The sequence below is a fragment of the Acanthaster planci genome, linkage group LG09 (assembly GCF_054643075.1).
Source record: "Acanthaster planci isolate LZ-2023a linkage group LG09, COTS_SCS, whole genome shotgun sequence".
NCBI lineage: Eukaryota > Metazoa > Echinodermata > Asteroidea > Valvatida > Acanthasteridae > Acanthaster > Acanthaster planci.
The window spans coordinates 2,393,467-2,444,737 of NC_141785.1; the positions used below are offsets into that span (position 1 = coordinate 2,393,467).

At 38.0% G+C, this 51,271-nt stretch overlaps 1 protein-coding gene across 1 annotated transcript; it reads left to right on the plus strand.

Annotated features, from left to right (window-relative positions):
* The first annotated feature begins 1,881 nt into the window (after positions 1–1,881).
* On the plus strand, positions 1,882–50,645 carry LOC110987558 (G protein-coupled receptor kinase 3-like). Its single transcript, XM_087141140.1, has 10 exons — positions 1,882–2,593; positions 21,295–21,371; positions 22,943–23,016; positions 36,666–36,767; positions 37,854–37,928; positions 39,484–39,545; positions 47,550–47,601; positions 48,635–48,726; positions 50,059–50,155; positions 50,526–50,645. The coding sequence occupies exons 1-10, from the start codon at positions 2,481–2,483 to the stop codon at positions 50,643–50,645; spliced, it is 864 nt and encodes a 287-aa protein (XP_086997266.1). The 5' UTR covers positions 1,882–2,480.
* The last annotated feature ends 626 nt before the right edge of the window (positions 50,646–51,271 follow it).

The following is a 51,271-nucleotide window of genomic DNA, read 5'->3' on the forward strand; positions in this document are numbered from 1 at the left end:
AAAGACCATGGAGTGGGACTTACAGTAACTGCTGGGTCGCATTGATTTAATGTAAGATTCTGACTAAGCACACAATGCCTTCCCACACTAGTTCCACCCCTTGCCCCGCCCCTTATACGCGACGGGACCAGCACTCCACCAACAAAACTAATTATGATTCACTAAACCATGTGAGCCATGTGTTGAACATTTGCTAGATTTTCCTCTTCTTTCCAGGAGAGACTTACCTTGGGACGCTAACTCATGTCTTTTACTGTATTGTCGACTATGCTTACTTCTATTTCTTTGTATTATTTTCTTTTAAATAAGTATCCTGCCAACCTCAATTTATTTTTTAATATAAATGTAATTAGGCTATAGCCTCTATTCCACCTTTAAACAAGTTTCAGATCTTAAAGAGAACATTTAACCTCTATTAATTTTACTTTCCCAAAGTGCAACCAAAAGCTGCATGACGTTGGCGTAAAAACTAGCCCCTCGTCAAAATTGGTTCTGCCTTGCAGTTACATGTATTCTGATATGTCCGTATGTTTGGATGGGATATGCTTCCTTTCAGCTGAAAATATGCCGCTTAAAATTAATTTGCATGGTTCAAAGACGATGACAAAGGTCTGTGCTGCACCACCCATGACAATGCACATCGTAATTTAATGAACATATTAAATGCTAAACAGTGAATGACGTCAGTGACCGTGGTCTTAGCGACACAAGCACACCATGGATGCACACCAATCACTGAAGGCCGCATAAAAATAGTTGTTGTTGATCATCTCCGCCCGACCCACCAAATCACACGACCTATTTTAGATTTTTTTAAAATTGCAAATACGAGGATCCAACAGTCGCACGAATTCAGTCCTAGGTACAAAATCATCTCTCGTGTTCCTTTTCAACGGACAGTAAATTCAAAACCTGGACCTTGCTACATCTTCGGAAATCTCTGTTGGTGATTCACTCTGCACACAAATGTAAAAGCTGGAACTGGACACATGTTGAAACACAGACAGGGTCTAGGTTTCAATGGTTAAGCCTCTCGATCGGCGTTCATTTGTCGTCGTTTATTTTTTGGGTCATCAAAAACCAAAATGAAAAATGTGTTGCCTGCTTTGAAGCTCTTGGGTGTGATTGGAAATCGGGGATCACTTTAAATAGGTAAATGTTGAAGTGAGAAATACATGTATATTCACAAAGCACTTGAAATAGATGAAAGTTTCAATTTTGCTGTCAATTGTTTAATTATAGACATGTTTAAATTCTTTGATGCATTAAAAAGTGTCCATGATACTTTGAGCAAATTATGTCAATATTTATGGTTTCGCGTTAGGTTATTTGTGTCATAAAGAAAAAGAAACCTGCCGAGGACGATCAACAATATTTTATTTTGGCACGTCGCCTATGTTTTCCGGTCGTGTCCGTCCTGTCTGAGTCAACCTCATTCCCAGGCTAGATAAACTATGGCTGGGCCCGATAGAATTAATTGCTGGCCGCGGCTGATCAGCTACCATAGTAAACTTAATTCGTGTAGGGTACTGGGTAATTTTAATATTCAGTGTGTAATTAAGATTTTAATAGTAAGTCGCTCAATTATCTTCAACCCCCCCCCCATGGTCGCTTTTCTATGTTGTTTAAAATTGTTAGTGTGCATGTATAATATAACCGGTAGAATGTGTATAATATTGGTACGCCACAACTTATAAAAAAAATGTTTTGTACCCCAAAGTCAAAAGGAATCTCGTAAAAACCAGAACCCTAGTTAATCAAATACCAAGGGTTAGATGATTCCTTATTTGCATATAATTATAATATCTAAATGACTGTTTAAAATGAACGATTCATAGACGATACAATGAAAGCGCACGACATAACAGTGTGAAAACGAGGTTGGGTGTATGTGTGCGTGCGGGTACGTATTATTACAGGCGCTACAAGCTGGACACAGCAGGATTGCAATGCACGGTACATGGTACATGTAGTGCTATGCTATGAGCAATTTGCAATACCAGCCGTACGAGTTACACACATACATGTACATGTACATGTACGTCGCGCACGTTATGGGTATGGTAGAGATGGTGCGGTTCGTACGCCTACATGATTAGGATTTTCTACCTCAGCTCGCCGTACATCTATTTACAAGTCTTTGCTCCATGGTCTGTGCGTTTGGAATTAGGCCTTTCTTCATATAATTTTCAATTCATCGGATCGCGAGCGTTTGGTCTTTTTATCCTGGAAACGTACTTGAATGTTCCAGCTTGTTTTTAGACCTACTTTACGTCTTCGGTGGATCGCGGGCTTAACCAAATGCTGTCGACACAGTTCGCATAAATTCACCAGTTCATCTCCAGCGAACATGACGATAGTGCGGCTATGTGCACATAAGGAGTAGTCGTATGCTGTTAGCTGCCATTATCTGGCTTCGGCCCTTTGCAAATTTATTAATTGTCAACATCTGAAAAGTCAGAGGATACCAAGAAATAAAGATGGCGGACCTTGAAGCTGTGCTTGCTGATGTGAGCTATTTAATGGCAATGGAGAAGAGTAAATCGACTCCAGCTGCCAGAGCTAGCAAAAAGATCGTTCTCCCTGACCCCAGGTGAGTAGAAATGGAAAATTACTCCAGATCAATGGGTTTACTAAATGCTGTGAATGAACATGTGTACAAAAATGTAATGCCCCAGTCTGTTGGGTCTTTCTACTTTCTAGTGGACAGAATTCTAGAGCTGTGATTGACCCTTGGCCCATCCTGCATCCATTGGCCAACAACTAACGTTACACATTAGGCCATCATGGAAAAACCCTATCGTTTGCTCATTGTCTGCCCCCAGAACTGTGGTGTCTGACGTCCGCCCTGCTCTCACATGGGAGCAGGGCCGACGTCAGACCCCTCAGTTCTGGAGGTACTCATTGTCAACATGTACTGTGCATGAGCCTTTATAAATTTACCCAAGCCTTCATCTGTACACTCATTACATGTGCACCGAAAATTGCAATGTTCAATTTCATGTTGTTTTTTTGGGGGGGTGTGTTACCATTTTGGTATTTGAATTGTCAACCGGGTCCTGGAAAGTCAGTGATGGGACGTCTGTTGAATTCACAAGGCAAAGAGTCTTAGGCCGTGTCTGAAAAACGGTCTTCCAGAGCTTCGGATAGCTACGGCTAGGTCTATTGTCTGCATGTCACCATGTCACCACGCATTTCTAATGGAGTGAAGACCTAGAACTAGCTCTAGAGTCTAGACAGCATGTTTGGATGCAGCCTGAGACGGCCTCAGAGGTGGGGAGATAAAATCAGCCATTTCAGTGGGACGAGATCAAAACAGCTAGCCATGGTGGATTGAATGAGGTTACTAATGATAATTGCCTAATAGATTACCATGAACCCAAACAGAAATAAGACTCACCGTATTGTCATCTATAGGATTAAGCATTTCGAATAAAAATGGACTTGGCTAAAAATAAACAAAATTAAAAATGCAACAGCAGTAATGAGTAAAGGTTGAAGTAAGTATCAAGTCAAATCTTATCTGGGAGACTTACAGCATAGGTGTCACGTCAAAACTTACTTTTGTTGCCAAAACATCCATCATCTTGGATGCCTTCATCATACACTCCAGTATAGGGCCTAAAAAGCCTTCCCTCTGCCACCCCGACCTACCATACCAGTGAGTGATTTCCCCTATATCGCATTGTATTTTGCAATGCATTTGGGCAATTCTGCAATCGTACGAGTATACGTAATATACATAATATAACTGGGATTGAAATGTTCTAATCCCTCCAGCACATATGAAACTGTGGCAATGTGATGTACGTAACATACAGGGCCAAGTGACAATTCATAACAGGTACAGTACCAGCACATGTAACATGCTCCTCTATAAGAAATCACATTTTATTACAAAGGAGACGGAATGAATCCTGCTCCTCTTCATGGAACTGTATTCTCATTAATGAGGAATTCTTACAGTATAGCAGTAACATTATACTCGTCTTTAATGTATGAAAATTATTTGACATCCCTTTTCGGTTAAATGCACAGTAAAGTTTTAATGAGCAGTTTATAAAACATTAGACATTGTTGATGCTTTCCTGGACAACTGAGGGCGCTGTTGCTGTGATGTCATCAACATGTGGGAAAGACATGTTTCAGTGCCTAGGTACATGTATTTCTATTCAAACTGTGAACCCAAAATTAATTAAATGAAAACGTTTCTGTGAAATATGTTGCATGCTTGCTTAAATACAGAAACAACTCACCCAGGAAAAAAAAATTGAGGCCAGCAAAATTTATAAATTCAACATTTTTTTGTGTACAAATGCAATATTGAGATTGTCCTGGTATGACATCACTGTTTTATCTGTGAATATAGAAGTACTCATTTGCATCTATAAAACTAGAAAGGCAGTGAAGTAACTTTCATACAGTGAAAACAAGTGGAAAAATAAGGTTAACAACCTTAGATGTAAATGTGCATTTTAGAGGTTTGTATGTGTATTAAAAAATGAGATGGCAGAGCTACACTGTACATACATGTACCCTTTAAGGTGGTAGTCAGTGAGTTTGGACATAATAGCTCTTCATAAAGGAATAGTTTTGAGTCCAAAAGTTGACTAACATACATGTACATTGTACCATTAAAACAGAAGTCTAGTACTAAAAAAGTCATTAACAGTATCAAAAACATATCCAGACTAACGCTTAGGAATGTGGGCCTCAGTGATGGGGCCACTGCAGTAACGGTGCTGGTGAATCACTCTATACAGTGTATACATGTACATATGTACGTGGTTGTAATTACTAGTGTGCAAATTTGCTGTGCAAGTGAAGCCTGCTCAGCGTATCCATGTTTGTGCAAAAATGTATAAAAATCTCGAAATTTTATGGGTATTTCATATCTGTGTGTATTCTAAAATGATGTGTCAACAAAGGTGATACACCAAAAACCTGAATGCCATGTCAGTAAATGAGTGTTTAGTTTTGCTTGATGTACATGTACCGGTAAACAATGCAAAACCAAACACTAATTTATTGATGCTGCAGATACTAATTAAATGACAGAAAAACAGGATGTATGTATGTTATTGGCAAATGTTGCCCTTGTGCGTTACATTTAGAGTATATACTTTGGAATGTGTTCTATCTTATTTTATTACATGCATGTTCCACAAATATACTGGTACACATGAATTCATGTGTAGGGAATAACGAGTTAGTGCTCTAGTAATTTAGTGTGGTTCATACCGGTACCTGTACTTGTCTTGCTAGCCAGTGGAAAAAAATAATGAAGTGAACCCAATCTGGTGCATGCATTATGAATTGAAGTGTGAGTGTTAGGGTTTATAAAAATTATAAGATTTAGACTGGGGGTTCTGACAAAGAAATAAAGAGGGCATGTTACTGACTTACACTGTAGAATGCAGATGAGTGAAAGATACATACTTGTACATGTACGTCTATGCTACTAACAAATAGCATCATATGGACTGAGTTTATCCATGTACATATATGTATACATTTAAAGGCCCCCCCAAAAAAGGACTCCGGTTTCTGTTCATGGGCTTAGTCCAAAAGTGGTACGGTGAGGTTTTTTTCCTCTTTTTTTCCCCAAGAAGTAATGTACATGCACATATACTTTGGAGTGCATGGCCTTGTTACTATGAGAAGTGTGAGTTAACAACTTTGAATTAATAACAAGACCATAAAATATGACAAGAGTCAATGGTTTTATTTATCGCACTCAAAAAGAGGCTTCCATTCTTGGCAAGATTGAGCTTGTGAAAATACATTAGCACAACCATGGAAAAATCATTATGTGAAAAACAAATGTTCAGCTCAAGTTTCCGGTTTTAAATGAAATTCTCATGAGGTGACTTTCTTTGTACATGTACTTTGTTTTCTGCTTTAGCTTAGAGGAAACAAGTTGCTCGTCAAATAGCCTATGAAAAAAAATAAACAAAAATAGTTCAGGTCCTCGGTCAAAATAAAAAGAAAATTCTCATGAGGTAAATGATATACTGTGCCCTTTTTTTGGTTTTAGCTTATAAGAAACAAGCTGCATTTAACATATTGGGGAAAAAATTCAGCTCAGACAATAACATCTCCTCTCACTCAAATCTGCCTTTGTTCTTGGCAAGTGGTGATCAGTGATGCATGAGTAGTTACATGCATATGTATGGTTGTCATAATGTGATGCATGTGTATGTACCGCCACTGCCTCACCAACACTGAAATAGACTGGCCCCTCACGGTTTGTTGCTCAAAAGCGTTTTCAATTTGTGCACTTATGCTGGACGCAAGACCACTTCATTTGTCTGGTTCACAGACGTACGTGAGCCTGGGTCCGAATCAGTTGGCTACTGCCGGAAATTACACCGAGTATTTGGCAGCATCCATGGCTAGTTCCGAGAGAATCATGCATGATATCAAGCCGCAGCCAACTGATTGGTATAAGGCCTTTGTGTAAAGATACACAAATGACATCATTTGATCAGAGTGCCCGACTGAAATGTATGGAGGCCTAGAGGGATTCCTTCACTGTACATATTACTCCACCCCACCCATCAAAAACACGTTAAAATTACATGTACGTGGTACCGGTAGCAGAATTCCTGCCGATCAAGGAAGTTTGATGGCTTTTGGAAATCGTTTATGCAAAATAAAAAAAATTCTTTATTTTGCCGACGCGCAGGTCTACGGCGACGCGTGCAGTGACCGGAGACTTTTTTTTTGCCTTAACGTATGAATCACTTTCATCACAAGCTTTAAAGGTCAGAGTCTCGTAAGGTACACATGTACACGTACAGTACATGAATGCTTGAGGGTTTGCACATATAGTGTGCACGTTGTACATGTACAATGTACATGTGTGCCATGTACATGTACATGTAACTCCACCTTAACATTTATCAGTCCATTTACTTATGTATGTAAAACAAAATGTGTACAGTGCTGTCCATTTTTGCAACGTACAGGTGTCATGTAAAGCACATGAGAGACAGTAGGGTGATTTGGAACTCTTCCCTGACTAGTTGATGTCCTCTTGATACTCCAGCTGTCTGCACAGGAGCAAATTGTAGACTTCATCACTTCCATTGTACCACTACCTCTATAAACCTCCCAATGATTTCATTAATGCAACTGGACCTACATGAACATGTAGCTTACAACTTGCCCCGTGTCTTAATATACAGTACCGATGATGGTGCGTTGTACACTGTGCACAGATAATTATACCTACAGAACAAATGACCAACGTTTAAACAACACAGCATGGCTACATTTCTTCCTATTGATTTGGCTTCGAATTTTTCCTGGAAATATTGGTATGTTTCCCAGCCTTTGCACTAGCTCTGACCCCATATGTAAGAGTATTGAAGTGTTGATTTCCTCTATTGGAAAGTGACTTTACAGAAAGCACTTTGTGTGCTGTGCTAGTGATTCAGTGTTTGGATTAAAATCCAAATTTATGAATAACTGAAGAAGAATCCACTGAATGAATTCAAATTTCAAGCCGAATATCTGAAATCACAAAGAAAAACAAATTTGGACCAGTCATTTTTAGCAACAGAATTCTTAAATAACCGTAAAAAACAAATTCCAAGGAAGTTACTTTGCTTCAACAAAAGGTGGGATATGATTGGATCATACAGTCATGCTTAAACAAAATGATAATGGATGTGTTTGAATAACTGGATACAGAAAATTCTGCCAGCATGTTTGCAGAAAACTTGATCAAATTGAATTGGAACAAAATTGTTTTGTTGTTTTTTTACGAAAAAGATTCAACCAGATGCACCAATCTGTGTTTGCATCCACTCAAAGATGAATAAACTTGGTATCTAGTCATTCTTTCCCACACAGATGGCACCCATTGGTTCATTTATTACATGTACCATGTACATGGTGTGAATTTTCCATTAGTCTGCATTGTAATGGATCATCTGCAATTTTATTGGATATACATGTACATTATATTTATATTATAACATTATATTATAGCAACTAAGAGATCTGGGGGAATTCCACTAGGTGAAGAAATAATGTGACTCTGATCCAAGGAAGGGCAACCACACCAAAGTTGCACGTGTTTTGGTTGTTGATTGGACTGGGCTAACAGCCACACAAGCTTTTCAATTCAAACATGAGTCAAATGACATCAAATAAGCATTCAATTAAAGGTGTTTTTCATTGCCACTTAATGTACTTACAGCAGGAGAGGGGGGCCAGGTTTGCCACTGGCTCCCTCCCTCCCCTTTTTGACTTGGGGGTAATTAGCCTTGTCTGTCCAAGGTAGTCTCTGCATTATTGTCGAAGGGCAAACCATGGTGAACGAGGCACTGTGTACTGTCCTACAAGTACTACAGCAAACCAAAGTTGTACAAACAGAACCAATGTACCGGTACATACATGTACTGTTATGCGTGCATGTATACTTACATACATACGTGTGCATGTCACACGTGGCTGTCCAGTTAAAAGACCGCCTTGGTGGGTCTGTAACTTCCGGGTTTAATGGCTGTCTTTATTTTTCCGTCCATTTTTTGACAATTTTGGGGTCCTCAGGATATTCGGGTATGTGAGTATGAAACTTAACAACTTGTGTGTACATGTATTAGGGAAGGGTGTAATCATGTTCGTGTACATGTATGTCACCTCTACATGTTAAGCGGAGTGGAGTTAGGCCGCCACCATGAATTTTTGTCATTATTATTATTTTTTTTTACTGTTTTCTGAAAAGAAGTATTTCTGTGGCAAAGAAAATAAGGGAAACTGGTCTATGCGAGCAATGTTGAAGGAATAATCAGTGGATGTTATCTTTTTTTCTAAAATGGGGGTTTCTTGGTTATTCCAAAAAGATTGCTGCTGTGAATTACATGTACACATAGAGTTTTATAAAAAGGAGGGGATGAGATTTGTCATCAGCATCAACAGAGCCACTCCCCATTTTTGTCACTGTAAGATTTTATACAGCTTTATGGATGAGGGTCTGTTCGCTGATGTATTTAAATAGGGTTCAAAATGGTTTTTGTGACCAGCATGATATTGTGTTTTAACTGTGCATGTATGTCATTCAAATTTTGGGGGCAATTTGAACTGAATCATGACAACATTTGGCAAAGAATCTGTATACAGCCCTCAATAAAGCAGGACAACCATGATTGTACATGTAGTGATCCCTCACAGATGGAGCAATAACAGTCTATTTATTAAATATGACCAATGTGTTCCTCTGACCAATGGAATGTGGTTTTCTCTCTTGGTTGTACCAGTATGATCATGACTGAAATGAGTTTGGCATAAAACCATCAGTTATGGACATGGCGGACCAGTCTTGTACTCGGGTGCTTGCATGCACATTTACTGCACTGTGTGTAAAATACTCAGGCACACAACACAAGGCATGCAAATACATGTAGACACGCATATTATGATAGTAACACGGGCGCTGTTGTAGGATTTTTCTATGGCGGGTCAACTGTAGGACAGCCCAATGCCTGGAACAATGCTTGGGGTAATGGCCCACACTTTGGCTGGTTTTTTAATGACTGATGCCTGATGGTGTCACAAATGGCCCTCTCCCACTTTGAAAATCATTCTGCCACTGCTGTTGCCACTTGATGACATCATTGGCGTCGTACGGAATGTACACACACATGTAAAGGTGTGGCTGCTGGATGATTAGCAGCTTGATGTTTATAAAATCAGAATACATTTAGCAGAATTGAATGTAATGAATACAGTACATTGCATGTTCGCAGATGATCACAAGTGAATTTTTACCTCACGCTTTATTATACATTGCAAAATATTTGTGTCTGTACATGTATGCACGTGATACTTGTACATGTACATGTTATTGCACTGTTACATGAAATGGTACATGTAGTAATCTGTAACAAGTAAATGAACCCTGCAACCATAGAGCTATATGTACTTGTAGGTCTTCACTCGTATACATTCTGTGCTGAACATCCAAAGCTTGTTTCTGAGTAGTTGGGAATTACGGTAATTGTTGGTTGAGTTTAATTGATGGGTTTGCTGCAGCACTATTGTTGATGGCACAGATTTATGTACATGTACAGGTAAGTGTCGTATCATTAGCTTAGTCAGTCCTTTCCATAAAGGCTTGATTTTGTGTAAGGAAAAGAGGAAAGAAATTTTTAAAGGTTTGGGAATCGTATAAAAATTGGGCAAATGTTGTAATGAAAAGGCCCGTGTAGTATGCACCATGGCATCGCGTGCCCGTGTGACGCACGGGTTTGTCGCTACATGTATGTGAACTGTGGGCGAGCTTCATTTAGTGACTTTGAGTAACTGAATATTCACGTTTAAAAATTCATCTATTCAGATTTTGAAATATTTGGTTTCTCTCAACACTAGGGACTTGTTTATTAGTGCAAAGTCATGGAAGTATAATCTTTGAATTGAAAGAAATAGAAAATTTGTGAACATTTTAGGGGTGTGCATTTACAGGTATTTTTGGAACTGGGTACCCATTTTTTGTCAACATCAGGTACCTGGGTACCCATTTTTTGTCAACATCAGGAACCTGGGTACCCATAGAAGAGAAGACTTAATAACAAATTGCATTGAGCGCAACCCTAGTGGACCATGTGCCCAAAACGGGGCTCTTTTTTGTACGTACTTGTAGGAAGCAAGCAGCGCATTGTTCTAAATGTCAGGATAAATCTCTCCTACTTTTTTATCAAACGGAATTGTTACCTTCAACTTGGAAAATCTTCTTTTTATTAGTACCGGTATAAGAAACAGAATAACAAAAATTTTGACGACGAACATCAGAACAGACGACAGAGCTGCAAGCCACCTACATGTACGGTACACACCAGCTGCCGCACAAAGAAATGTCAGACTGGATGCTGCACGACCATGTACACGCAGAATGCATGTGCACAAATGGTGAACTCTGGTCGTGTCATTTGTGGACCAGATCAGTGCTACGTACATCACGCGTAAAAAGGCTTTTATAAACAAAAATACCTCCATAACTTGGACAATGCCAACACCACTATATCCACTTACTTGTATTTTGAAGTTTCTGCTACAAAAACTGCCACCAAAATGCTTCAAACAGCATTGAAATTATTGTAAGTCTGGGGTTAAGAGTCATCACTGCCACGTGCATTTCTTTTCTCACTGGTAGTGTATGCATGCTGCATAAACCAACATTACCTGAAATTGCAACAAATCCTGGCTCTCAAGCTACTGAAGCTAATCTGATTGCTACCACTGGCCCAGTTGTAGTCCCCTTTAAGGCAGTCCAATCGCTGACACTGCAGCAGCCATGTGACTGCACAAGGAAAGGTCATGTAACCACACATAGGGAAACTCAAGTGAAAAAAAAACAGGACTTTGTGCAATGCTTCACGTTATAAACAAGACTAAGTGATACGAAGGTTTTGCCAAAGGTACTACGAGAAAGTGGTTTATTTTAAAAAAGAAATTTTTAGGATAATTCCATTCCCCTGAGGTTTGAGTTGTCGAGATGTTACTGTGTAAAGTACTTCAACAAGTGACGTTTAACTGGCCGACTATATTATGACCTGTCAACATTTCCCTTTTTTGGAAAGAAACACTTAGAATTGAAATGTTTTACGTGTACACAAAACACCCTTCCCACTTTTTTGTTCAATTCGTCATCCCTAGTTCTGCTGAATCACTGAGGAATTTTATAATGCTTTAATTTAAATGTAATTTTGAAACTAAAAGTAAGAATGTCTACGGCATACTCCTTGTTATCAAAAACTAAACTGGTTCTCTGACTCTTTGGGTTTATAGAACACATTCCGTGCTTTGGTTACCATTGAATAATAAGAGGCTGATCAATTGCACAATTTGTGCATGATCGCTACTTACCGCATGTGTGGAGTCTCAGTACCGCTGTTATAATGCAGTCTGCTCTCGCTTCGTCGTCAATCCCGACATGAAGTAATTTTCATTCATATTGTTATATTTAACAAAAACATTCTTACATGTAGCTCAAATAATAAGCATTACCACTGAAGCACACTATTTGCTAAGGCCAACAGGGTTTGTAAGCTGCAACCATGCAATACAGTCATGCAAGTGTCAGTCATTGAGTACTGTATGTCCAATTTACATTGTGGTGTTTGTCCGTCCGTACATGTACCGGTATATTGCTGCTGGGCTTGATACAAGCACCAGGCTTTATGTACATGTACATGTGCGGTAGTCTAGTTCCTACAATGTTCCGCACGTACATGTAGTTCACTTGCAAATCATATATGCATTTATTAGAAGTATAGTGTATACGAGCATTTTTTTCCTTGTTACGTTTTCTATTTTCTGTAAACTTTTAACACATGAGCAAAGATGACTGAGAAGAAAGGTCACATCACAGGTATTCTATGGAACAGAATGCGATACGTAGAAAAAGAAATTAGATTTACATTGTACATGTACATACATGTGTTAATGTTTCGTGTCTGAGAAAAATCGAAGGACAAATTTAACTTTCTAAGACATGGTAATTGTAAAATATTTTTTGTTGTAGATACATTGTTTGTCCCAGAGAGGCTTTGAAATGCATTTCAGAGGATATAGACTTCAAATTTTTCTCAGATCCCTTTAAGCGGCCCTACACGGCATGCTGAACAGGCTTCACACTTTTCAGGTTTCCCCCTGAGCTCTAATCACATCTGGGATACATGTACACGACATACTGTATGTACAGTACACTATGTGATCTGTGGTTCATATGTTTATACATGTACTGGTACATGTAACATGCAGGGCTTGCCCTTTATTTTTTCTGACAGTTGCCCACCAGGCTAGTAAATTGTGATTTTTACTAGCCCGCAGAGATTTTTACTAGCCCATGAAACTTGTGAAAAAAATAACAATTAAAGCAGGTTTTTGACTTAAGAAGGTTGGTCCACCAAGACGTTTCTATCAACCGCTATCACGTGGGGTGATAGCGGTTCGTGGGTAGACTGGTTCCCGTTCCTTACTCACTCACCCGGCATGATTGTCCAATGAGGGGCTTGCGATCAGTGGTACAACGAAGTCACTTATGAACCGGATTGCACCAGTCTATGGACGCAGTATCGGTTTTTGGTATCTGGTTCCCAGTACGAATTGTATGTTAATTATATTGGTCATTTATAGAGGTCACTGACTACTGGAGAAACTATCGTTGATGCGTTGATGATATTATTATTATTATTATTACTAGGTACAATGTACACGTAGTCCTAGCACACAATATGGGATTCCAGGTGTGAGTCAGAAGTGATGTTGGGGTTTATTTGATTCCAATGAAATAAAGTTACATTCATGACAGACAAAAGGTAAAGCTTTGAAATCAAGACTTTGTTTTGTTTTCTTTAATCACATCAGAAAAACAAGGAACGTGTACATATTTAACTCGCCCGCCGGACGACTGAAGGAAGTGTTTTGACTTGCCCGTGACTGTTTTCACTCGCATTTGGCGAGCGGGCGAACGCTAAGGGGAACCCTGATGTACATGTACATGTATGTGCATGTACAGTGTACATAACCTGGACATAAACATGTACCGGTACATTGTACATGTTCCCTCTTGTTCTCTTGCACGCATGTGTTTACTGTATATGTGTAGGTGTACATGCATAATATACCGGTACATACTTGAGTTGCTGTACAAAACACATATTAAACTTGACTGAAGTCGGGATCTCTGTGATGTCTTCATTTACCGGTATGTTTTGGATACATATCGAGACCATGCGCCTTTACTTGCTTCCTGCCCTCTTGTGTGCACTTAGTACTGAATTTTGCAGAAGACTTCCGGAAAATTGGTTGATCTTACGACTCGTGGCACATCTGAAAAATCTCCTGAATTGTCATTTTTTGTTTGCATTTTACATTTTTGTTAACTTGTATTTTTGTTAAATGTCTTAGTCATAATAAGAGTTTTAATAAAATTTAGCATAGAAATAATTTGTCGTTGATGTCTTCACTTTCCTTATACTAAAAATTATGTGCATAAAATATACTTGTACAATGTACATGCATGTATGTAAATGTACATGTACAGTCACGGATGTTGTGTTTACCACACACACACACACATGGGTACCACGCTTGAATGTTTACCAGTGATCAGTCTGTCACCAATGAATTGTTGCCACCCTTACTGCAGACATCATACTTCTCAGATGGATACCACACGGTTGTCACACATGCCGCAGAACGACATTGTCAATATTGCGGACGTACTGGTATGTATGTTATGAAAAAATCACGACAACAGACCCAATGAAAGTGAAAAAGTATCTTCAGGATTACAGGAAGGAGTATAACATACGGCATATGTAGAATGGTCATGTGCATGGAAATCAAGTACTATAAATGTTATGTATTATGTCTTGTATGAAGTAGTAATATACAGTATCAGTGACTAGTGGTGGTGTTTGCAAGAGGTTTTGCAACACATTGGGTCCAAGAAACATCTGCCATCCATCTGAGAAACCAATGCCATTTGTGACGATCTGCCACAAATGGCATTGGTGAATACTTCAGATCAATGGATGATGATGAAAGTGTCAGAGCAGAGACATACATGTACTTCACTGACTTTTAAGTGGAGCATAACTTACGAATAGCATCTGCATCATATTATGTTAACTATAAAAACAGTAAAAATTTTATAAAAAATGTACTAGGAAGTTTCAGTAGTCAATTTTTAAAGTGGCTTAACGTGTGGTTTGACCATGAAAAGAAACTGCCCCACAAGTGAAAAAGAATCCTTGGAGGAACTAGTTAGTTTTAACTTACAATCTTGACAGCTATTGGTGCATTAACATTGCATACATGTACATATAGTAAGAGGAATGTGGCCAAGGAATGCCTCAGATGGCACCATAGAACATCTTGACAGCAAAATTCTCTAAAACTCCACGCCATATTGCTTTGTGCTTTTCATGCACAATCATCCCCTTCGTCCCAAAAATATCTCCCTGATTGGTCACTTCCAAAGCTGGCAGCTTTGTGTACATGCCTATGAATTCTTGTGACAGGAACAATCAGTACATTCACTCTGGCATTCTCATGTTTTCTTTCTACACAAATTGTGATCTGTTGTGGTGAAGATGATTGAGTGCACTGTAACTACCAGGAACCTTCTCTCCTTTGTTTGATTTCCTCAAAATATTTGCATAGCAAAAACTGCAGTGCTATGCAGCATTTTGTTTGCATAACAATTGCCTGATGGTGTGTAGCATTTTTTTTCACCGTGTAACTGCATGAAATCACTGAATATCCTTATAAAAGAAAACAAAACAAAGAAAGTTTTCAACAATGGTCTTTCAAATAATTGTTTGCGCAATTGGGTTCTCATCTTAGGGATGAAAAATTTTTAAAGTAGGTTTGAAGTACCTGAAAATACCTGCACACAGGATCTGCCTAAAACGCCTGTTCATGATGAACATCAACGGCTAAAAACACCCGAGTATCTTTCCCCTTTTTTCTAATGAACTACATGTACATGTAAATTGCACTGTTGAAAGAATCTGGCCTTTACTTTGCTTTCAAAAGTGTGAACACTTGTGTTGGCTTTCTTGTGTGGCTGGGTATGGTTCACAAGCAGAAGGATATGTTCATGTACCCTAATGTAGTGCGCTCTGATTTTTTGCCTCTAGTGCCTTGCCAGAGCAATATGTTTGACTTGAATTTCATTATAAGTGAAATTAGAAACCTCCAACATTCCGATTCAAAAATCTCAATTTTTCCAAAATCTTGACCTGCGACAAACTCCCAATGAAATTTTTATTTTAGCTTGATTTTTCGATGTTTTCTGAAGTCCAAATGAACTGTATTACCCCAACTGCCCAAGCACTGTTAGTGGTATCCTTCCCTAATCACACAACTCCCAACACCTTGAAATCAAACTCCAACCTTACATTACCCAATACCAAAGACTCCAACAGGTCTCTTGCTGCAAGAGTGCCCAATCACACAAACTCCAACAGGTCTCTTGCTGTAAGAATGCCCAATCACACAAACTCCAACAGGTCTCTTGCTGCAAGAGTGCCCAATCACACAAACTCCAACAGGTCTCTTGCTGCAAGAGTGCCCAATCACACAAACTCCAACAGGTCTTTACCTCTGTGATTTTGTTTGATCATTGGGTACAGCAGGCCTACTGCACAATACAGAGAGTATGAACAGGCAGTACCTAGGCAGTACCCAGTCTGTGGTTTCGTAAGTATAATAACATAATATTACGCATAACATACCGTTTCAATGGGAAACCTTTCTATCATTACATAAACTTTAAAACTACAGTACTCATTTAAAATTCCTGATTGTAAAAAGTGATTGTAAAAAGTGAGAGGGCCACAGTGCCCATTCAGTCAAAATTCAGTAGGGTACAGGTAAGTGCCGGCCGACATCACCTATTTAGTAAAAATCACCATATAGCAAGTTCCTAGTACCTGATTCCACAAATTCAAACACCTTACTGGTGTTGAAGTTTGACTGATTAGGGATTGTAAGGACTAGAATTACTTCCAAAAATAAGAACATAATCTTCTTACAAACTTAGCCTTAGTAAAAAACAAAACATCAATCACTTGTTTTTTTCTAGCCAGTGTAAGTTGAACTTGTTTTTCACTCTTCTGTTAATGAATTTTACATCTGTATCACTTTCAACTTCCATTTGACACATTCAGAAGTTAAACTTAATGCAATGTCTAACTGTGAAACATGACCGTGTGTTCTCATCATGTACACGTACAGTACATGCTGCATGCACACCGTGCCTCCGCAGCCCATGCTGCTCCACTCATGCAAAAAGCCTGAGCATTACTGGTTCCCAACTTTAGCTATCTCAAGTGAACATGAGTTGTGTGGGAACCAATGAAGTCAACTCATTGCAGGCTAGATTTCTGTATATGTGTAAATTTCAAAGGATAATATGCCTGCTGTATGTGTTAATCGAATCGTTGTTTCAAGCATATAACAGCATGAAGCCCTTTGCATTTCGCATTACACACTGTGCGATTTATTTTAGAAGGTACATAGCATTTGGTCGATATTGCATCACAAAATGCGATGCAATACAGCGGAAATCAAACACTCCTTCCCTCAGAAAAAACTCCATCAAAGTCATTTACAGTACATGTACCTGTACATAGCACATCCTGTTTCATTGGATTCAAGCCATCCAGGTGACCCGAGCAAGCTTGGGAGTTTAGAACTAAGCAGGACATTGTAGGGTTAGTCCCATCCGCTATTACGTTTTTTTTCAAAAAGCTCTCGGAAAGCACTGAGCTCTCATACGGTACCGGTACATACATACGTGTAATGTAAGTTATGGTACATACCAGTTCATGTACATGTATACCATGCATGTACATGTATTTTGGTGAATGGGTCCCTTATTTGTAGGCCTGTGCCGGGTACCCGCCCGTCGATTTCAAAACCCGGTTCCATTTTTCCAGGCCGGGTACCCGTAAAAAAGTAAATAAATTAGGAACAAACATTCATGTATAAAATGTCTGTGAAATTTCTTACTGAAGGACAGACTTCATGGAAAACCACCGTGCCGATGAAAACCCGGTCCTGCGGTCATACATGAAACTTGAATTCGGAGATCGACAGCTAATTTTGTTACCCACTCCGCCCATTGTACCGCAAGTCGTTTTCCTAGTTCCGGAATTTCCTAGTTCACAAGAGTGAAAAACCACTAAAATTCACCGGCGATAGGTCACTCGCAACGTGTGATTTTAAATATTTCTTTAAATTGAATAGTCATATAAACCTTTGCATCTAATGTCCACTTAATTAAAATGACTTTTTTAGAGTTTCTGTTTTTGTTAATTTAGCGAAAACTGCAAGCTTTTCCCCCACTCTCGGATCGCGCGGCGTTACCACGCAAAGTCGTTGCGAACTCAACTACACGGGCGCAGCAGAAATGTATGTGACGTAATGGGTTCGTCAACTGTGCGGCGCGGGGAGGATAACGTTGATAGCTCACTGTACAGTTTAAAAGTCGAGTCAAACCGTACGCAATTTCTACCTTTTTAATTCATTAGAATTCTTATTTTTCATCTAATTTTCTCAAAATTAAAAGATTCTCTATTAGAAAAGCAACTTTTTACAATGGTTTTGGCTGAAAATGGATTTTTCGTGTGGTTACTTTTTATTTGTGAAGACGTTTTTGTCTCGATCCTAAACCGATCCAGAACTAGGAAAGGTGTCATCATCACGTTCGTTGATCGATCCTGTGAATCCAAATATAAAAGCTTAGATTTTGAAAAAAAAATTGAAGTATATCCAAACACAAAGTTGACTTCTGACCATATTTCACTCGAATTTGAGGATTTTTTAGCTGCAGTCTTACTGAATAATTTTCGCGATCCGGAACTAGGAAAATGACTGTACCAAACCTATATGAACAAGAGACCGAAGGAGTTTTGCCTTATGAGGGGGGAGCGCTGTTGATGTACACTTGCATGACTGTATTTGTAACTATCAAACCCTGTCGGCCTAAATGACTTTTGTGCAGAATAAGTAGTGCTTACTGTTTGAATGAAGAGTATCTTTATCAAATAAAACAATATGAATGAAAATTACTTTATGTCGGGATTGACGACGAAGCGAGAGCGGATTGTGTAATATTCCTGCGGTACTTGGACTCCACACGGCGTGCGGTAAGTAGCGATCACGCACAGATTGTGCGGTTGATCGGCCTCTTTTTATAATCAAAGCACTAAATGTGCGCTAAAAACCCAAAGAGTCAGAGAACCAGTTTAGTTAAGTTTTATACCAAGAAATATTCCGTTTCAAAATTATTTTAAATTAAAGCAACTTGAATTTCCTCAGTAATTCACCGGAACTGTGGATGAGGAATTGACCAAAAAAGCAGGAATGATTTTTTCTGTATGTACGAAAGCATTTCAAATCCAAGTATTTTTTCATTCGAAAAAAAAGGAAATGTTGACAGGTGCAAGTCATAATACAGTCGGCCAATCAAATTTTCCTTGTCGAAGTACGTATGCATTAAAATCTCGACAATTTGAACCTCAGGGGAATGGAGTTATCCTGAAAAAGTATTTATAAAACTAAACCACTTCATCGTGGTACGTACCTTCGTGTGGAAAAACTTTCGTATCGCTTAGTCATTTAACAACGTGGAGCGCTGCTATTTTTTTCACTTGGGCTTCCTTATGTGTGGTCACATGACCTTTCTTTTTACGGTCACATGGCTGCTGCAGTGTCAGCGATTGGACTGCCTGAAGGGGACTACAATTGGGCCCGCGTTGCAATCAGGTTAGTTTCAGCGTCTTGAAAGCCAGGATTACACAGTTGCAGCTACGTTGATTTATGCAACGTGCTGGTCCTCGTCAGAAAAGAAATGAACTTGCGATGACTCCTGACCCTATATAGACTTCCGATTCTTTCAACGCCGTTTGAAGCATTTTGGTGGCGGTTTTTTGAATCAGAAACTTCAAAATAAGTGGATGTAATGGTGTGGGCATTGTTCGAGTTACGGTGGTATTTTTGTACATAAAACTTTGAGCCTTTTTACCCGTGACGTACAGAGCACTGATCTGGTCCGCACGTGACACGACCAGCGCTCACCATTCGTGCACGCCACATGCGTTCCGCGTGTCCGTGGTCATGCAGCATCCAGGACATTTCCTTTGAGCGTTTGCAGGTGCGTATATCATGTACGTGGTTTGCAGCTCTGTTCTTTTTTCTGACGTTTCCCGTGAAGATTTGTTTTTCTGTTTCATACATCCACACAAAATTTGAAAACTGAAGATAACAATTCCGTGTGATAAAAAGGTAGGAGAGATTAACTCAAACGTTTAGAACAATGTTCTGCTTGCTTCCTAGGTACCAAAAAGAACCGTGTTTCGGGCATGTGATCCACCGGGTTGCGCGCAATGCCTTTATCAGGCGATCTCTTTTCCGGGTACCCGATGTTAACAAAAAACGGGTACCCGGTTCTAAAAATACCCGCAAATGCACACCCCTACTTATTTGTCCATGCTAAGACTCATGCTGTATATTTACTTGTACTACAGGTATATTCAAAGTCAGAAGTTCCTGTTGAAGAATAGAAAGGAACTGGCACATGCTTTTTTGTCCTTGTTTGGCTCCTCCAAGCTCCAGCCTACACTAATCCTTGCCATTTACATTGTACAGTGTACATGTACCACTTTAAGCAACAGCCTACCGGTACAACCTTGAGGATTCCTTGAGGTTGTGGATGCTGTGCAACTGTCAACTACATGTAGAAGTGTTAGTCTCTTGTACTTGACTGGACAGGTCTTTTAGTGGCCTTGTGCACAGTAGTGGTACATGTACATGTGGTACGTAATACAAATTGTACAAGTATGCATATACATGTATGTACATGTGTGTGTACTTACAGTGACAATAGCAGTAGTATTGATCTTTGGTTACCCATGCTGTTATTGTGTAGGATACTAGTGAGTGTACAAAATACATATAGAAGTATCGCATACCTCTAATTACGGTTTGTTTCAACGTGACCATTATACAGACATTTTTTCAGCAGGGCAAAAGTTATGGTTTAAAAGTGTGGATAATGCCCGAGTAACAAGTACCAGTAGTGTACAGTGCATATGTATATGGGCAAATCTCCGCCGACTGAACGAAATTTGGGTGATGTATGTAAACCCTCCTTTCACTGTAACAGTCACAGGCAGTCGGAAATTCCTTCCACTTGATTTGCTACAGTATCTGGACACATGGGGTCCTTTGACTAATTTGACTAACATGACTGATGGGACAGATTTGTCGAGAATGCATCTTTACTCAAGAGGGTTGATAATAATAATAGTAATCAAAACTTGTATACATGTAGCAACTTAAAAACCACAAAGTGCTGAACATGAAATATTTAATATTAATATTAAATGAACTTGATTCAATTAAGTTTTAAAACCTACAGTAAAGTTTTCTAACGGTATGGCTTTCGTCCACACCAAGAATTTATACATGCATACATGTCAGTACGTACACATTACTGTATGGAGAATCCCCTAGTCCTCGTTCCTTAAGTCAAGCTGTAACACAGAAAGCAGAAAAAGATTATTTCAAGGAACACGATGAATGCATACATGTGTTTGGGTACTGTACATAATGTACATGTACATTTGTACATCTACACTGCATAAAGTAGCATAAAAAACACTAAATGACACTTGGATATGTACATGTACATTCTACATATGTATCAATGTATGTACATGTAACTTCCTCTCTTCTTTACTAATGTGTACCATTTTTCATTGACAGCATACGAAGTGTCATGTACAAATATCTGGAGGAAAGAAATGAAATAACCTTTGAGAAGATTTTCAAGCAAAAACTTGGTAAGTTTTTTATGCAGATTTAAGAACAATTCTCTAGGCCTCCAAGCCTTTTTGTAATTATGTGTACATGTATAGCCCACCAGGCACAGTACCCTTTTTTCCTGACCACAGGTATTTTCACCACTGGACATTTTTAGCAAAACTCACTTTGGCTGGCATTTTTCAATTTCACTATTTGAGCCGTTACGGTGGAGTTTGGGTGTCAAATCTTAAACTTAAAAGTGCAGGATTAAAAAAGTTACAATTAATAATAATACATACATGTGCAATCAATTTTGTGTTTGTTGCAAATATGACAAATGATAGTTTCAAACAGTTAAATAATTTTTTACGAGCCTGCTAGGCAACTTGAAGACCAACAGTATTTTTCACTAGAATTTGTATGCCGGTCAGCCCTGTTTTACTGTTTGCAGGATAGGCCATTTTTGGGGGGTAAAAAGTTAATTTATGTATTTTTATTTATTTATAAAATAAGATTTTGAATTTTTTTTTAATGGGAGACAAGTTGAAAGCAAGCAAATAGCTGTAAATGTGTTTGAATTTTCCTGTATTTATTTCTCTTATCACATATTAAACAACTTGGGATTTAAATTAAGAAATTCAATCAAATAATGTGATTAAAATTCATATCTGAATTAATAACCAACTTCAGTACTGTCTGTACATGTACCTAGGTGTAATACCGGTACATGCAGTATAGCATCTACACACCTACATGTACAGTACTTGTATTAGGGTACATGTAGAAAGTTCCTTCAGAGATACAGGTGCCAAGGGTTAAAGTACATGTATAGGTATCAAGTACTGATCTACAGCTAGAGTTCACAGAAATTATGAACAAGAAACTCAAACCAGTGGGTGGGAAAATGCCGTCAACCACATGTACCGGTACATGTATATGTATGGACTTATTGTAATTCACGTGCTTATATGTACATGTACTTGCAAGCTCCTGAACAACACTGAACACACATTGCTATGAATATATCGGTACATGTACGTCTGTGTAAGGTCAAAAACCCATAATTAAAAACAAAAAAAGAGTTAGTGCCAATAATTTTTTTCATTGGAAGGGCAGTTCAAGAGCATACATGTACATGCATGTATATATGTATGTACATGTACCAGTATCTACCCATTTTCAAGCGATTACAGCAAATTTCACCACAGATATCAACTGAAAATGTATTGTTTTCATTTTTCAACCTGCCACTAGAGGGCGCCTGAATATTCTGTGACATCACTAGTCCCATGGTGATGTTAAATATTGATGGTATGGAATATTGCCTTGTGGGTCCTTGGAGTGTTTAAAAATATGAGATTGTGTTGAGTCTGAGTTAGTATTTGTGGGACTTACAGTAAATCAAAATTTGTCTTGCTTTTTTTTTTCTTTCCAAATTCAAGCCTATCAGCCAAAATAATACTGTCAATATCTACTTTATGGGGCTTGTGGTAATCTGGTCGAGTTGAAACAGTGAATTACTGGAAGTGTGTTTAAATGGTGTACTGCTTCAAAATATATTGTCATTGAATTGACCAATAATCCACTTTTATCTGTGATATTGCTGCAGGTTTTCTACTCTTCAAGGATTTTTGTGAGAATGTTTCAGAGGTTCCAGTACCACAGTTGGAATTTTATGAGGAGGTGAGCAGTGGCAGGCCATTGCATCAGTCAACCCTGTTTTTGACAATGTTTATATTTAATTAAAATACAAGTTGAGAAGTAGGTTGTGGGGTAAGAGGAGGCAGATGGGTGTGATAAGGTTTACATGTAGTGGCTTAGTGAAGTGTAACCTCATTTAGCCGATGAAGATCATTCCTGTCAATATGCCAGCTTGATATTCAATAGTGCATGTCCAAAAAAAAGCATGTTTGAGGTCATTCCTGAAGAGAATTGTGTGCTGTCTGTTTAATCAGTTCGGCCACACTTCAGTTTGCATGTGCTTTATTCTCAAATGATCTTCCCTGTTTGATATACTGAACATGCACATTGGAGTATTCATTATAGCATGTGTTTGCACTGTACATGCACCATACAGCACTAGAGTCAAAGCACAAAGAGCAGAGGTTTGTCCTTAACCCCAACCTTCCAAGTACATTTGCTGGGAGCCTTCCTGAATCTGGGAAAATATTTTCCTTCCTGCATTGGTCAAATTAGTATTGTACTTACATGTGTGGGTACTGGCTATCCACAGTCATGCACCCTGTACCACTGTCCAATTCAACCAAGCTTGTACTTGTACATGTAATGTAATAATTTGTTTCACATACACCACACATTCTTGGACATGTGCATGTACAGTGTACTTTTGTACTTAATCATTAGGCCTGAGCGTTAATTACATCTTCAAGTGTATTGTGCACATAATGTGATTACACAATTTTGATTACAGATTGAGGAATTGTATAGTGATAGTGGAGAAATTGGAACAGCTGCACTGTGACGTAGATGTACATGTATTAAGCTATGCACAGGTATCCTGCTTGTAACATTTGATGGAATTTTTGCATCTGAGAGATGCAAATGGGGTTTGTCTTTGACCCATGAACATTACAATGGATAGAAAACAGTTTTTGAAACTGACACATGTGCATGTAGTTCAGGTACATGTGCGTGAAGATGAAACTTTTCAACATATAATTCAGTGTTTTTTCTTAAGTTTGAAAATAACATCCATGAAGTATCGTCATACAGCGTCTTGTACAGAAGGGGATCACTCTTCCTACTAACCTCATCTTTGTGAGAAATATACATGTACATTCACATGTACAATAGGTAACTTGAGACCCTACCCCTCACAATCATTTTCAGTGCTTTAGACCATACCACATGAAACTACCCCATAAATTCGTTGAAAAATACTGAATTTTAAAATGGGATTGTAAAACATATATGTATTTCAGCTATTCTTAGTCTGAAAATTGCTTTTGGATTGATGGACAGGAGTATGCAAGAACTGGGGTCTTTGTTTGTTCATACAGGTCCATACACACAAATGTGATGAGTAAAGGTTGGAGCATTTTCAAAATCTGGAGAGTGACCTTAAGCCCTTGTATATACTGTAAGATGATGTATCACACCAGAAATTCTTCCCCTCCCACCAGTGACTGGTACAATTCAGACTCACCCTCCTCTTTGTTTCTTGGTTCAGCAATCAGCACAGAGGGTGGATACTGGTTTGTTTTGAGTACGTACTGGGGTGAGATTTTGCAGGATTTTTTATCACAGTGTCCCCGATTTCAGGATTTTTGGGAAATCTCTTGCAAAATCTGGAGAATCCCGAATTTACCATTAAGGTGTTTTATGTACCAGAATAAAAGTTAATATAGAACATAAATTCTTATTTTGAGGGATGCCTTTACGCAAACACCATAGACACGACATGTTGTGGGGCCCCTTATCCTCGCTTGAATTTTTGTCATTTTTCGTTTTCCTTGAATGTTACCCCTGACTTACATGAATGAACCAGTGAACCAAACTCTACCATACCCCTGAAATACATATACAATATTCTACATAAACAAATGTACTTTCTGTCCTGTTTCATTGAACTGCACAGCAGTTTCTTAATTCTTCTACTAGTATTCTTTCTACTCCAGGGAATGCATTACATGTACATGTACATCAAAGTTTAAACTGCAAAGCTTTACAATTAAACCACAGAATTTTTTTCATCATGCACGAAAAAATTAGTACTTTGATGTACCGTGTACCAATACAGGTATTTGTAAATTACATAAGCATACATATATGTGTAGTAAGGAAGATAATAGGATATTGACAAAGCACTAATATGAAGAATCAATCTTGCAAAAACAATGTACATGTATATCCTGCTAGTACATATATAGAGCTGCAAGTACATGTACATGTCAGCTGTAAGGTTTGGATGTGGTTTGCAAATTCTTCGCCAAACATTGGTACACTTCATGTTGGGACATTTACATACATGTACCTGTATGTTCAGTGCACACTGGAACATCAAAGGGCAATCGCTACAAGCGCACCGTAGTACTGGTACTTCCATAAATCCCCATCCACAAGCAACTCCAATACAACCTTTTTTTTTTTCAAAACTGTTACCCAAAAGTTTATATTGGAAGTTAACGTTCAAGAAAAATTGCAGTCGGACAGTGACGCTTTCTGACCACTTTTTTGATAAGCGGTCATGCATTGGGATTATTTGTGATTATTCACATACCAGTATGTGAATACATTAACAAACAAGACATCAGCCAGCATATTCAAATGGGAGTCCTGTGCTATACAAAATGTAGGATCAAATTTACTGCCCAAACTTGAATCCCTTAATTATTACACGTACATGTATATTTTAAGGACAAAAGCTCATTTCCACATTCTTAATCAGGTATACCGTATATTTTGGCTTCTTTCCAAATGGGTTGTTTCTCTGTAAAAGCCTTGTTTTCTCAAACAAAATCTGTAATTTCGAGACATATAACCTCTTTTTTCCAATCACAATAACTTCCATGCCCAAAATGCAAGGGTGCCACATTTGATTTTTAAATGTTTATGATGCGCACTGACATGTACGTGTAACGAACCAGTCGATCGTGCATGTGGTTGTGCAGTGACTGCAGTCACTTCACTCTAGGATGAAGCGTTGTTTATTTGCCAATTTTCAGTGTTGCATTTTTGACGAAGACACAAACATTAAGGTGAATTTTTCCAATCACGAGCCCTACTTGGAGCCATGAAAAAAAAGTACTTTTGGAGGGCCATAGTTGAGCTGCAGATTGGCCTCACTAGTGCATTATCCAGTGGAAGCGTCTTGTTATCCACAAGCTGTGTTTTGAGTGTTCAAAATGAATATCGTTTTTCTTGATTTTTTTTTCAAAGCAGTGAACTAAAAAAATGAAACAAGCTTGTGGAATGATACAAAAAGTAAATGGCAAACCCCTCCAAATTGGCCAAGTTTGAAAAATGGCAGTACATGCAAATCGTGTACACTACCTTTACAAACAAACTTGATACCAAGTCAGCATGTTTTCCCAGGATGGCATGCATTGGTTCGTTAATTACTGATGAATGTCAGTGGGACAACTTTCCATCAGTCTCCATTCTGGTGGACAAATGTGATTTGTTTTTTGGGAGCTGTAAAATAACCATAGAGTACAATTACATGTATGACTATGACAAAAGGCAACCACACCAAAGTTGCTCATGTTCTGGTCACCAGACGGGCTAAAAGCATACCTGCGTAAGCTTGCAAGATAGGCAGTTTTCCTCCCGTAAGAACCAAGTGATGATAACGATCCAATTAAAATTTGTTTTGCATGGCCACTTGATGACACCATTGGCCTAATACAGACACAAGGGCATGGCTACAGAATGATTGTCATGGAAATGGTGAAGAGTCAGAATGTAGCACACACTGTAATGTAGCAACGGTGCATTGCATGTTTGCTGTTGATCATTAGTGAATTCTTACTTCAGGCTGTTATATCCATGTACATGTGTATATGTATGTACATGTACATTCTGCAATGCATGGCCACAGTAGATAAATTTTCATTTTGTACTCATACATGCAGTGACGTAACACTTCAACTCAATCTGAGTGCACTACACTTGTCACCTGTTTACGTTTCTGTTGCTTTGAAGCTTTCCTCATGTGCATTCCATACTCTACTTGCACTATGTCGTTAATGTTGAACATCGGCACAGACCAGCTTGCTTTAGTTTGGATGGGTTCGGTTCAACAGTGCCATGTTCAGTTATTTGGTTCAATTAGGTTGTTCAGCTGCAGCACTACTTGTACACTGTATGCATGTGGGAAAGTCTTGGTACTCCTCTTGATACAACTCAGTTGACATGTACTGTACGTGTACATTACATACTCAGGGCTTATCAAATTAATTTTTGTTAATACATTTTGTATAGTTTGAAAAGTTAATAGGCTTATGTTCATGTATGTGAGGGGAGAATGCCAACCACCGTTATACTGACACCAGCGCATAGACCACATGTTTCAATTCATCTCATCTCATGCTTGAGACATTGCACAAAGTGGTGCATGCATGAAAAAACATATATTGCAGACTCTTTGCTGGAATATAGATGTTATGGGGACCCAAAATCTCATGGGCACAAAGTTTTGTCCCTGCAACTTGGTACCGACTTTCCTATCAAAATAAATCGTCCTCCTTACCATGGGGAAGGCCCATCCATTTACACTTGAACATTTGCATGTTCCAATTAAAAATTGGATGAATCAAAGCAAGGTTTCTGGAAATTTTGAATTGTCTGAAAAAGTGCTACTCGTTAACAAGTATTTATCTCTTTTATGAATGCTATTTTTTGTAGTGTCTAGATGGAATTTTTAGCCCAAGTTGCCAGCATCAAGTACGGTACACGTACCGGTACATGTAAACCCTTTGATGAACTTCCCCTAAAAAAGTCAAGTGAAACCAGCTTTATGTGAATTCAGTATCAGAAGAATTTTTATTGTGGAGTCAAAAGTTAATTACATGTGTTAATGTTTCTGGCCATTTGGGCAAGTCCACCCATCTTACTGATACATGTACATTGTACCGTTACTTAAATCAGCCTACAAATTAATTTCTGAATGGAATACGTGTGGATGCATACACTGTATGTGCTAGTGTGTGGCCTTTTTAAATAATTTGTGAAATCCAAATGTTCCTTTACATAGTATCCCATGCATTTCAATACAGTGGAAATGACATGCACATTGTACCTGCAGCAGACATGATTTGTAAATGTACATACATTTACTATATACTGTCTGACTTTGTCATGTCAGTGGAAAGCGTCGTAACTTCATATTTTGTGAAATTCAGGCTTTTTCAAATTTTGATTCAGATTTAATTAAACATTATTACAGCAAAATTTCATTGAAAAGTATTGCATAATTGTGACATATTTAAGTAAAGTAAAAAGGTACATGTATCTTTTTTATGTCCCTTCTCGTCTGTACTAAAGTGTCATATCTGAGCGCGCTCAGCACAAACTCCCATGTAGTCCTGTTTGTGCAACAATATCATACAGTGTATCTCAAACTTTGTCAAAATTCATTTTTCCTAAGGTGCAATAATGTAAAAAAGTGTGTTTATTTTGCCCTTTTTGAAGCCTACTAATGACAATTTGAAACTGACCCTAAATTGTTCAATTTTATGATAAAAAATCCATCTCAGTAGAAAATATGAGAAACGTACATAAATTTTGCGGAAGTTTCAAGAATATAGAAAAAATACCATTTGTCACTATTGATTCAGATACCTGTACAGTGTACTACTTGAATCTACAATGTAACAGTAGGCTTCAGTCAGATGAGGGAAACTCCAGTCAAACGTGAGGTGACTTAGGGGGTTCAGTAGTAATAATATGAGACTTTACAAGATTTATCTCTTACCTGCTTAGTAATGGGCCATCGGGGTGTGGTTACACAAAAATGTATATCTCAGTGAGTTACGACGTTTCGAACAGACTATGTGTAGCACATTGTTCATGCAAAAACGTCTTACATCGTTCCTTTCAAAGATCATTTATCTGAAATTACGATACCAAAGCCTAGAATAAACCAAATGTGTTTATAAATACATTTTCTGCCTAAAGTTTCGTATTTCCTGTGGTTTAATTTGTCACAAAAATTTACTTCGAGGTTGTAAACCTCTTGATGCATTCTTCAAAACTACTCGAAACCGAAAAATGCCATTTTGGGGATAAACTTTCATACTCTGTACACTGTATCTGTGGAAATAAGCCTGATACGTAAATTGATACTAAATTTTTGTGTATAAATAGAAGTTTTGAGTTTCCTTATTTTGCCTTTACTCTAGCTCCCAGAACGATGACTGTGAAGCCAAATTTAATGAAAGAGTGAAACAAATCACTTGAAGTAACAATAATTCCTGTCGTTGTTCATGTGTTCTAAATAGTGCAGCATAGATACGCATACATGTACAGTATACACAATACATGAATGTAAATCAAGGTGTATGGCTTATTGGTTAAACAGCTTGTAAGAGCAGTGCCACTACGACATGTAGACGTACCATGCACATGCACAGACTCATCCTCTTTGACCTTTGGTATTTTCTGTAATAGTGACCTCTTCCATCTGGGGTAGTGGCACACAGCCAACTTAGGAATAATGTGCATTATGTAGATGTACTGGTGTGGCACATATACTGGGAAATAAATGCATGCATGTACAAGTACATTGTGTACTTTGAAAGAGTGTATGTGTACATGTATTGTACACTGGAAAATGTCAAATAGGTGATACAGAATGAATACACAGATTTATCATGTACATAAATTAATTCATCCAACCACTTTTGCACATTTCAGTCATACGGTATATGTAATGCATGCATTCTTACTGTCTATTTACTGATGCAATTATGCAGACTAAGGCAGTAAAATGTGTGTGTTCTTTGTTTATTAAAGAATTGGATGCCATGTTGTTGGCTGAACATTTCTTGATTATCTTTTCCCAAGAGCACCAAGGGAGAACACTTCTGTGGAGTTTGGTCCCAAATGATAGGGATATTCTGTAGATTCCCAAAATTGTTCTGTGAGCAGCAAACAAATCAGCAGTGCACATGTACCAAGGTTTACACGCATGGTATCAAAGTTGGAAATCAGGTTTTGCAATTAGTGCAACATATGTAGGCCTATACCTGTAGTTCTGATAGCTTTGTGAAATCATGTTGTAATGTGCATGAGCCCTTAGCCCAAATGTGTGTACTGTGTAGTCATGATTTAGGGGTTATATTGATGTTGTACATGTATTTACGGTAAAATTGTATTTATGTAGATATCAACACATGCCAAACAATTTCCAAGCTTTACATGCATGCCATGCTCCTACTACACATCATGCTGAATTTTCAACTCCAAAGACATGGCCCTGGTAGATATGGTAGGTGTGGTTGGGCTTCTTTACATGTGACACTACCATGTCGATTGGTGTTGCAGTACATGTACATGGTGATTGCCCTTGCAGCCTACACGTACGTGTGTACACATGTACATGTATGTAACGCACATTTCGATGATAATTTAACCTTTGAAATTTCTGATTTCCACTAAAATCTGCAATTGACTTTTTTATTTTGATTGCTTCTTGACTGTGATGACCAGCATAAGTAACCAGGTCTTGACTGTGATAGACCAGCATAAGTGACCAGGTCTTCTTGGTCTGTTTCCATCTGCAGTTAAAGGTCAAATTGATATGTCAGAATGGCTACATTTTGTCAAGTGGTGTGCTTTTCAGCATTATCTCATGGGTTGAGTATGATAAAACTGAACAATTTAGTTTTACTGTCTGCAAAATGTCACCATTTGTACTGATCTTGGATACATGTATATCTTGGCATGCTGTGTACAAATACAGTGTACTGTACATGTAGTCTGATTTCATAAATCTTCAGACATGCCATCATGATATAAGTGACATATTTTGTTTCCATTTCATGTCTTTTAGATCAGGCAAAACAAAATAATAGTTTTGGGTCAGAAAAATGTAGGGAGAGCAGAGGGCATTGTTTAAATTTTTAAAACATTTACACGTAAATGATTTTTGACAGTTCAAATGGTAGCATTCCTTTCACTGTGGTTTAGGAGAAAAATTTGTAAAATCAAATATCAAATTGGTGAATTTTGCATGGGTTTTATGACTTATTTTATAGACTTTGGTGTACCATTATTTGTTGAGGGGGAAAAAATTGTCATTTCCTCTAACATACATGTAAATTAACTGATATACATGTACATGTATGTGCATGTACATACATGTCACCACTTCACATTGGACCGTTTGTCAAAAATCATGGGAGCCACAAATGGACCCCCCCCAAAAAAAGCAGGGCAGTACGTCACTCACAGTGTGTTATTCAAAATGCTTTTTTCATTCTCTACAATTGTATGACACTTGTATCAAAGTCTACAGAATCAAAATGACTTTTGGAATCTCAAATACTTGAAAATTTGCCGAAGACTGAACATAACATGTATTTTTTAATGTAAATCTTGTGGGCAAACCACATCCAACTACACGTTCCAATATCGGTGAGGAAGTTTTGACTCGATTAAGGGCTGGCTAAACTAATCCAGAACTAGGAAAAATGGCAGTAGCTCTTTCAATGAATAAAAGCTGTAATTTGGAAAAACAAAAATTGTTGTATGTCCTTCAGACAAGGTGGACTGTTAATAAGCATTTTGCAAATTAAATCTGAATAAAATACGGTACTCTGTGTTATTCAAATTCTAGTAAACATAGCAATTTGAATTCTCCATACTAAAGACACTGTTGCTATGCCTCAGCGATTCAGGACAAGCTTTTGCTTAGTTACATAAGAGAAGACTTGCACCAGTACATTGTTTTTAATGGAGAAGGTCAAAAAGGAACCAGTCCATTCCAGACATGGTGGTTGCTATGCAAAAGCTTGCCCTGAATCACGAGGTATAGCAGCAGTGACTTCAAGGTAGTGTTCACCCTTGGTAAAATCCCCCAAATCGGACTACTGTACAATCCTGAAATATCGTACTTGAAAGAAGTACAAAATAGCCTCAATCAGTCTGTAAAGTATTCCCGCCCAAAATGCTGTAGTTTTTGAGAAGAAAACAGAAATTTTGTTCTCTTTTTTTTCCACAATGGGCGGCCGAACATCGTTTAAGAGTTCATTCCACTTCACAAATCACATTCATTAACAGGTGCTAATTGTGTGTTGTGTTTGTAGATGTTGTGGGAGTCTCTATTAATGAACAGATAAACCTAACAGCAGCTAAAAATACTGACAAAAATTCATCTAACGCATTATAGACTGAAATTATAGGAAATTGAATGTAAGATGTAAAGTAGGAGATAAATTGGATCAGTGCAAAGTTAAAGTTTATTTTAGGAAAGGATTTTCTTAATGTGAAAACTTCAAAATCACCCCTACAGCATAATTGTATGGTCCAAACACGATGCTGTTTTGAGCTACCTGTTGAAAGGATTTTCGTCAACAAAAAGTATGATTTCCACCTATTAAACCTCCCGTGTTTCAAGACATAATTCCTCATTGCTTATAATTATTAGTCAACTGAGAATGGAGTTTTTAGACTTTCATTAACATTTAAACCGAGGTGAAAGTGTGGTCATTTGTCATGTGCATTATCAAATAGGCCTACTCATTTCAGTGTCACAGACACAAGTTGACTGTGTTCCTAGATGAAGTTTTTTCATGAGTCTGCTATGCTACATTGTCAAGGAGGCGCATTACTCCAAGGTAAATTCACTGATTACTCCTGGCTGTTGAAAACTGCTCCTTTTCTAATGAAAAGAGAACCTGTCATGCCTGTTTCCCATCCAGACCCCACGGATGTTGTTTACTTACTACAAACGCTCTGTGATTCATACTTGTAGATTTCATGCAATGGTAACTTACAAAATCTTTGATTTAATCGTTGAAAATGCTACGCTGTTTATCTCGTTTTTTTCACAAAGCAGTTGACTCAAACATGAAACAGGTCAGTGGAATGTAAGTTGCAGTGAATATTATATACCGTAATCAGCCAATCTTGTGAAATTACACCAAAAAAGTAGTGTACATCACCTTTAAGTTCGGATAATTCAAATTGTTATGTTCATGTACAATCAGATAACTAGATTTTATTCAAATGTAAGTCGCAAAAGGCTTATTCCATTTCACTTGAATTTGCGGATCATTTCTGCCGTAGTCAGACTGAAAAATTTACGCAATCCGGACCAAGAAGTTTGACGTGTGATTTTTGTAGAGTGCAGTAGCACATCAGCCCGTATGGAGTTCAGTGCTCAGTGTAGTCCAGCTGCCGCTGCGTACATGAAAGCTTGGTGACAATTTAATGGAATAGACTTAGAAACGAACCTGGGAAAACGGAAAAGACACATACAGACAACGTTCTTTTTTGACAAATTTTCTGTACATGGGTATTCTGGTTACTTGTGTGTGGATCCCAACTATAAAGAAGAAGTTCCAGCACTTATGCGTAACCTGAGGAAATTGTTTATAGATAATAACAGTGGTAATTAGAAGGACTGAATCAGGCCTTTCACCTGCTGTCATTATCAGAGTGAAGTACGTATTCTTTGCATGTGTGCAGCTCACTTTGTGTTTTGTTGCTCAAAGGTTATGGGTTTGATACTGTACATTTGTAATCACAAATTGAAAAATTTGTAAATCAACTTCATCAAAAATTCTCATCTCGTTGAAATCGTGTTAATGTAACAGTTATTACTATTACTGCTAATGGGTCATTAGGAGACATTCTCATAAGAACGTGCATAAAATTTTTCCAACTTCACTGTCCCATAATTCAATATTCCCTAGTCTGATCTGAACGAAACTTCATATGTTTTCATTTTAGGCCCTATCATCTCTCAAAATACGGCCAGTAAAATTCGGCCTCCTTCTGGTAGTTTGAAAATAGGGAGACACTGAAATGTCTCCCTCAAAGCCAAGGTCTCCCTAATGCTGAAAAATTTACAAAATGTCTCCCAAATGACCTATTTGTAATTTTTTTTGTAACTTCATTTGTGTTTGTACTATTAATGCAATCTGATTGACCTGCTTTTCAATTATGGTTCTTATCTATATGTATAATATACAAGACATGAATGATGAATTTAAACTGGGGATGAAAAATGCAGGTGCAAACTGTAAATGCTTAAATGTGTTGCTGCTATCATGAAGATCATTTGCAGCTTTTGGCAGATCAAGTAGAGGTTGTACATTTCAAATGCATCCTAATTCCTGGAGACTGCAAACTTGGCAGTCCGGAACCTGACTGATAGCAGTTAAGGGTGCTGGATCTATTTCTGTCCTGGCAGCTGCAACGTGGCGATCAGTACAGTTAAACCAATTTCCATGGGATTGGTCTCCAACATCCTTCTGGCCATGCCTTGACTGTTAGGATCTGCCGTAGTCATTGCAAGTTAACCATCATCCCAAGCAGCATGATCTATCACGGTTCTTTTCCTGAAACAGTACAGCATTTTGGCAGCCAGTTTTAGTACATTTCAGGCTGCTACCTTCACAGGTACCCAGTTTTACTCCTGGGCGGAGAGAGGCTAAAATGACAACATGCAACCAACTGCTGGATTCAAACCCCAACCCTATGATGAAGATGAGTCACAAACACTAAACCACCATGCTGTACACCAGCATGTACACGTACTGTACTAGTAGTCCTGGCAATACTTGCATGGCCCTTGAGATGAGTACCATTGACATGGCTGATCAGTCTGGGCAGGAAATATTCTTCCATGCACAAAACAGGTGTCTGTGTGTGTGTGTGTGATGTTGATGAGTCTCATGCACCAGCAGATTGTCTAGTTCATGTCCTTGGCAGTTGTATTCAGTGATCTGTGAGCCTTTACTGATGAGATGGCGCATGTACTGTAACAAGATTAGTGAACCTGTTCCTTGGTAAAGCAGCACTGCATCAGTTTTTTTCCATCATGTTGGTGTGGATTTTGAATGACTTGATCAAGATCTTTGGACAGTTACATGTTTGGTACTCAAGTACATTGTTTCAAAGTGGTGTGACGTGTTTTTAAAGTCGCTGAATTCTATTTCATTGATTTGTCGTAAAGAGTTGCAGAAATAAATATAGATGAGTGTATAAATTTCACAAACCAGTGCAAAATGTAACATTTGAAATATAGACATGTACATGAGCAAGACCACATCTGTTCATTTTCAGCTTGTTAGTTTCTCTTATCAATACTTGAAGTAAGTTGTCTTGCATCTTCTGAATCAAGAGACAACAATGCTCTCACGGGCAAACTGGCAGTATAGAACTCTCAATTTGTTTTGTCAACTATGACAAGCTTAGCATTGATTGGCCTTTACAACAATCACAATTAGACCACTGCCTCCTGAAATATCTGCCTACTTGTGCTGTGCCATAAATTCTTATACAAATCATAGACGTAAAGAAATACTTCAAACCTTTTGTGATATGAGTTACAATGAAGCACACAAGTAACAAAATAAAAAATGTGGTGTGAATACATGTAGGTTGACCTATGTTCATTTAAATAAAATAACTCCTTTGGAGAAAGGTTGGTTTGCACTTCATTAACATAATGTATATATATGGAATTTATTTTGTAAATTGCTTTGGTAAGGGCAGATGAAACATCCATCTTTGCTTCTGACCCAATGTAAATTGTAAAAATTCCATCAACAGTTAAAGTGAAATTTGTTCACCGCTGGGCGGTGCAGTCATTCCAGTGTTCAGTGACAGATCTTGTGTGATCGGATGCCAACTGTTGAAATGCATATACGCGTACATGTATGAGCAAATACATTGTTAATATTTTTAATACATGTACAATGTACCAGTACTGCAAGGGAAAATGCATGAAACACAATTGATTTTTGTTCAACGAACTATCAAATAAAATGATGAAATTAAAGTTGTTTCCAAGTTGTTCAGTTGTGGTGACTGAAGAGGTTTTTAGCATAGTAGATACACAGTAGATGACCCAGTTTAATATGAAAAAGGATATTATTGAAATCGATTTGAAATTGTTTGTATTTGTTTGGCTGGTAGTTTGTATTATTTGATTACTCTTGGAAATTCATGAATGAGTTCTAAACTTACAAAATCCTATGTGAGAAGTAACGGATTTTAACCCCCAATTTATAGACTGACCTACTGGTACATGTATGTTCATGAAAAAAACACTGATGTCATCCCAGGTTGATTTGTGCCCCAAAACTGCTGGAAAGTGTTACATGTTGCTGAAGTAAATTTCCTTTTCTTTAGCAACTTATTGTTGTGTCAATATTTGGCAATTCGCCAGTGAGGCTGAGTGAGCAATCTCCTCTCGGGAATGTTTTCAGAGAGCAAACTAGGGGTTCAAAATTTCAAATGAAAACATACCAACTGAACAGTGTCTCCCCAGATTTACATTACAGCAACAGCCCTAGCACTCGCAAAATACACGTACATGGTACTATTAAAAAATCAAACACCTTGCAGTACACTTAATCCCAAAGGGATTTCAAATAGTTTTTATACATTTGGGGGAAGAGTATAAATGTGCACAAAACGTGAGTCTGAGAAAAATTCATGGCGTGGATCCTTCAAATGCATTTTATTTTTCACTCTATGTACATGTTTGTTTCATACCCCCTGCCTCAGGATAAGAACATAATGATGCTCTTTGGTAAATTACTTGTACAATGTAGTCTTAGTGAAGTCACTCATCGTGAATACTGTACGTGAAGTTGACAAATCTAACAATTGTGGTTTTGTTTATATACATGTAGATAATTGAATATGAAAAACTGGACTCAGAAGAGGAACGACTGAAGCGAGCTAGGAAAATATTTGACAATTATGTCATGAAAGACCTTCTCTCAAGTTCACATGTGAGTAGAATTTTCCTTGACTAGATTTTTATCTAAGGTGGTGGTAAAAAGGCCATTTTGTCAAAATCACAAAAATAATTGTGCTCCCACGTTTTTGATCTGATTAAGGTCAAACCTGGTCAGTTTCATCCTTGGACTTAGCCTCATACATGTACTTGTTTAGACCAGTCTGAGGAGATGCTCTTATTGCAGGGCACAAGTTCTTAACTTGAGCACCCTTGCTCACTTGGGTAAGTCACAATACTCTTCTGGTTGCTTACTACTTGGGTGTGAACAAGATGGCTCAGTAGTAATGGCTTCTCACTTTTTGCTGGATTAGTCTAAAGAGTGTTTGTAGAATTTTGCTATTAGAGTCACTTCATAGTCTGTAAAAGTAATTTTGCAGAAACATGTACAAAGCTTTTTTGCCAGAATTCTTCACCACATTTGAAACGTCGCTCAGTGAGGGGTCAAGAGTGGTCATTTTATGAGTGCCCAGCCCATCTGTGTTGAAAGTCTCACAGTCCTACACAAGTTTCTGGTCTTTGTTTTGTTAAAATGCTTTATGATAATTTCTTATATTTTTCTACTGATTCCTGCTCCACGTTGTAACAGTAATGACTCCATTGAATGAATTGTTTGAAAGTTTCGGTCATGCAGTTAGATTATCCATTGGATAGCAGCAGCAGTGTTCTGACATTCAGAGATTAATCAATACCACATGTACATGCATGATGCATCAGCAATCATTTGACTTCAGCCAAACAATGTTATTAAGAGCCTTGACAAGATCATTTTTTCATGTGTTTGAAACTTCAGCAGTAAGTGTAAAAGGTCACCTTGTATTCGGAAAAGCTCATTTTTTGTTCGAATGAACTTGTCAACAATTTGCTGCTATTTATGCCACATTACACATATTCTGCTCTAGTGTACAATATACTGTATACTGTGAACTCTGTGACGACAGCAAAGTAACTACTTTGTAAAATAAGTGTTATTCCATGAATCTTCACTCTGTTTTATTTCTAGCACCCCTGCTGAATGCAACAAAATGTCCTTGCATTAAGCAGATGCAAACATAATGTTTGTGACATTCTTTTTTTACAGCCATTTTCTAATGAGGCTGTAGAGTCAGTCAGACAGAGTTTGATCAAACGAGAAGTGCCAACAGATCTCTTCAAGGTAAAACTTACAAAACGTTCATTCTGTGATTATACATGAAATTGTTATATGGATGGGTTGTGTACATACATGCACTGGTATGCAAACCTGCCAACCATTCTGATTTTGTTGGAATTATCCTAAGTTTTAGGATTACACATCACAAAGAATTCAAGCCTTCCTATTTCCATAAGAAGGGGAAAAGTAATTCTAAAGTCCAACAAAGGAAGGCACTGTTTGTAAAGAAAGAAAAGGTGCTATGTGCAGAAAAAAAGACGTTACTATTTGCTGTGTTTTCTATTGATATTGATTGAGGGTTACACTACACTAAATATGCGCCTACAGAAAAGTGCAAAATGAGATAAAAATAGCGCCACCTAGTGACCCTGAGGAATAGTTTGGCCTCTCGTGTTTCATTGGAAATTCAAGGTTATGGCTTTAGTTTTTTTTTTTCAATTTTGCAAGGGATAGGCACAGAAAAATTTTTCATTTGCCCTTCCCCGAAAATACCCCCCAAATACTTGCTGTAGTAGCCAAACTATGCATTCAAGTCTGAATGTACAATACATGTAAATGTAGTCACCTGACCCTATGCAAATAGGCACACAAGGTGGAGGTTTTGGTGAACAAATTAACCCAGATTGACAGCCATAAGTCACAAAATTGCAATTTATAGAAATATCTCTATGATCACTCCATATTATGGCTCCCCTGTCTGATTGTAATCGACTCGTTGGGTCACAAAATATTAATGAGCTTGCGCATAGAAACTGATCCCTTTAGGGAATACACCCTTAGCGGCTGACACTGCATTTGTATCAATTGCCATGTCGGTGTAACATAACGTGAACGTTGTGACTTATGCGTGCAACTTTGGTTTTACATTTCTAGTGTCTTTTACCTGTATGTCCACTTTCAAGGCTCAAATGGGAGTTGTTTGTACATGTACAGGTACATGTGCTTGTAAATATAAATAGCTTTTCTTGCGCAACTGCACGCTTTTCTCTCTGTTGGCTCGTAAGCTGGGTGTTCTGTTATCTGACTTTTTACTGTTTTTGGGTGTGCATATGCATACAATGGATGTAATCGATAACAACGATGTGAATCTTCACATTGCTGTTGGTACATGTAACATGTCAGTCATGTTTAGAATTATATTTTGAGTATCACCCAGAGCCAGGACAAAGAGTTTGGTGGGATTAAAGGAGCTAGTTTCCCAATTCCTTCACTAGTACTTAAACCTTAACCGCATGCACTTTTCACTGAGCAAGTAGGATCTTTGTTGTACATGTAATGCTGCTTATGTGGTCTTACATATTATCAGTGCATTTGTGTACAATATCTCACGTCAGTAAATGTTTTCTTGACTTTACATATAGACGTACCGGTAGTTGTTTGCAGCATTAATATCATCACATCAAGTGACCAAATATATATGTATATACAAGTGCTTGTATTGCTGGAATCGCTGATGTGCAAGTATGATATTTCTGCTGGATTAATGCAAAGTGTCCTATGCCAGTTTGAAACATTCTTGTCCTTTTTTTCCATTGTCTTTATTATTCTAATGCCGCAGCCTTACATCAAGGAGATTATGAACTCACTAAGTGGAGAAATATTCCAGAAACTTTTAGAGAGGTAAGGGAGCTAATTCCATTGTGTGTATTGTGTCCTCTACTAATCATGATCATCTTGGCAGAAAAACAAGCCGAGATTTAATAATCACTTGGTGCCAGGTGGTTTGAAAAATGCAGTGCACATAATCAGGACTTTCCAAGATATTCATTTTTCAAAATTCTTCAAAAATTCATCATTTCAATAAATGGACGTTTGCACCCACACGAATTACTGTCTGGTAGCCACTCTAGTCTGACAGACAAAATCTAGTGACACCTGAGTATTTCAGCCAGGTCTGCAGCCTTGTAAAAAGAGCCCAGATTGTGCAGTGTTATGTAACTTTCTTTTGTTCACGAAACTGGCACAGTGTGCTGCAGACCTCTTTTCAATAGGGGCCAGATTAGCATGCAGCGGTGCTGTGTGGCTCATCGCTGTGGTAATCCGCTCGCTCTAAATGCCCCAAACTGTGGTATACTGTTTCAAAACAAGGCTGGATTATCTCCCCTATTGAGAGTGAAAAAATGTCGGTAATGCCCAGCAGCCTGGTCTTTTGTTCTGAGTACGGTCTTTGCTACAAGACCCTTTGTCCTTTTTCGGGTTCCCGTCTGCGTTATATGAAGACTACATGCTCGAAAACGGGTCCCCTAGCTGCAAGTGGTTAACAGCATACAGTGATGCTCCGAATGGGACAGTCTTGGTGTACTGGGTCAGACCATAGAGGAAAGACACAGGAGTTTGAACTGCCCGGGCTGGCCAATTACCGCTTTCTGACATAACTGGTATGTCCATAGCCAGAGCGCAGCGAATGCTTAACGCTTGCTATGCACCATCTGTTTCGCAACCACGAAACCCCTTTGTACCCTATGATCGCCGCCGCAATTTGTCGTTGGTAAATGTAATCTGCATCCTTAAAACTTCGTGTACTGAGATATAAGAAATTGAATATTCATGCCTTTGTTGGTGCTTGGTATGATCTCATGACAACATCAAATTTAATGCTTGTGCAGTTGCTTGCATTATGCTATGTGCCCTAAATTTATATGTGTAGTCATTGCCCTTCATAAACTCTTTCTTCTGGAGTTATTTTGTTAATAAATAGCCCTGTTGTTTACTAAATTTAGTGTTTTGTCTGAATCATTTTGATTATGGCATTTGTACAAAAGTGTATTTTATGAGATTTCACCATCACTCCCTGTGATAAAATAGCGCATTTTGTTCCTCATGAACTAAGCTTTCCAGAAGTAGTGCACATTTTGTTGGCCAGTCTTAGCCAAATTTGTACCAAGTCTTTGAACACTGATGCATTGGACGGAGGAGAATAAAATTACAAATTTGCATGGATAATGGAACAGTGTATCACAATTTTAAAAGTTTATTTACGATGACAAAAGTAGGTCTAATATCAGGAATTTTTCTCTCTTTATTTCCGCATCACATCGATAATTTGTATTTAATTGCAAGCAAAAAACTACTAGTATTGCTAGGATATTATTGGCCCTGCTTGTCCAGCTAAGATGCAGGCAGTAATCAGGCATTTTTGGAATGTTTTCTATTATTCGTCTCACTTGGCGGCGACCATCATTGAACATTTTGAAGTGCCAGAGTTGCAATTCCTTCTGTGTCCTTCCTCTATGGTCAGACATAGTGTAAACTCAGTTTCAATGGACATGTTGAACAGGCATGGTTATCATGAGGTGGAAGGGTGCTCATCCCCTCCCCCTTTCATTTTTTCTGTTTTTTTTTCACTTTTATTTTCCTTTTTTCGTACTGTAAATGATTAATCAGTTCATTGCTGACGAGCACTTCGCCCCGTTACAAGCCCTTTAAACGTACAGAATATTTGAAGCCTTAATAAGCATGGCATTGCTGTTAGTTGGTCATGTATATGTATGTTGTAACTATTTATGTGAGCCATGCACATTCACTTAATGCTCCATTGAAAGCCCTAAGGCACTTTCAGTAGTCTTCAATCAGTGTGGCAATTTGTCCCTTTTAAATGTGGGTGTGCCACGATCATGCCAGAGCTCTGCTCCTCAAGGAGGGGCATATCGTTGCTGCTGCTCTCCAGCACTCCATTGATAGCCAACTGCTCCGGTGTTCCATGCCCAAGGGACCACTCTTACTCAAGTTAAGACCATGTTGTCTCAAGCCTGTCTGCTGCCATGCACCCAGGACCCTGGTGATCTACTGATTACTGTTGCCAGCCCAAACCATGTGGCATCAAGCCTAACCACTGCATGTCTCCTATCAGGAACCCCAAACCCGCCAGTGACCAGACCAAGTCACCAAATCACCCTGCTCCCCCTTGACACATCGATCTACATGTACATGTATGTCATGTATACCAATATCCCTTTATAGTGAGCCCACTCATGATTGTATTATTTTTTTGTCAAGGTAAATATGTTGTTTGTACTCATTGATTTGACGAGTTAAATTCTTTTCAATGTAAGTGAACCTTTCTTGACGACTTTACTTTATATTAGAGTGTAGGTTATTTCACTTTCACTTCAACAACACAAAAACACACTGAGAAATATCTGACTTCATCATAGTTTCGTAGCAACAAAAAACACATTGAGAAATATCTGAATTCATCATAGTTTCATAGCAACAAAAAACACATTGAGAAATATCTGACTTCATCATAGTTTCATAGTAACAAAAAACACATTGAGAAATATCTGACTTTGTCATAGCTTCATAGCAACAAAAAACACATTGAGAAATATCCGACTTCCTCATAGTTTCATAGCAACAAAACACACTGAGAAATATTTGACTTCATCATAGCTTCATAGCAACAAAAAACACATTGAGAAATATCTGACTTCATCATAGCTTCATAGCAACAAAAACACACTGAGAAATATCTGACTTCATCATAGTTTCATAGCAACAAAAAACACACTGAGAAAAATCTGACGTCATCATAGTTTCATAGCAACAAAAAACACACTGAGAAAAATCTGACTTCGTCATAGTTTCCTAGCAACAAAAAACACACTGAGAAAAATCTGACTTCATCATAGCTTCATAGCAACAAAAAACACACTGAGAAATATCTGACTTCATCATAGCTTCATAGCAACAAAAAACACATTGAGAAAAATCTGACGTCATCATAGTTTCATAGCAACAAAAAACACACTGAGAAAAATCTGACTTCGTCATAGTTTCCTAGCAACAAAAAACACACTGAGAAAAATCTGACTTCGTCATAGTTTCATAGCAACAAAAAACACACTGAGAAAAATCTGACTTCATCATAGCTTCACAGCAACAAAAAACACACTGAGAAATATCTGACTTCATCATAGCTTCATAGCAACAAAAAACACATTGAGAAATATCTGACTTCATCATAGCTTCATAGCAACAAAAAACACACTGAGAAAAATCTGACGTCATCATAGTTTCATAGCAACAAAAAACACACTGAGAAAAATCTGACGTCATCATAGTTTCATGGCAACAAAAAACACACTGAGAAAAATCTGACTTCGTCATAGTTTCCTAGCAACAAAAAACACACTGAGAAAAATCTGACTTCGTCATAGTTTCATAGCAACAAAAAACACACTGAGAAAAATCTGACTTCATCATAGCTTCATAGCAACAAAAAACACACTGAGAAATATCTGACTTCATCATAGCTTCATAGCAACAAAAAACACATTGAGAAATATCTGACTTCATAATAGCCCCTTCCCCCTTACCCGGAAAAATCCCCCCCCCGGAAAAAATGTTGGTGATGCCCATGTTAACAGGGTAGAAGCATAGTACATGTATGTTAAGTTTGTGTGAAAATTGTGACATTTTCTAAAGCGTAAGTATTAGTAATTATGTTTTTGAGACATCCATTCATTGTTTCAGTGATGATTGCAATGATCAAACTTTAATGTGTGGTTGTCATCACTTGAAGAACATCAAGAAATTATTTCTTGTGATATCAGTTTTTGCTGTTTTTCGTGCACTTTGGTAAGCCCGTTGATGATGATGTGTCTTGTCCTGAGACTAGATTGGAATTATGCCCTATTGCCCTTAATGCACACTGAGACAGATGGCCCATGCAACTAAGCCATACTGGCAATAGAGAATGCTATCAAGAATCTGCCAGGGCTGGTTAAGAAATGTATACATCAAGTGCTTGATGCAGATGGAATAATAATGTGCATATTGTTCAGTGCATGCACATACATGCACATGCACCATGCCATGTCATGATTCAACTTGTGTGTGCTTGATTCTCATGCATAAGATACATTTAAGCTCCACATTTCTTGACTAGGCCAACCAGATCCACCCAGACTGATTTTGGTTTGGTTCTTGACAGTACAAAAGTGCTCTATTTGTGATAGAATTTAGTTTGACAAGTCAAGTGTCACTGCAAGTATTCAGGGGGATATAATCCAAACCAGTCTTGAGCTGAGACTAACTTTGGAACTGAAAAAATGACATCTTATCAAAGTTATCACAAATATAGAGCATCTATCAATGTTAACAGCTCTTGATCAGGCAGGCAAGCCAGTTTTTGATTGTGGGAAATTCCATGGCAAAGGAAATGTAAAGGTACCGTACATGTCTGGATACTTGGGTCTTAATTTGATTTTCTAATATTGAATCCTGTTAGTTCTGCTGCACTGAGCCACATTGGAGGTTGGAGTTGTGTTGAGGGACAGTAACATTCAATATTGAGGTATTTTTCTGGAGATTCATCACCATGGTAGATATTGATACCAGCAAAAAACTTGGTTGCAGCTGTACAACTCAATGAAATTTGCCAGCTTAATTGTAATTTAAAGTGAAATTCTACCGGTATTAACTTTTTCTAATCTACAGTAATCTGCAAAAGCACTCTCCAAAAGACATTAGACATTAAGCACCCCAGAAGTACTACAAGTAAGAACTACCGGTGTGCTGATTTCCCCTCAATGCCTATGGTGCAGTAGTGGCTTAATAAGACATACATGTACATGTACACATGGTAGAGGTTAAGCTCAGCTAGTGTAGGGCAGCCGAATGTTTGCTTCAAAGTAGTAATAATCATGAAATTGGCAATGCTACTTTTAGCTAACATGACAATATTGTAAAAATGGATATTGCCATTAGCAATTAGCATATTAGCTCATTGACTCCCAAAGCATGCCATTATGGTCTTACTGAAACAGGAAAAAAGGGTTGGGGTTAGGGTCAAACACATCAGTATGCATTGTGCAAAATTTTGATGTTGAACTGTCATGCATATGTACATGATTCAGAGTTGATTGATGTCGCTACTTGAAATGTTTACATTCGTATGTCATTTATTGAAGGAAGTTTGCACTTCTGCATTTTTGGTCATGATTCTTCTATTTTGTAATAGAAGATACCTTGAGGGATACCAACACACATGTACTGAAGGACATGAATTCAGTATCTTCATTTGCAAACATTTGATATCTTACTGAGTGTCAGGGTGGTTCACAGACACATGTACATGTATGTCATATATGTACACTGTACTTGTGTACATGTATGTAGAATTAAGAATAACCAACAGCTTTGTCCTAAGAAGCAGAATGAATTGTACACATTGCAAAGCTGCTCTTCAGTCAGCATAGTTTCTGTCATGTCATCAAGTGTTACTTATGCCTAGTTTGTTCATTGTAGAAGATAGTTAACCTCCATGTATGAGCCTTGAGCTTGACCAAGAGAGGGTGCAATTTTCTTAACAACAGAGATTCCCTTGGTCAGAACTGAACTTCGCTGGTTCATGAACGACTATAATATGCACTCTATTATGCTCGCATCTCCACCAATAAAATGAACACTCCTGACCACTATGGCTTTTTCTACCGATGATGCGGTGCTTCTGCTCATGGCTGATAGATAGGAACATGTACTTGCCGACCTGTATATTTTGGTGCCTTAACATGCATGCACCATAACAGTTCTATAACCATTTTCAGTCTTCAAGTCAATATTAACTGAACTACTAAATTCTCAATTCCACAACTGTTCAATATGTTGAAACAAGTTTAATTTCATTACAAAAATGTAAACACATTTTGAATTACATTGTACTATGACTACATTTAGTAATCACGTGCAATCTTTTGCTAAAATGTTGTGAAACAGAGGCAGCCAACAAGGAAGATAAATGTGCTTACGTGTAGTGAAGGGGTGCAGTAGAAAAACAAGTGGTTTGAAAGCGACTACTTGCCAAGGAACAATTGCTGAGCCACCAGGATTTGAGGACTAAGCTTTGGAGTTGTGATTCTTCTTCACTGATCAGTGTGCTGTAGATATTCAAAATGACTTCCTCATCCGAGCCCATTGAAATGCTTTTGTGTCTGGATTATCTGCCCCTTCTGTCTTTGTTCTGCCTTAAGCTTTAGATATCTCTTAACCTTGAAGTAAACTAGTAGGGATAAAGACTAAAGATGGAAGTTACATTTTGAACAATGGTGTCAATGTGATATTAGTACCGCTGTCTCTCATCAACCAATGAAATAACATTTCTGTTTATCAAGTATTTAAAGAACTATTTTTGAGATGAAACTTTGTACATGTACATTTGTGAACAGTATGATGTACTGGTATATTTGGTTGATTTCACATAGTGTCTTGATAATGCTATTCAGTTGTGTTGTGTGATTTTGTAGATATCCTGTATTAACATTCAAAATTTTCTTAGTACAAACTTTAGTACAGTCTACTACTGAATTTATGATTATGTGAACAGCATTAACTTCAGTATGTAAAGCCACCTCTACATTATCATTAATACACTTTTTTTAAGTGTGTATGCAAGGGAAGACCAGCTCTTGTTCCCCATGAGCCAGGTACTGTGTATGTGCTAAATGTGCTTGTGACATCATTCTAATGCACCATGATTTTTGTTCGGTTTTGAGTTGCAGTTTTGTTACATTTACTCAAATGTTAATACTGTCAGTTCTTCAGAATCAAACACTGTCAAAGTTTGCATGTACATGGACATGCACAATCTCTGTTTGCCTTTTCCAATAAATACATGTAGTTCCATGGAAAGGATATTACATCACATCAGCTTTAAGGCATTTTAAAGATAAGTGAAATCATGTGACAGATTAAAGGAATTTTTTAATCTTTGAAATCTGGCATTTCTTTTAGTGATGTGGGGCAAACCTTGTTTGAAAATTGGTGAGACATAACATGGCGACAGATTGTCATTTTACACTTTCTCATCGGGCAATATCACGACGAGCATTATGGGTTGTGTAAAAGCCCCAAAGCTGTGTCATTTTGGTTAAATACAAATGTAGGTTTCACTAATGTAAGGTACATGTATTCTTGGGTTCAGACACATGCATGCACATTATGTTGGACTTTAGTGCACATATGTCAGACACATGTAAATCACGGCTGTTGATTGGTCAGAAAACAGTGGGATGGGGCTTAATGGATTGAATTATTGTCATTGAGATGTACATGTACATGTCCTGGGATTTATTGACTGTCAGTAGTAGAGTTTGTGATTTTATGGCTGCAGACTAGAAAAGTGTGATCTGGAAGCAGTATTATTCAAGGAAGATTTAGGTACATTCATTTGTACGTGTATTGTATGAACATAATATTATACTGGTAGTATAAATGCATGTACCGTAGATTAAGTGGATCTGAATTCCATTTCATTTGATATTTAGACTCAGCTTATATTCAGTCCCAAAGGGTCAAGAGTTTGGCTGTATTGCACAGCGATCAATGTACATGTACATGTACTGGTATGTGTACATGTACAGTAATTGATAAACAGATGGATTCCTTATGTACCAGTAGCATCATTTCATGAATAAAGTGAGTGTGTTGCATGTTAAAGGATATCAGGAAATTGGCAGTAATTTTCATGTATTCTTTCACCTCTTGTTAATTTGCAGTTGATTGCAGAGCGTATTGAACCTAGATAGAGATGAACATTGAGAATGTTCATTGTTTTAAATGATCTAAAGAACGGCTAGAAACTTTAACTTCAAGTCCATGTAACTTGTTTCCGTTTTTTTGCAGTGATAAATTTACCAGGTTTTGCCAGTGGAAAAATGTAGAGCTAAACATAAATGTAAGTATAGTATAGCTTCCTGTTGCCCATTAGGCTTGTTTATTTTATTTCCTTGTGGTCTCTTTGCACATTATAGTTTTTTCTTGATGTTTAAAACTGTCCTTGTAATGAAAACGTCCTTTCAGTCAATTTCTTTGTTCAGCTGTACATGGAAGCAGTTGGTTGTCTGTATAGTTTATTTGATGACTTGTTGGTTAATTTTGGCCTGTTGGACATCATTGCTTACCCTGTCCCCTATTTTGTTCACCCATACTCCATTCAGTCGTGCCTGGCCCTCTCCTGTCCTAACCTGTCCCATTGCTCTGTCTCATTCACCCTACCCTATCTTGTCTTGCCTCACTGCGTCTAGCTCTACCATGCCCTGCCGAGCTTTTCCCTGGTCTGTCTCATCCACCCTACCTTATCTTGTCTTGCCTCACTGCGTCTAGCTCTACCATGCCCTGCCTAGCCTTTCCCTGGTCTGTCTCATCCACCCTACCCTATCTTGTCTTGCCTCACTGTGTCTAGCTCTACCATGCCCTGCCTAGCCTTTCCCACTGAGTCTCATCCACCCTACCCTATTTTGTCTTACCTCATTGCTTCTTGCTATACCCTACCCTGCCTAGCCATTCCCTGCTCTGTCTCATCTATCCATCCATCCATCCTACTTTATGTATATTTTGTACTTTGCCTTGCTCCTCAAGTCCAATCCCGTGCTACCCTGCACTACCCTGACCTACTGTGTGCTTTCCTGCCCTTCAGTACTGTCTCATCTATCCTACCCTGTTGTGTCTTGCCTCTGTCCTAGTCCAACTGTGCCCTGTCCTGTACCTCTGATCTTGGAAAAATTCCAAGGTTTGAAAAATACATCTGCAAAGGTGCATGTATATGAACATTAAATTTCCTACAATTTTAAAAGGGTGCATATGTAATCTACATGTATTGTCTTCTTGTTTTCTTTTACTCTTGACTTTGCTAGCCCTTCCTTTTTGGAATATATCATGTGTAGCACTTGCTGTAATACTTATAATATTCATTTATCCTCTCCTACCAGCTAACAATGAATGACTTCAGTGTACACAGAATAATAGGAAGAGGGGGCTTTGGAGAGGTATACGGTTGTCGGAAAGCAGACACTGGCAAAATGTAAGAAGTTTGGAGTCGGTGAAATATTAATAAAGTTGTTATTTAAATTATTTGAGTTTTTGAAAATGTCAGTGTAAAGCCATTTTTCCAGTTGAACCTTTCCTCCATGGCCATGCAGGAACATACTGCGACATCCCTTTATGTCAGTCTTCCATGCATTCCCACTTGGACTTTTTAACTGTAATGGAACATTTATTTGCTGTGCAAGACTAGCTGAAAGTCACATATTCTGAGCGCTGTGCAATTCACATTTAACTCGAGCTGGATATGACAAAATTGGCAAAATTTTACAAACATATGACAAATCTGCAACCTTTTAAGTGGCAGTTGAACAAGATATACACATAGATGATTGTATATCTTGCACCGCGTACACGTACTGTTTGTGTGCGCCATATGCTTTTGTGCAATATGCAAGGAGACAGGGAACCATACAACCATTTTTGCATGCCCACTGTCAGTCTCTGTGCAGCAGTGAGCTGTCCAGAGGATTAGGTAAATATACATCATGGAAATATTCCAATTGGACTTTTTAGCGGCCCTGCTAATTTACTGTGACTGCGCAGAAATCTTGCGCGACCATTTTTGGCCTGGTAGTTTTACATGACAATTGCCGTAAGTTGACAGGGGCATCAGTTTACTGTGTGTCCCCATTGGATTTAATTTTGTTATTCTACAGGAAAGTTGCTGTAGATTAACCAAAAAGGTCCAATCTGAACACGGCTAAGTTCTAATTTCTTCCACAGCTTACACCTATACTTATTTCCCTGTAAATTCACTTTTACTTTACTGTAAGAAGCATGAAATCTGCCCCACTTTAGTGCATAAGTCTTCACAACCTTGGTGTGGAATCAGTGTGATTAACTGATTCTTGTGACATGTACGAGTACCCTACGTATGTGACTCTACAAGTAAAAAGCTAAGGATCAGTCCTTGTCAAATTGCTGATAGTAATTTGGAAACCTTCCCAACTTAAATTTGTGCCCTGCTTAGACCAAATTTCCCAGAAATGTGTAACGTGATTGCATTTGGGTAGAGAGTCAGACACCAAACTTGCTAAATTCGAAGGAAAAGGTTTTCACAATTGACAGTGAGTGTCAATTCAAGTGGGAAGTTAGACTTCATGCATATGAAAATAACGGGAAAAAATTTTCCTTGTTTTTGTTTAATTTTGTGAATGTCTAAAATCACAGCAAAAGCCCCGGGAAATGAATAGATGTACATGTACTGGTACATGTTCATGGGTAAAGATTTATCTCCATTTAAAGGTTAGGCCTACAGTTTGATTGGAGAGTACTAGATGAAGATACATGTAATGTCCCTCTTTTTCAGGTATGCAATGAAATGCTTGGATAAGAAGAGGATCAAGATGAAACAGGGAGAATCTCTTGCACTCAATGAACGCATCATGCTATCCTTAGTCAGTGAGGTAAAGCAGACCAATAATATTACTTCTTAGCTTCATCTAATGAATTAGATAAAAATGCCATTTTGAGGGCTCATGTGATAAATTGGACATTGTTCAGTGATTCTGCTCATTGAATTGATGCCTTACTAAAAATCGAGCGTGATATGTACTCAAAACCATGTTACTGAACATCACAGATTGTGTTAAGTTTTGTATGGTTTTAATTTGCTACATTTCAATATTTGTCATCAGCGAAAAGAAAACATGTTATTTTATTTTACAGACTGATAGTCCATCTTTTGTGCAGTGTGTTTTATATGGTTTTGTTTTGTTGGGTTTAACATGAATTTGTCAAGATTTAGTATGAATTTTGTATTTTTCCATTTTACAGAATGATAGCCCATTCATTGTGTGCATGACATATGCATTCCAGACTCCAGACAAGCTGTGCTTTATTCTTGATCTCATGAATGGTATGTTAATTACAGATATTGTCCATTTCACAGACTAGCAAACATGTACCTTTTAAGGTTTGTACCCATATGCTATATCAATTGTCTTTCTTCAAGTAAGTTTGAAGAGAAAAGTGTTATGAAATACAAGCAGAAATTTGGGCACGTACATCCATGTCCAAAGACAATATCATCCTCTCATTTCTACACACAGCAATAAATTTTTGTAAAAAGTCTCTGTGATGGCTAATTCCAAAAATTAGGGGTCCAGTTTTTTCGTATCCCTGTCACATCTGTGACATGATCTTGTAAGTTCAGAACACATTTTCTAATTGCCAAGAGTGATAAATCAATGCAAATTACCTGCCAAACAAATAGTCATAGTTTGAAATCAATTCAGGTGATATTTCCATATCAAATAATGAAGGTCAGATGTAACAGAGACACGAAAATGTCACACTTTTGGACCCCTAATTTCTGGAATTACCCACATGTAAAAGACAACTTCCAAGTATGCAGTGACGTCAACCAGTCCCCCAAGTCGTCTAATTTATCTAATTTGGTTTGCTTGAATGGTATAGATGATGAGAAGGGTAATTTCTCCAAATGTTGACCAGTTGGTTAGAGCACTGTGATCTAGACTGTTTTACCTACATGTACAGTACTTGTTCGGACTCTTTACTAC

Bases quoted from the DNA above. Each gene is read 5' to 3' on its own strand.
- LOC110987558 (XM_087141140.1), top strand. From the start codon at position 2,481: ATGGCGGACCTTGAAGCTGTGCTTGCTGATGTGAGCTATTTAATGGCA. The intron at 47,602-48,634 runs GTAAGTATAGTA...CTCTCCTACCAG, and splicing joins ATGTAGAGCTAAACATAAAT to CTAACAATGAATGACTTCAG. The intron at 48,727-50,058 runs GTAAGAAGTTTG...CCTCTTTTTCAG, and splicing joins AAAGCAGACACTGGCAAAAT to GTATGCAATGAAATGCTTGG.